The sequence below is a fragment of the Spinacia oleracea genome, chromosome 3 (assembly GCF_020520425.1).
Source record: "Spinacia oleracea cultivar Varoflay chromosome 3, BTI_SOV_V1, whole genome shotgun sequence".
Classification (NCBI taxonomy): Eukaryota; Viridiplantae; Streptophyta; class Magnoliopsida; order Caryophyllales; family Amaranthaceae; genus Spinacia; species Spinacia oleracea.
This window is the reverse complement of record NC_079489.1, coordinates 31,167,015-31,238,477: the sequence shown is the minus strand read 5'-3', so window position 1 is coordinate 31,238,477 and position 71,463 is coordinate 31,167,015. Positions and strand designations below refer to the sequence as shown.

At 38.4% G+C, this 71,463-nt stretch overlaps 6 protein-coding genes and 1 long non-coding RNA gene across 7 annotated transcripts; 3 read left to right on the top strand and 4 right to left on the bottom strand.

Moving 5' to 3' along the window:
• The first annotated feature begins 10,832 nt into the window (after nt 1-10,832).
• Nucleotides 10,833-12,072, top strand: LOC110801240 (uncharacterized protein At5g64816-like). Its single transcript, XM_022006580.2, has 3 exons — nt 10,833-11,233; nt 11,527-11,632; nt 12,019-12,072. Exons 1-3 carry the CDS (start codon nt 10,833-10,835, stop codon nt 12,070-12,072), a joined length of 561 nt encoding a protein of 186 aa, XP_021862272.2.
• A 40-nt stretch (nt 12,073-12,112) lies between these two features.
• Nucleotides 12,113-12,955, bottom strand: LOC110801239 (uncharacterized). Its single transcript, XM_022006579.1, has one exon. The coding sequence runs from the start codon at nt 12,953-12,955 to the stop codon at nt 12,113-12,115; it is 843 nt and encodes a 280-aa protein (XP_021862271.1).
• Nucleotides 12,956-27,310: 14,355 nt separating this feature from the next.
• LOC130470757 (uncharacterized) lies at nt 27,311-28,212 on the bottom strand. Its single transcript, XM_056841269.1, has 2 exons — nt 27,952-28,212; nt 27,311-27,730 (listed from the first exon to the last, which is right to left on the bottom strand). Exons 1-2 carry the CDS (start codon nt 28,137-28,139, stop codon nt 27,508-27,510), a joined length of 411 nt encoding a protein of 136 aa, XP_056697247.1. The 5' UTR covers nt 28,140-28,212; the 3' UTR covers nt 27,311-27,507.
• Nucleotides 28,213-42,981: 14,769 nt separating this feature from the next.
• On the top strand, nt 42,982-51,325 carry LOC110801249 (DEAD-box ATP-dependent RNA helicase 37). The gene is made up of 7 exons (XM_022006588.2): nt 42,982-43,285; nt 43,643-44,438; nt 44,565-44,648; nt 45,881-46,123; nt 46,779-46,946; nt 47,095-47,208; nt 50,337-51,325. Exons 2-7 carry the CDS (start codon nt 43,686-43,688, stop codon nt 50,835-50,837), a joined length of 1,863 nt encoding a protein of 620 aa, XP_021862280.1. The 5' UTR covers nt 42,982-43,285; nt 43,643-43,685; the 3' UTR covers nt 50,838-51,325.
• A 1,289-nt stretch (nt 51,326-52,614) lies between these two features.
• On the bottom strand, nt 52,615-54,828 carry LOC110801232 (protein WHAT'S THIS FACTOR 9, mitochondrial). Its single transcript, XM_022006572.2, has one exon. It carries the CDS (start codon nt 54,678-54,680, stop codon nt 53,391-53,393), a length of 1,290 nt encoding a protein of 429 aa, XP_021862264.1. The 5' UTR covers nt 54,681-54,828; the 3' UTR covers nt 52,615-53,390.
• A 2,389-nt stretch (nt 54,829-57,217) lies between these two features.
• LOC110801246 (uncharacterized) lies at nt 57,218-61,585 on the top strand. Its single transcript, XR_002536850.2, has 2 exons — nt 57,218-57,743; nt 61,216-61,585. It is a non-coding gene; the product is annotated as an uncharacterized lncRNA (long non-coding RNA).
• Nucleotides 61,586-64,926: 3,341 nt separating this feature from the next.
• On the bottom strand, nt 64,927-67,949 carry LOC110801229 (BI1-like protein). The gene is made up of 4 exons (XM_022006567.2): nt 67,523-67,949; nt 65,694-65,807; nt 65,460-65,617; nt 64,927-65,373 (listed from the first exon to the last, which is right to left on the bottom strand). The coding sequence occupies exons 1-4, from the start codon at nt 67,758-67,760 to the stop codon at nt 65,167-65,169; spliced, it is 717 nt and encodes a 238-aa protein (XP_021862259.1). The 5' UTR covers nt 67,761-67,949; the 3' UTR covers nt 64,927-65,166.
• Nucleotides 67,950-71,463: the final 3,514 nt, after the last annotated feature.

The window sequence follows — 71,463 nt, the reverse complement described above, 5'->3', positions numbered from 1 at the left end:
CAAGCACATGAGGGAAGCTAGCCTTTGAAAAGGGTTCGGTTCGACACTGATTGGACCCGCCTTGAAGTGGTTAACCAGCCTGCAAAATGGGTGCATCACCTCTTTTGCTCATCTCGACAACATGTTTAATCAGCAGTTCGCTAGCAGCAGGTGCCTGGAGAAGCAGACGAGCGACCTATACCGTGTGATCCAACGCCCTGACGAACCCCTGAAGGATTACATAGCCCGGTTCATCAGGGAGAAGGTAACTGTACCTGAATGTGATGCCCCGACAGCAATCGAAGCGTTCAGACAAGGATTTTACGGCGAAACCGACCTCTAGAGGGATCTAATTAAATACCCCTGCAAGACGTTCGAAGATGCTCAAGCCAAAGCAATGGCCCAAGTTAGGTTGGAAGAAACTCTTTATTCCCGGAAAGGGGGTAATGACTACACAAAGACGGAAAGGCGATTGCCCTACCCCAAGAGAAGCAATGATCGTCCTGCCCCTTATTCCCGACCTCAACACGTAGAAGTGGTGGAAGATGACGACGACTCCGACTGGAAGAACAGCCCGGACCTGCCTCCGAAAATTAATGAATATTCTTTTTGTGTTGACACTGTAGGTCTGATGAACCACCTCTCGAAGATGGGGAAAGCAGTGCAGTGGCCACCGAAGTCCAGCAAACCCGAGTCAAAGAAGGATCCCTCAAAATGGTGTGATTTCCATGCCGACATCGGTCACACCACCAATGACTGTGTTGCGCTGAGAAGAGAAGTAGCCTATCTGTTGAAAAATGGATACCTCAAGGACGTCATGTCAGACAAAGCCCGTGGCTTCGTCAACAAAGACAACTCTAACTCTCCATCTCGACCTCCTCCACCTCCCCCTCATACTAAAACTGTGAATTTCATTGCTGGAGGTTCTGACATTTGTGGTTTGACTTATTCTGCAGCGAAGAGGCACGCCCGAGAAAATGAGATAGACAGACCGGCCCGAACCGTAGCCGCAAAGTATCTAACCCCTATATCTTTTGATGAATCTGACGCAGGGGACATCTCAGACAAACATCACGACGGCTTGGTGATATCCATTCTAGTTGGAAACTGCATGGTCAAACGAGTCCTAGTCGACAACGGAAGCTCAACTAATGTGATGATGCTCGATGCCCTCAAGGAGATGGGGCTCAACCCGGATACAGATGTCGTCAGAAAGTCCACCGTGCTAATAGGGTTCAGCGACGAAGCAAAGACCACCTTCGGAGAAGTCACCCTACCTGTTTACGCTCAAGGAATCAACCAACGGGTAAAATTTTGTGTTATTAATTGCCCTTCATCTTACAACATTATCTTGGGCAGGCCCTGGATCCACGACATGAAGGTCATCCCCTCAACGTACCACCAAACCATCAAGTTCCCAACTCGATGGGGGGTTCAGGAAATCAAAGGAGATCAGCAAGAGTCCAAAGAATGTTACAAGGCAGCTCTAAAACCCTCAGCCACCAATAAGTCCTCATTATAGCAACTACAGCCCGGTTCCGACCCAGCAAGCTACGAGGAGCCCAAATCCGAACAGCTCGACGAGATCATCTTGGATCCTGCGAAGCCGGAACAGGTCGTTTTCATTGGATGGGATGTACCCGACGACATCAGGTCGGAACTTATCACATTTCTCAAAGCCAACGCAGATTGCTTCGCATGGTCCCATGAAGATATGCCAGGCATCAGCCCAGACGTCATTACTCACAAACTTAGTGTTGATCCACATCACAAGCCCGTCAAGCAGAAACGGCAGAAGTTCGCTCCGGAACGCAACCAAATTATCAACGACGAGGTTCAGCAGCTATTGGATACGGGAAAGATCAGGGAAGTCAAATACCCAGATTGGTTGGCCAATGTCGTCGTAGTCAGAAAAAAGAACGGGAAATGGCGTGTTTGCATAGACTTCACCGACATCAACAAGGCGTGCCCCAAAGATTCTTTTCCTTTACCCCACATCGACGCCATGGTTGATGCTACTGCCAGGGCATGAAATGCTCACATTCATGGATGCATTCAGTGGGTACAACCAGATTATGATGCACCCAGAAGACCAGGAGAAAACCGCCTTCATCACGGAGCGGGGAACTTATTGTTACAAGGTCATGCCATTCGATTTAAGAAATGCAGGTGCCACCTGTCAACGCCTAGTCAACAAAATGTTCAGCAAACAGCTAGGCAAAACAATGGAGGTCTACATCGACGACATGTTGGTAAAATCCAAGAAAGCCTCGGATCACATTTCACACCTCCAACAAGCCTTCGACGTACTACGAGAATACAGCATGAAGCTCAACACCACCAAGTGCTCGTTCGGAGTCTCCTCCGGGAAGTTCTTATGCTATATGGTTACTCAAAGATGCATCGAAGCTAGTCCCGATCAGATCCGTGCAATCATAAATCTACAACCCCCTCGAAATCAAAAAGACGTACAGAAGTTAGCAGGCAGAGTGGCCGCCCTCAACCGCTTCATCTCTAGGTCGTCCGACAAGTGCAAATTGTTCTATGACATCCTTAGGAAGAATGAGAAGTTCAGCTGGACCGATCGACACGAAGCCGCATTACAGCAACTCAAGCAGTACATATCGAACCCTCCGCTACTATCCAAACCAAAAGACAATGAAGAATTACAGATATACCTTTGCAGTTACGGAGTCGACCATCAGTGCAGTGCTAGTACGAGAAGAAGACGGGAAGCAGCTACCTGTTTATTACGTCAGTAAGTCTTTACTTAGCGCCGAAACAAGGTACTCTCATCTCGAAAAACTTGTACTTGCACTAGTTGTTGCTTCTGTTAAATTACGCCCTTATTTTGAATGTCATCCTATCACTGTTAGAACTAACTATCCCATGAAGTCAATCATAAGGAAGCCCGAGTTGTCTGGCAGGATGTCCAAATTGGCAATACAATTAGGTTGTTATGATATCAGGTACAAACCTCGCACAGCCATCAAGTCGTAAGCTCTAGCTGATTTTGTGGCTGACTTCAGCCCAAGCCTCCAACATGAAGTCGATCAAGAAGTCAACATGTTGACCGATGGTGGATCCTCATCAACATGGACTCTACACACTGACGGCTCCTCCAACATACGGGGGACAGGCCTCGGCATCGTGCTAAAGTCGCCACAAGGGGACACCATAGTACAGTCTGTCTGTTGCGAGTTCAAAGCCACCAACAACGAAGCGGAATACGAAGCCTTGATCCTGGGATTATCATTAGCACTCGACATGAATATCCTCCGACTTGAGGTACGTTGTGATTCATTATTGATTATCAGTCAGATTAACGGTTCGTATGCAGCAAATGACTCAAAGATGCAGGTTTACTTGGAAATAGCAAAAAGGCTCGTGAACAAGTTCGACTCGTGCACCTTACAACAAATACCAAGAGATCAGAACACCCAGGTTGATGCCTTAGCCAACCTCGGCTCAAATATCAAACCTAAACTCACTTCCATCCCCGTAGTCCACTTAATGTACCCAGCCATCACCAAAGACAACCTACCCATCACCGAACAATCTCAACCTACTCAAACGCCTTCATGGCGCGACCCCTACATACACTGGCTCAAACACAACACCATCCCACCTGGAGTCACCCACGACAAATCCTTCCGCATGAAAGCCTCCAGATTCATCCTAATCCATGGAGTATTGTTCAGAAAATCAGTTGCAGGACCGTACCTGAGATGCCTAGATCATGACGAGATCGAGCCGACACTGCGCAACATACATGATGGAGAATGTGGAAACCACGCCGGAGGAAGAAGCTTAGCCCACAAAACTCTTACCATGGAATATTTCTGGCCCACCATGAAGAGAGACGCAATCGCCTTTGCCAAGAAATGCGACTCTTGCCAACGGTTCGCATCTATCTCTCACCAACCTTGCGAAGTACTCCACCCCATCTTGTCCCCTTGGCCCTTCATGAAGTGGGGGATGGACATAGTGGGACCCTTACCACAAGCATCATGGCAGCGTGTCTTCATGCTGGCAATGACCGATTACTTCGGCAAATGGATCGAAGCGGAAGCATTTAAACGAGTTCGAGATACTGAGGTCATCTCGTTCATCAAGCGAAATGTCCTTAGTCGGTTCGGTATCCCTTCCGAGATCGTCTGCGACAATGGTTCTCAGTTTATCAGCAATAAAACCAAGGAATTCTGCAGTAGGTACAACATCACCTTGCATACCTCAACACCAAGATATCCTCAAGCAAATGGCCAAGCCGAGTCAAGCAACAAAATCATCATCAACAACCTCAAGAAGCGCCTCGACGACGCCAAAGGAAGATGGGCAGACGAATTACCTATGATCCTTTGGGCCGACAGGACAACACCCAAGACGGCGACTAATCATACTCCTTTCTCCTTAGTCTTCGGTTGTGAGGCAGTCATCCCTCCCGAAGTCGAGCTCCCCACAGCAAGAAGCAGTTTCATGGCTCCAGGTATGAACGACTTAGTCTTGGCCTACGACATCGACACTGTCGACGAACTCAGAGAAGCAGCATTGGTCAGAATGGCGTCCTACCAACAAGCAGTTGTAAACAGCTACAACAAGAATGTGAGGGTTCGAGTATTTCAACAAGGAGATTGGGTTCTGCGCAAAGTCTTCCCAAAAAAGAAGGATCCTCGACATGGCAAATTGGCTCCGACATGGGAAGGTAATTACCAGATCATAAGACGAACAGGTCATAGCGCGTACGAGTTGGTTGACAAAGACGGCACACCTATCCCAAGAAGTTGGAATGCAACACACCTAAAACTGTACCATTTCCGAACACTCGAATCTTTTTTCTCGCTTTCTAGTTTTTCCTAACACACAGGCACTCTAGCACCCATCGCCATTATGTCGACACCTCCAAAACGGTGTGGGCATGACGCGTCACGACACCGAGAACATCTCGGACAATATATACTTACAAGTGGCAAAAGAAGTTAAGTCCCTCTTCTCTATCTTTTCTACTTCTTTTCCTTTTTATATATTATTATCATTACCGACTTAGAAATCGGAGGGCCGTTGGCTCCACCAACGGCCAATCCTCACGCCATCGTCCTATTTTGCAGATAAACGACATGACGCCAACATAAGCACACACTTAGGAGGAGTAGCAAACATGATAAACTCGCCTTCGTCCAGTATTTCCCCTTAACCTTTTCTTTCTTTTCTTTTCTCTCCTTTTCGTAATTTCCTCTCATTTCCATGTCGCTCTATACTGACTTAAGCATCGGAGGGGCGTTGGCTCCACCAACGGCCAATCCTCACGCTCTGCTATGTTGACAGTATGATGCCCACATGATGATGGATTCGACAAGGAGAGAACGGACGAGTTGAAGTATACAACACAGAATACAGGAAAACAAAAACTCAAAATTGTACACACATGTTCAAGGAAACGAAGTGAAAGGAAACATTGTCAATTTTATTCAAACATGATTGTATACATTACATATTACAATTTTACAAACTACAAAACACAATTTAGGCCATTACAAAAACGCCTGGTACACTACAATGTACATTACATACACATTGGAATACATATCTACATTTTCTACAGTATACATTTTGCAGCATCTCCTCTAACAGGCTGGAGGCGTCGCCAAAGTCGAACTCGAGGTATGTGTCCAACCTGCAAAACAAAACACAAAACAAAGCACATTTTTTCCAAACACAAGCAAGCAACACAAAAATTAAAAGTCCACAAAATATTTACATGACTTGCCCCCTTGGACAAGCCCAAAAACATCCAAAAGACTGCCGCCATCAAGGCGAAACACAACCACAATATCTTTTTTGACCTCCGCAAAGGCCAAACACACAAAATATTGTTTAATACAAACCATTGTTTAAAACAAGCACCATTGAAATTTTAAATTTTTTAAGGAGGGGGGACAGAGCTACTCCTGAGGGTCTGCTGGACCTGCATTCTCCCCTTGTTCGCCATCGCCTGGTGCCGCCACCGTCTCGACATTGGGGCTGGTTGCAACCCTCCTCAACGTCTTCTTCATCGCTAACGGCACTAGGGGGGATATAGTCCTCGGGGAATGCAGCGTTGAACTGAGCAATGTCTTCATCAGGAGTCCAGCTCACATGTTTGCCCGCCTTGAATTCCTCCATCATCTCGGCCTTCATCTTCCAAGTGTAGTAAGCGGCACACTCGAAAATCCTCGCCTTGACTTTGGAGAGAGACGTCTTCAGCTCGTCGACCTCAGCAACTAGCGTCTCCTTCTCGGCATTCAGCGTTGCAACCTCAGCAGCCCCCTTTTCTTGCGCCACCTGCAGCGCCTCAGCTCTGGCCGACGCCTCCTTGGCCACACCGCCAAGGCGACCAGCTTCCTGCTATGCCTTCTTCATGTCGTTTTTCAGTTTTACTATTTAATCCTCTAACATTATGACATGATGGCGTGTAGGTAAAGAAGATTGCAGGGCCTATTTGAACAGGAAAAGAAAATAATTCTAAGTCGCTGAATGACGAGATGATGATGGCATGCAACAAAAAGGAGACAAAGAATAAGCAAGCGAAACATACCCTCCATGCATCCGAGACGCTCTCGACAGTTGCAGCAACTGGGGACAGGGACTCTTGACGCTCTCGGCTGGATGGCATCCACAGACGGTTGACCTCAGGCCAAAGCTGGACTCGTGGCGCATCTGCCAACCCATAGTCTTCAGGGAACTCCACTGCAAGCTTCCTCTTCCGAGAAGGAGGCGGTAGCTTTTTCTCAGCAGGCATGAACGAACCAGTCTCCCCCGTCACCGTGGCGTCGATGGAAGCCTTTGCCGGCTTCGGAGGTGACATCACGGTGATGGGTTTAGGTCGAGACACACTCCCTAGTGCCTCCAACCTCCTCCTCAGCAACGCATCCGCAGAGGGAGCCTTGCCAGAGCGTGTCGACGGGCCAGTTCCTGTTAAAAGCATTTTTCGACGACTCAGTCTCGTCACACACTACAAGAATTTGTATCTTTAACGACAACCTAATTACGACGGGTCAAAATTCCCGTCGCAAAAGGCTTTTGCGACGGGGTTAACAACCAAACAATGACGGGAATAACCGTCGCAAATGTCTTTTACGACGGGTTTACGACGAATTTACGACGGGGTTTTCTATTAACGACGACCCCCTTTTATGACGGGTTCGCGATAGGAAATCCCGTCGTTAATCAATGATTATTGGCCTTTTGCGACGGGATTTCCCGTCGTTAATAGTACAATTTCTTGTAGTGACAACAGTTGTAGTATATATTTATTTTGAAAAGGGCAACGAACCCAAAGCTGTAAACTAACCCTAACCCATGTTTACCTGTTGATGTCGACATGTTTGCAGGCTCGGAGATTTCTTCTTCTTGAGAGGTTTCCTCACGCTCGAACTTGGTACCAACAAAAGCTCTGTCCTTCAGAGGAACTCCCAACAGCATGGCAGTTTTTTCTACAGCCTCGGCACCAACTCCAACCGTGTCAAAAGATGCACCTACAAAATCAAGAAAGTGAGACAAAGTCAAATCAACAAGCCCAAAAAACACAAAAAACAAACAAAAATACCTCTAGCCATCCAATCCCCCGTCAAGAAGTCGGAGTCGGGCCCTAAACTAGCCAACTCCACAAAAAAGAACCGACCCATCCACCCGCGGTCGTTCGAATTGTCCGCACCAAGGAGAGCCTCCCTGTCATCCTTGACATGCAACAAGTATCTACCAGCCCCATAATTCTGGACTTTGTAGGTATAAACCAGGTCTTCAACCCGGAATTCCATATCCAGTTTGCCGGCCAAATGGTCGACCAGATGCATTACCCTCCAGACTTGCGGCATTATCTGCGCCGACGGCACCGCCAAAGCCTTCAGAACTCCTCGCACCAATGGCGAGAAGGGATAAGTGTACCCAATTCTGAAGGGGTACTCATAAAAGTACACCCAACCGTCCGATACCCAATTGGCCCGTTCGACGGGCTGCGGCAACCGAATTACCGCCGACGGAGGGAAACCACACTCCTCCTTGATCGCCTCCACATCTTGCTTCCCCCAAGTGGCCGGCCGAGCATTCTTCTTGTCAAGAATGTGGGTAGGGCTGAAGATTGGTCCCTCGACCAGATCGCACTCCACCACTGCCCTCTTGTTCTTCGCGCGGGTGGATTTTTTTCCCATTCGTTGCGACATAGAAGGAATTGAAGAAAGAAGAAGGGAAGAAGATGGAAGCGGAGCGGTTACCTGAGGAAAGGAGAAAGAAAGAGCACCGGTTGCTTTTTCTGGAAAAGAGAAGAGAGAGAATGTAGGAGTAGGGGTGGTTGGACGGACAGCCCTATTTATTGGCGCTATTGGGCGGTTGATCTTTCCAAAGCAAAGTCATCATTACTCTAACGCCGTCAGCGTTGGGGGGATCAAGGGGCAGTTTCCACCCTTCCGTGAAACCCATTTTTCCTTTTGAACTTCCCGGAATAAATTCAAAATGGGTTTGGGGACAATTGTTAGGGGGGAAAATACCCTCTTGGTGACGTGGACAGACGTGGCAAGCATTGTATACGTGGCTGCCAGCAGGTCGTATGGCAGCACCGTTCTAACTCACTCTCAACGGTTGGGATCGAAGGCAACCGTTACAAACCATTGATGGAGCCGGCCTTCATTACGTATTTATTGTTCAATTATGCAATTAAGCACGAACGTTACACTCTTATTGTAAAGGCCTATAAAATGGCTTAACTTTGTCAGTTTACATATACGATTCCTAAGCAATAAAAGTACTATCATTCCATGCTATTACAACTTGCTCTCGTTACTCTCAATTATCTAGCTCGATCGATTGTTAGCACCATCATCAAGGCAAGTTCGTCTCTAAGTAGAATTTGCCCAAAACAGTGTCCTGCAACATTTTCTTTTTTTTATTGAATTGATTCTGATCCAAATTGTTACTGCTTGGTTTTGCTAATTATCGATGGTTTAGTGAATTGGTTGTTGCTGTTGTTGTAGTGGTGATTGTCAATTGAGGTTAATAATCGTAGTCTTGACATTTACTTACTATGGTAAAGATAGGATGTGACTGGAAAAAAAACAAATAAAATCCAAATGGAAGAGTCGCAGTCGGAGCTGCATCTCCTTCCTTGGCGCCGATGTCGCCATTTACGGTGCTTGCCGGCGCCATGAGGTAAAATATTATGTCCAATCTGTCATATTAAATATCCCTTAATTTATATGAAAGTGGGTTTAATTTATACATAAGTGGGATTTAAATTAATTAAATGCACAATTGTGTTCAAATTGTACAAAATTGAGTTAATTTTGTACGAAATTGGGGTTTTAACTTTTTGATTTTTTTGAGAAATAGGAAGCGAGTTTAGTTTCAGTCCACCGATTACATCACTTGAATGTTTGATTCTTTGATATTGTTGTATGGCCAGTGGCCATAAGATTTGTGTCATGGTTTAATTATTAAAGGCTTTTGTGTCTGAAGTTGTAGATGTTTTGAGCTTGCACACCAAGTGTTCGATGGAATGCCCAATTGAAACTCAGCTTCCATATACTATGATAATACCTACTGCCTCGTAAAATCCGGTCATTAAGTTTTTTTGTCGGGAATTGTTTTTAAAAATAATCTAACCATTTGACGATTTCCCGATAATAATTCAACCTTTGCACCCACCCGGTCACCAACCCGATATATTAGGTAAACTATACACGTGTCGTACTACCATTCGTTGTAATTTTTAGTTTTTTGTTAATAAATAGATTTTAAGCTCAAGGAGTGGTTTTGATTATGTTGCCGCAAGTTGATTAATTGTGTTGGGCACCCTAGGTATGTGATTCTCAAATGAAGCTACTACCTTTAGGAGACTATTAAGTATCTAATGTAATTATTGCATAGTCTTACCATATTTTCTAATTAAATTCCCTTTATTTGTGCATTTTTTATTATTTAAAATCCGTGTCCCATCTTTCCTACGGTTTGAAAATTTTTCGTTTCCCCATATTCGTTTCACGTGTCTGTGCAACCTAAGTCGAAGACTTTGATGGACTTGGGCTGTTAGAAACTTAGGAGTGCGTCAAATGGAAAACACTGCAAGAGATAAAATATATAGTTTAGAAAAGCTGGTTTGGTAGTCACTTTAGTACTGTATGAGTTTAGCCGATTGGCTGTAATAGTTTATTCGTGATTCTCCATATTAACTCGAACTTAGTAGTTGTATTATTTTTATGGTGAACTTTGTGAATTATCTTGCAACTTGATAGGTCAAAATTCATGAAAATCTTTAGCCTAAATCCATGAGAGGCCCTCATTAAATTTTCGCTAAGACCTAGGCTTTTACTGTCCTTGGCAGAGTTTTATGTGCATAAATTTTGCCTTTCGCCGGGAAGAAAATTGTAGAGATGCTCTTCATGGATTCCTAATCATTTGAATCGAAGTATGTGTATATTTTCTATCTTAGTATTGCAAGAAAGATAGTCAGGATATGTAAAGTTTGCTTGGTTAGGTGTATATTGTAAGCGTGACAAATATTCTTCCACTAGTAATTGCTTCATACAATATACTCCATTCTACTGTTTTTTCAGAAACACCAATGGAGAATCTATATCTTTGATATTTCATTTCATGTATATATGCATGTGGTTTGGAAATCTCTTTGCTTCAACTTTGTATTTACAGATGTATGTAGATATTTCTCTCAAGTCTAAACCAGTTTCGCAGCTTCAAATGAAGCTGTCTGACAAATGAATTTTTTTTGTTCTTTTTGTTGCTAATTCTTCAGTGTGGTGCAGCTTGAAAGCCAGTACAAGAGCAAAGAATTACGTAGATAAAGCTTAGGTTGACTACTACAAAAACCTATGGTGGAAGTATGGTGGTCCCTTTTGGGGGCAGCTATTCCAGCTATTTTTGCAGGGCAGGCCTGGAGGATTAAGAGAAGGCGGGATGAGGAGCAGAGAATTAAGAGTGCAAGAGGCCGAGAAAAGAGCTCAGACGACATTTTCGTTTGTGAAAGGATTTGCATGTCAAAGCGCATGTTAAAAAAGGTTGGTGCTTTCTCTAAGGATCCAATCCCAGATACTTGTGTCACTGTCTGTGGAGTCTCAGAGCTTGATGCATGCACTGATGCATGTGCACGGACTGTTTGTGTCAATCAACATCATGTTCCGAACTGGAATGATGTTAGTCTTCGAAGATGTCAAAGTGAATGTCTTAAGCTCTCTGCATCTCGTTCTTCCTATGACATAAGAACCAACATTGGGTTTTGTTTATGAAAAATTATGGTGGTTTTTGTTTAGTGTGTTGGGCACTGGTAGAAGCAAGAATTGCTGTAAATGTTTGAAAATTCCCATTCACCAAATTGCTGGCTTGAAACATTGAAGCCCATTTTGTTCTCTTGCTTTATGTTTGGAGTAACTGTTACTTACTTGAGCTTACTACTTAATGGAGATTATCCTTTTCTCTAAAATTTTGAATAATGTAGTCCCCCAAATAGATGCTTCATTCTATTTAAAATTGCTTATGTGCAGAAGTAATTGATTGTGTATTATAAAGAGGTGTTGCTTCATTAATTGAAGCGCGTAATGAATATGATCCATTGCCAAAAGTAAAACTAGATACTTGGGTCCCAAAGACCGGTTGCTGTGCAGCAACTGGCAAGGTGTTAAGTTGTCGTGTATGGCTTTCATGATGAAGGTGGTGTACGCTCTTCGGCCTGGTAGTTACGCTCTCCCCTTTCCTTGGCAATCTTACCTATCTTCAAAACATTTACGTTCACCACTTTCCCCTTTCCTTGGCATTCTTACCTATCTTCAAAACCTTTACTTTACAGACCTTGCAGGGTTAAGTGGTCCCATCCCTCCTGATTCCTGAACTAGGGGAGGTGTCACATTTAACCCATCTTACGTTATCCAAAAACCAACTAAATGGTTCAATACTTTCTTCACTTGGTAACCTCCATAAGCTAGAATATCTTTGCCTAGGGACTAATAGCCTCTATGTCACCATGCCGTATTATCTATTTTCATAGATTTGTCTTATATCCAGAGAATTGTGTTAGAGAACAATATGATTACTGGATTCCAAGTTTTGTCAATTTGAAACTCCTTTTTTTTACAAGAAGAACAAATAAGCCCAAAACCTACGCCACCATCCCATGTTTTCTAGCTGCTACAACTAGGTCATGGGCAGGTGTAATATTGTTACGCGATACATTAACTATAGAACAGAAATCAAACATTACAGCAGTGACTCTAATATCTTCTAGGATTCCAGCAATTTCAAGAGCACCCGTTCTTCCTTCCTTGAGCAGGCTGCAAATCACTCTATTGTCCGAGAGTGTGGTGATTTGTTTGATATTTCTTTGTGTCACCTCAATGAGGCCTCTCAATATGGAATACCCTTCAGCTTGTATAGCTGAGGAGGCTATAATTCTTCCTCCTCCCTTGGCTATTGTGATTTGGTCATGCATGATAATCCAACCAATTGCCACCACTGAGTCTCCATTTTTCTTCCTCTTCCATGCTCCATCCACCAGCAGTTTGAAACCAGACGTATTGAAATCACCCTTCAGAATTACAACCGGCCTTGAGTGGATGTTCTGATCCCGGATTTTCTTCTCAGCTTCTCGTTGTCTAATTTCAATCCCTTCCTCGTTGTCAGTACATGCCTTCTTTGTTATTTCTAGGATGCTCCTCGGGTGCGGCGTAAGATTTCTAAAAACCACTGCATTCCTATGGAGCCAAATGCCCCAAAAGTTGGCCACGAAATTGGATGCGTGCGAGCTATTAGGCTCGTCTTCCTTCCACATACAGTTCATGAAGTTTGTAATCCAATCTTGGATGACAATGCTTGTGTCTTGTTGTGTGTTAATCCCCAAATCTAACGCTCTCCACACATGGCTTACAACCTGACAATCTCTGAAAAGGCGACTTTCGTCTTCTGCATTCTTGTTGCAAAGAGGGTATGTGTTGTCTACCCTCATTCCTATCTAATTAGATTGGTTCTCAGTGCCAATGCTTTGATAAGCAGTTTCCACATAAACACTTTCCACTTCGGGAGGATCGACATTCCCCATAGCTTCTTCCAAAAACCTTGCCTATGGTTTTCAGCCCCTTACCCTAGTTGTCCTAGTTGTCCTTCTCTCAACATGTTGTAAGCTGACTTGACTGATGCTTCTCCATTTTCTGACATTGCCCAGATGACCCTGTCTTCTTCACTGTTCCTTTGAATGTGGGTACTGAGGATCGCTTGAGCTGTACGGGTTGTAAAAGATCTCCAAATGAGACTATAGTTCCAGACCCTGGACCCATCCACTATGAGCTCTTTGACTGGCTTACGTTGTAGATCATGTTTAGCTTCCTCTGTAGAAAACTTAGGTTTCCCAATTTCTAACCAATTATCCTCCCCAATTTTTATCGAGTTCCCAAGACCCACCACTTTCCCAAACCCTTCCCTGCATTCAAACACACACTTGGAGAGCCCTCTAAATCCCCATGATGCAACCTGGGGGCATTTTCTTTCCAGTCCGCTAGTAACTGGGGAGAGTTTGTAATTTGACTTGTAAATTTTTGCAATGAGTAGTTGTCCATTATTGTGGATTCGATGAGATTTCTTGACTAAGAGAGATTTGTTGAAGTGATCTAGGTTTCTGAGTCCCACGTCTCCTTTCTCCTTGGGCAACTCAAGCAAGGTCCTTTTTCTCCAACAAATGCCCCCTACATCTATGCTCTTCCTCCACCAAAAGTGACAAAGGAGAGAGTCTATTTTTTCCTTAATCAGTTTGGACACTAGGAAGACATAAAGTATGTTGGTGCAAAGTTATGCAAGGATACCATTAATGAGCAGCAGTCGCCCAGCCTGTGATAGCGCAAGGCTCTGCCATGAGTTGATCTTGTTTTGCACTTTGTCAATCAATGGTTTGAAACTGGCAGATCTTCTCCCATCTACTTCCACATTGCACCCCAAGTAAGTGCCCAGTTTCTCACAGCTCGGCGTGCCCAAAACTTTTCTCATAATGTGCTTGAATCTTGTTGGCGTATTAGGACTGAACATGACTGAGGACTTATCGTAGTTGATCATCTCTCCAGATATGTCGCAGAATAATTTCATAGTGTCTCTAACTGCCTGGCAGGAATCAACTGATGCTCTAAAGAAAAACAAAGAGTCATCAACAAAGAATAAATGAGACAAAGTAGGGGCTTGTCTGGCCACTTTGACTCCTTGTATCCTCTTGCTTCCTTCGAGGTCTAAGAAAATTTTTGAGAGTACTTCATCACTAGAATAAATAGGTACGGGGAGAGAGGGTCACCCTGTCTTAGCCCACATGTTGGCTTAAATCTAAGCGACGGTTCCCCATTAATGAGGATAGAGTAAGAGACAGTCGAAATACATTGGTCAATCCAGTGAATCCAGTGCTCTGGGAATCCCATCATGCCTAGCAGCCTAATTATGAAGCTCCAATTGACTCTATCATAGGCTTTATTCATATCAATTTTCAGCACCGCATAGAAATCTCTCCCTTTCTTCTTTCTTTTGATGAAGTTTAGAACCTCATGGGAGAGCAGACAGTTGTCCCCAAGAAGCCGCCCAGGAACGAAGGCATTTTGAAAAGGCCCGAGAATATCAGGCATTATTGTTTTCATCCTATTTTTCAGGCACTTCGAGATAATCTTATACACAATGTTGCACAGATTGATTGGTCTTAGCTGGCTTGCGCACTCTGGTCTGTCCACCTTTGGAATAAGGGCAATAAACGTTTCATTCCACTGCTTGAGCAAATACCCTTTCTTGAAGAAGTACTTGACCTCTTTGATGATATCGTTTCCCACAATATCCCATTCTCTATGGTAGAAGACTGGTGGGATACCATCCGGACTTGGTGCCTTTAGAGCACCCATTTGAAAAGTTGCTTGTTTTATCTCCCTCTCCGTGATTGTTGCTGCTAGTACGCTTTTGTGCACGTCCGAGATTTTAGGCATTAGATGAGCAATACTATCCATGTAATTTTCCATATTCTCCCCCCCCCCCCCCCCCCTCCATCCTTCATCAGAATATTCTTGAAATGTTCCATGATTGTAGCTTGAATCCCTTCTGGTGTTGATTGCCATATCCCATGTTCATTCTTAAGCAACACAATTTCATTTTTTCGCTTCCTGGTCTTAGCACACCTGAAGAAGTACTTGATGTTAGAGTCTCCAAATGCGTTCCATTTACCTTTTTCCCTTTGCTTCCAAAATGCCAATTTGATGATAGCCTGTTGTAGGAACTTATCCCTAAGCTTGGCCTCCTCGGTCATGTTGGCACTTCAACCTAGTTTTGTTTGAGCATCTTCACACTTCTCCATGATTTCTTCCCAAACAAGATTGTTAGCCATCTTGTATTCCCTACCCCATTTGAAAAGATTAAACCTGGTGGATGCAATTTTCTTTGAACAGGAGAACATTGGAGAGCCATCTTCCTCTAGCTCCTATGCCTTTTTGATGATATTTTTTGGTTCTTGCATCTCTAAGTACCAAGCTTCCAGACGTATTGGGCCTTTCTTCTTTTTTCTTTCTGGGTTTGTTTGAAGCACTATGGAGGCGTGGTCCGAGACCACAATTGGGAGGTTCAAAATGGTGGTTTCCGGGAAGGTTTAAACCATTGAGCCGTTGCATAACCCCTATCTAGGCGTTCATAAATTCGGTGTGGTTCTTCTCTGTTGTTGCACCACGTAAACCGCGGCCCATGATATGGAATGTCGACCAAGTCCCAATTGTTTCTCCATGAAACAAATTCTTGATATCCATGAATATAAGCCTTCCCTACCAATTTTTGTGAATAATATTCCACTTGGTTTATATCACCTAGTATAAGGGTGTGCTCTCCCACCATTGACAAAGTGGAGCTAAGCTCACCCCAAACTCTACTCATGTCTTCAATATACGGTAACCCATACAACAAAATAAGTATCCATTCATAAGTATAGTTAGCCGCTATTACATCAGATTTTTTACAAGAGAAAAAGTTCTTCGACTTACTGATAATTCTAACATTAACTACCGGTGCTCAAAATACAGCAAGCCCCCCTGCTAAATTACCCGGCATATTAGTACCTTCTATGCTATCATACAGTTTAAAATTAAGAAGGTTAGCTAAGATAGAAATATTACAATCCGTAGCTTTTGTTTCCATAAGAAATAAAATATCAGGATTACATTTGCAGACCATCCACTTGAGAAATAGAATTGTAGGGGTGTCCGCCGAATTCAAGCCCCTACAATTCCATGCCATAATCTTCATATATCTGTTGGAGGCTAGCTTGGGCCAACCTCATCGCCTTTTCCATCGCCTGTCTTCCCTTCATAAGTGTTCCTTTCCTCGTGTCTTGGGTGTTTGTAGCGGAAATGATTAGCTATGGTGAAATCACCCAAGTTCATGCATTCTTCAAGATGAGTACGAAAGAATTCCCCCATTATTTTTGCATAGTCCAAACTCCTATCCCCCACATAATGGTGAAAGGAGCATTGTTTTCCAGGAATGCACGGTTCCGACGGTAGACATGGGACATCCTCCCTCCTGCGTTTCACACCTGCACCCGGGGGGCGAGTTCAGAATAAGAGAGAGTGATTTCTCACGTACCTGGGGTATTTTCCACTCGCTCGGTTTAATTCTCTGTTTCTTTGAGTATGGCCCTCTGACATATTCCTTGGTTCTCTTGTTTCCTTTCCCAGTTGTGTACAATTCTAATTGGTTTTGATTTCCCTCAATCACAATCGGTGTGGGCGGCGACGCGGCCACTAGGGCGTGTTTTTCAGTGATGATAGAGGGGAATCAGGTACAATTGGTGCCATAGCAAAATCCGGCACGGTACCTGATACGATGTTCACCGACGGCGACATTGGTGCAGGGCTAATCGGCACCGGAGCTTTGTTCATGGTGGCTCTCCTTTTTCCTTCTTCCACAATTGCAAACAAATCCCCTGTATTTTTTCCTCCTGTGTATGCTTCGAACCCAAGATCCTTCTCCAAATCGTCGAAGAGAGCTTGTACAATCTGCAAATTTGCAAGTTCTTGTTGGGGTAGATCTCTTACTTGGGAGTGGTAAGAGCTTGATGAGATAGTTTGCAGTGAGGTATGGGAATTTGAATATGTGAGCGGCGATGTAGGTGATAGCAAGGTTTCCCACACATTTCCTTCAAACCCATCTGAGCCGTGGATCGATGTTAATGGAAGAGTGTCTTCAGAAAAGTTTTGTTGGAATTGAATGTCTTCCCATAAGTCTGGCCCAAAGAAAGCTTCTGGGTTCTCTATCTAGGCAAAAAGATGATATTTCTCTGGTCCATCTACGGGTAGAATAACTCCACCATTGTAGCCATTGTTGGGCTGGTTTTCCTCATTGGGCTCTTGTGGTATATAGGCCTCCACATTTTCGAAAAACTCATTCGGTGGGCTAGACGAGTCCACCTCTTTTGGTGATTGTGTTTATGGCGTCATCGAGGATGAGATGGAGTTTGACGAGTGGGTTTCTTCACTATGTGGGCCTTTCTCTTTTGGTGAAGTTATTCCTGGAATCTGGGTAGTATACCTTTTGAAGAAATCTTCACCTTATTTCCCAAATAAGCCAATATTTGAGGGGGCTCGTATATCTTTATGTGGGTCTGATTGGTTGTCCCTTTTTAGCCCACACTGAAAATACTTTTCTGTATCATTTTGGGTGGCTTGCCTCGGTATGTGCGAAATAGAAGCAAGGCTTCCTGCTCCAGAAGTGCCAACATGGAGATTTTTACTGTGGGTAAGACGTCCAGCTGTGCCCTTTGTACTTCTTTTATTTGATTTTTTACTGATATTTCCACTTCTAATTCCCATGGGCCCTTTTCCTTTTAAGGAAATTGTTTTTTTTCACTTTTCGAGGCCACCTGTGCATAATCCTCCATGATGACGTCGCTATGCATGCCTACTACGTCCCTTCTCCTCCTACTATTTTCACCTATTTCGAATGTGCGTCTGACAACTCCCTTGCCTCTGTCATCTCCACCTCTTGGCCTTGAATTACCCGAACTACCACTCGAGCTTGATCGACTTGTTGGGCTGTCGGCGTCCCTTCTCCTTCGAGGATGGTGGTTGTCTCTTGAGTTTTGACGTCCTCCATTTTTTCCATCTGAATCATCACTATCTTGAGCTTGTATATCAGAGTTAGGGTAGTCCCCTAACATGACTCTTGTTGTTCTGAAAGCTGGATAGTTAGGGAGACCTCATATCTGATTTGTGTACATTGGGGATGAAGGTCCCCAATACATTATCTCTACATCAGCTGCTTCCACTAGGACTCTTGAAACCTTGTATTCGGCCATCTCCCACGAGGATTAACATTCAGATAAGACATGCCCTATTTTTCCACATTTTTTGCAAAAGTTGAACACTCCTTCATATCTGAAACTCACCCATACTGATCTTCTCACTTGATACTCTAAAAAACACCCTGAAACTAAGGGTTTGTTTATTTGTAGCCAAACCTTTGCTCTGATGAACTTTTTTAGCCCAGGTTGGCGAGATTTCTCGTCAAAGATAAGAATATTGCCTATTTTGTTAAGCATGATTTCTGCCATTTCCACATTACTGTATACAAAAGGTAATCCTTCTACTTTGACCCAAATCCTAGTTTCAGTAAAGTTCAAAGAGGCGAAGGAAGAAGCAAAATACCATGATTTGAGAATAAGCATTGCTCCTCTATAATTTAAAGTTGTGTTCCTTCCTTCTAGAGCAGGGTGGTCATCAACATTCTGGCAGTAAAAGAAAAATAGGCTATCTTCTTTCTTGACTTTGATAGCTCCTCGTGATCTCCATGAGTGCACCCACCGCTGAATTTCTTCTTCTTCGAATTCTTGCTTGTCTTTGAATTTTCCGACTGTCATGAGGTTGTACCTGACGTCTGCTGGGTTTAAGGCTCCTTCAGGTGGTACTATAAAGGGACCCCTCTTTCTCAGAAATTGGTTTGACTCTCGTTCCATTTTTGGTGGGGCAAAGGGGATAAAATTTTGATTGCTGATTTTATCTATTAAAAGAAACTGGGCGAAATCTTTGAATTTGGCTTCTAGAGCCCAACACTCTGAACTGATATTGCTGAACTAGACTGCTTGGGTATTAAAAATGAGTCTTGCGGGTCAGTGTATTTAATGCTAGGGGACCCCAATCTTGCTTCTTACTTGCATTTAAGTGTTTTGTTTGCCCACCTTGTTTATGTAGTTTCACACTTTGAACACCCTTTTTTGGATTTTGGTTTCTTGGTGAATGAGATGGGTTTAGGTATAAATGATTTTTTTTCTATACGTAAATTGATATTTTTTGGGATATGAAATGGTATTTTCCAAAGAAATTTTTTAGTAAGAGAAAACCTAGAGAGAGAACCTCACGATTGATGATTTGAAACTCCTTTATTTGCAATTGTCTAAAAATCAGCTCATTGGCTCACTCACTCCTCAACTTGCTAATGCAGGCATATACATCTTCGATTTATCCTATAATCCACTTGGGTTGATGAAAATACCCGATTGGTTGTTTAAGTTACCATTTCATAATCTTTACATTAGCTGGGACTGGGATTAAAGGGAAGTTGTCACAATCAGTTTCTTCCAGCCAATTTATAGCTCACCTTGATTTATCGAGTAATCAAATCACATGGAAGGTGTCTTCATGTATATATAAGGGATATGCGTATTCTTGAGTCTCTGAAATTATCTAACAATAGTTTTTACTCAAAATTTAATGTGACATTTATAAATCTTTATCAACCCTCAATCCCTGATCTTCACTCAAACAACATTACTGGCTTTATGGAAAAAAAAATTAATAAAGTAGGTAGGGAATACACATCCATCGACGTGTCTAGCAACCGGTTCACATGCCAACTTGATAAAAACATAGGTAACAAGCTGGCAATGGACGCGTCACTTCCTTGATCTTGTCGAAGAACCCACTAAGAGGAACCATACCAACGTCAACTGGAGACTTGTCACCAATGCACGTATTAAAGATGATGAATAAAAGACTTTCTAGAGGAACTTCCCAAAATTTTGGGAATGCCGTGGAATTGACTACACTTTGCTATCGAGGAATAAGTTAACTGAAAGTATTCTGAGCGAATTGTTGAATTTGGAGAACCTACAAGTATTTGATGTTTCAAGGAATTAACTTAGCGGAAGAATATCTCCCAACAACTCCAGTTTTCCTGCTTTTGCATTTTTGGGAAACCTTGGCCTTTGTGGCTCCCCGCTTCCGCTTTGTAGGCGTTTGTAGTTGTGTTGTTGTATGAATTTACTCTCTATGTACCTACTTTCTATGTCAAAGATGAAGTTTATCTGCATTTCCAAGTTTCTGACTAATTTGTATGAATTTACTCTTTATGTGGTGATTTTCTATTTCGGTTTTGTTTTTACGACAATAACATATTGATTGGTTGTTAACTTGTTGTTCTATATATATAAACTCTCGATGTTAAACTTGTATTATTGCACATTCTCAATGGTAGAAAAAAAAAATTCATTTCATTAGTAGCCTTTAACTCTTAATTTTTCTACATATGACATTATTAATTTTCTTTTGATAAATCTGTTAAATAATTAACGAGGGGTTTATAAAAACTAATAGTATTCCGAAATTTCCAGAAATCATAATTTTTCAAAAAAAATCATTGAAAATCTTTGTATTCGCTTTAAATAGATCAAGCATGAACTATCATATAAAAATTAATCAATCAAAATATCAATCAAATCTAAGGAAAAAAAAGTCAAATCCAACATAAACTATTCGGATAAAAAATCAACTAATCTTAAAAAATCCAATGAAGAACACGAATCGAAGCACCAATCAGATTTGAACGCAGAGTCAAAGAAGACGAAGAGATGTCGGGATTAGCATCTTCAACGCTATCGTTTTGAAGTATGCGATTTAGCGAGTGTATGGTAGCACTGGCGCAAATTATGATTGGAAGTGAACGACAATAATCGTAGTGATGAGTGAGTGGATTAGAATTGTAAGTAGTGCAGGAGAGAGAGCATGAGAAGAGGGAAGCAAGGAGTAGAAAACACCATTGTTAATCTTTAAGAAGATAGATTAAATGTTGCTCAGTACGTGAACACTGAGCCCTTAAGTTTCCTATACCTTTGCGGAACTAAAGGAGGAAATGTACAATAAAATGGAAGCTCGTCATTACCCAAAACAAAATGTCGTAGTTTCATCTTTTATTATTAATGCAAACTAAATTGAACCGGAGTAGGATTTTAATTCTTTTGAAATTAGGATGAATGTAATTTGGATTTTGGATTTTGATTTTTGATTTTTTATATTTTATTACGTTGCGATTTGGTAAATAAAAGTTAGAGTGTTTGGGTATTCTAACCACCTCGTAGTTAACCATGGTTAGGAAAAACATAAAAGTTAATATGAAAATCTTCATTAATTGTATAGTTGATAATAAACAACAATAGAGAGCTAGCAATGATGATCTAAATTTTTTTTGGATACCATTGAATGTACAATAGTACAAGATACCATTGAGAATTTTCCAAATTTAAAAGCCTTAAAGGTATGCGTTGAATGAATAGTAAAATTAAGAGAACATTGCTTCTTTGCAGAAGTATTTAGCCATTGTATCTTTTGTTTTCCCATTCTTTGAATGAAAGAAGACTATTTTTTACGATTTGTCAATCAGTGATAAATGCAGAAGAATATGGATGAACACGGAAAGAGAAAGATGAAAACCCCTTCCCTTATCACTATATTAGTGTCTTTGTAAAATATTCTACCAACCTATCCTAACCCTTTAAAAAGAAAGAAACCCCAACATTTTTCTTAAGAATAGTTAAATGACTATTCCACCCTTGAATTTCTTCTTGAAAAAAATTGATTTTTTTTTTAAGAATAGTAAAATTACTACACTATCCTTTACCCTTTAGTCTGGAAATAAATGGACATATGTCAATATCCTACCCCCTTTGTTCCCCAAAAACCGACACTTGCACACACCAATTTCTCCATCTTCATCTCCTTCCTCGAGAACTTCGTCCATCATCTCTTTCTCCTGACTTCTCTCATCTTCCTCAAGTTTATCTCTTCCATGATCCACAATGGTATCCTCTATTCCACAGCCTCCGTCTGTTACGTTTATCTTCCCTGCTGCTTCTCCTCTCCTCTCCAATGTTGTCGGTATCTCCGGTCCTTTCCTCTCCCATGGTGTTGGACCTTTTCTCTGCTACTTGTATTCTTCGTCTTCCGTGCAGATGTGTGTTTTGACTGGGATCATTAGAAAAAAAATAGGTTTAATTATATTATGGGGTTCTTTGTTTACGCTATACACTGGTCGTATTTATGTTGTTTTTCAGTCTAATTTAGCTCTTTTATGTATGCTTAATGTGAGAGATTAGTGTTCGTCTCAACTTTTGATTGTTTTCAGATGATGTTGAACTAATTGAAAAATTACGCATCTCACTTGGTTGATGTTTCAGATGAATTTCGGTGTTATCTCCTTTTCGGATCGGATTTTAGCATTCGTTCCATTGTTATTTTAAATAAATTTATGAACTTGTAATGATTGATTTGTACTTTACTTACTGATCTTTTGTAAGCATTTGCTAAAATTTAGTCTTTGTCATCGGAATGATTGACATAATTTGTTAGATTACCTTTGTGAGTATATATTTGAAATTTTGTGGTCTTTATGTGATTGGGAAATTAGGTGCATTTAACTAATTTTAGATTCAGCTATGGGATTACTCATCTTGAAACTAAAGTAAACGGTCACATTGTCAGATTTCGCTTTTCCAAGAGGAATTTTTGTAGGTTTTGGGTGAAATTTGAACTGTCTTATCTCTTATCTGTCATCTTAGTCTCTCATGGTTGGACCCCTAAACTCTTGTGCCTAATTATGAGTCCGAGAAGAAAGATATATATTGTAGGGGGTATTTTTGTACGTTGCTTTTTCCCTTCCTACGGGGGCGGTTTTAAAACCTTTGTATCTTTGTATTTTGAAGGAGTCGCCACCAAACATTATTTAGGGTCTCGTTTGGAAAGACCGAAAAGTGACTCTATTAGGATAAGGCATTGAATCTTAGAAACGGATGGGTGAGATCCAGGCAAGGGAACGAGATGCTTATTCCGCGAGCTTTAAAAATGATTCAAATGCGTGGCACAACATTTTCGAAAATACCCTAGTTTAGACTATATGGGTTTGAATTTAGAACAAATCGAATTTCTACTTTGTATTGTGACTACTTTGCTTTAAAGTTAATTTAAGGGAACCTAAGACCGGTTTGTCCAAGAAATTATCTTTGTTAAGCGTGGTGTAACCTTGTATTTTGTTGTATTTAGCATGTTAGGTGATGAAAGCAATAAACAAGTAAAGCAACATCACAATGGAAAGTAAATGCGGAATTAGTAAAGTACAAGACCACCTAGAAATGGACTAGGAGGTGAAACCACATTGCCTAGAAGGACTAGGCAAGTAAAGTTGCGGAATTGAAATTGCATAATTGAAAGTGCGGAATTAAGATTGCATAATTGAAGGTGCGGAATTGAAATTGCATAATTGAAAGTGCAGAATTGAAATTGCATAATTGAAAGTGCGGTATTGAACTTGAATTTTAGCACATGAGATCCGAACGCCAAGCGACTCCTTTAGAATAAGTGCGCCCGACACGGATTCAAATCAAAAATCTCTACTTTAGGTCAAGTTGCTCGACCTAAAGTGTCTTGGATTTTGAACATAGAACTTGAACTTGAAAAGTTTGAATCTTGAAATATTGGACTTGAAATATTGAACTTAAGAGTCTTGAATTTCAAAGATTGAACCTTTTAATGTTGAAAAGGTTTGATCTTTGATATGCTCTTATTTTGAAATTATCCTAGTTTAGGGAAGTGATTACAAATAAACCTAAACATCATTGGATCTTGAGACTTGAACTTGAAATTTGAAAAGTGGAGTCTTGAATCTCAAAGATTAAACCTTTAAATTAAAAAGGCATCATCTTTGATTACTCCATGTTTTGAAGATGATTCTAGTTCAAAGAAGTGATTACAAACAACCTTGATCATCATTGAATCTTGAAAGTTTGAATTTTTGTATCACATAAAGTTTGGATTTTGTAAGAAATGTATGATTATTGTAAGTGACACTTTTAGGATAAAAAATGTCAACTTACTAATCATTTTTGAAAGAGAAAATCAAGGAAACATGATTGATTAGGATTAGGATTCGGAATTACCTAGTTAGGTTTAGGCAAGAATTCCTTTTAAAGCTCTCAATTGCTTAGAACTTGGAAATTGTATGAGATTTTGGAGGATTTTTGTATTTTGATTTGAGTGGCAATTTTTGTATTACGACGTTGTGTTTTGATTTTTTGCCTCCCCATAATTCTCAGAATTAGGGGTTTAAATAGGGGAAGTTTCTGCTAAACGCCAGCTCACGCCAGCGTCCAGCGCAGCTTCCAGCGCCAGGCGCTGCTGACGTGGCGCAGAAGCTGCCAAACAAGGACGAAAGATGTCGTCCTTGTTTTGGCTTGTAATGGTGTACCTTCGTACGAATTGTACGAAGTTGGCACGTAGTGTTTGCTTGATGATTAAGGCTTGGTTTGCGTCTAAAAACAAGTCGTTTCGGGTTTTTGAATTCGGTTTTACGGGACGAGCCCCGACTTGCTCAGTTTTGTGGGTCGGCGCCCGAATTTGGATTTCTTAGTGTCATTTCGACTGGAAAAGGCCTTGTAAAACCAATGGTATAGTCTATTAGGTGAGATTGTACTTGGATTTTAAAATTGATTTTTGGAATTTGTATTTTGTACCGAGTTCCGGAATGGGAACAGCCTCGGAGATTGGATTTTGGCTATTGGATTTTGGAAATGTTCTTAGCAATTGGGACTTCCGCATGGAGTTTCTCCAACCGCCTAATAAGGATAATGGTATCGTCATCATCCCAATGGCGAGACACAATTTAGGTGTCTACATATATGCTGCTATATACCTATAATTTTGGGTGAATGGGATGGACTTCTACATTTTATTGGTCAGGGACCAGGGTCTTAGAAACAATGTGTTTTGGGATTATGGTGATATGTTTTGTCTTAGCTTGTGCTCCGTTCATCTCATAATTAAATTTCTACGCACCCTGACGAAGACCGCTAACACATTAGGAAAACAACTTCTTATGGGACTTACACAAGGTTGTTGATATTGTTCCTGCAGATAGTTAATGGACCTTCAATGGGGTCATTTTGTTCTTTTGGGGCTGGTCATATTGAGTACATTTTTATTAACTTGGTATGATTCTAGATCAATTTTCCCACCCTCATTATTGGGTTTATGCTGATCGTTGATGCAGAAAATGTTGCAGCATATATGTTCTTGAAAATTTCCAAAACTTAGTGATTCAGATAGCCTTATATATTTGGATTATCTGATGTGCATACATAGGCTGCTATAATTGTGGCGGCGCTGTTCACATAATGGATCTGTGGTTGCCCCATGTTCGCTTAATTTTTTAACTCTAGAAATCAGTCCTCAAAACTTCTGTTACTTCTAACATTTTTTACACATCATGAATGTAGGGTCAGTTTCAACTATGACATCTCTAACAACCGGCACCGGCACACCTTTCAGTCACCATGTTCACTTAGGACTCTGAAAAGCTATTCAGGATACCTGCTGAACTCTATTTCGTATCAAACATACCGAATGTTCTTTGCACTTTTCCACTTCTCTCTATTTTTTCTTGTGCGTATGTGATTAACCCGATCAACATAAATTGCCAACGCCACTATATCAGTTGATGTTTTCGTGCCTAAAGTATATTGTACAGACCTCTTTTCCTATTGAACTATAACACTAACATCATGGTTGTTAGTTCACGGGTTAAATTTTTAATAAACCGATTTGTATTTGTTATTTGTATTTATTGTTTTAGTTAGCTGGCAGCCTGACAATACTAACTTTTTATCGATATGTGAACCATAACTTGATCAAACAACTCATTATCATGGTAGAAATTCGGTTTTTAGCAATGATCATAAACATATTCAATTAGATACCTAAGAATTTCTTTCTATTTATTAACATGCTTTCTATTGTGTTAGTAACAAGATGAATTATTATGAGTCTTTGGCTATCATATTCTGAAATCTGTTGTATTTTGGAATTAACAGAACCCGATTACTAACAAAAAAACAAAAAACACAGTAGCAGTAGCAGTATCTGAAAAAAATAACTTTAGCTAACCCAGTGTTGACTGCTACTATCTGTTGATATGGTACAATATGAAAAGAATGAATTGTTGTTAGATTTTTGCTTGGATTATTTTGCTTGATCGCTAGATAAACGAATGATGCTACGACCCCACACATGATGAATATTTAATGGGTTGTTAGTTGTCGTGGAAAATGCAATCGCTTGAATATTGATACTGGGATATGTTTATTTCTTTTGTAGTGTTGAAATGTATTCATGAAGTCAACATTTATGGTCTCTTTGCTCATTGGTAAATTTCTTGCAATGCCAGTAGCATCCGACCTATCTCGGCTTTGCAACCTGCCTTTGGTCTACTCTTGGTTCGTACCTACAACTCATTTATATTTGTATCCTTTACGGCATGATGAAAAGGCAATCAAGCCAGCAAATGAGATGATCCATACCAAACCTGTCTTGGTAGAAGTTGGCCGAACAATGGCTCTCTGCCTCTCTCCAAATGCAATGCGTTGCAGTGGTGTCTCAAGCAGGTGGCTTTGGAGGCAAACGTCGAGGAGGCTTTGGAAGAGAATGTTGGTGAGGCTTTGGAGGACAACACCAAGGAGACTTTGGAGGTTGAGATCGAGTAGTGATCAATTCCAACAAACTTTGTTTATGTGTGAAAGCTATTATCAACCTCCCTTTTGTTGTTTGAAACCTATAATTAGTGTGACAAATTAGTATGTGTGAAAGCTAAGTACTACCAAAATTATGTATGCCGACGATATGATATGCATTACACCTTAATTTTGCTAGCAACCTATGTTGCATTTCTTAGTATTTTGAACTACATTATATATGTGGTGGGGTTATTTTAGAGGGACATGGAAGACTTGGATTTCATGTTCCCAGCAAATACCTATTGCATCTTTTCGATTACCTATGTATTAGGAAATACTATGGAACCTATATTTTGCAAGTGCCTAAATATTTAATTATCGTCTATTTAATCTGTGTTTGCAAGTATTCACATCAAGTAATACGCTTGTGATTTGCATTATTTTTGGCCGGTTACCTTTTTTATAGCTTTGGATTATGTAACTACATACATTTCCTATCCTCTATTATATACATCTAACAAATATTTACATCAAGAGATTAGGCTCGTGATTTGGACATTATTTTGATCGGCGATTTTTATATCTTGGGGGGACTGTGTGCGCTAATTATAATTTCACTAATTACATCAATCATAATTTCACAAAATATATTTTACTAATTTGGGGCGCGCCGTCCAACAACTAGTTTTTAAAAGTGTGTAACTATATGTATAGGCTGACACAAATGTATTAATTTAGAGTTCATCGGCATTGTTCCCATGTCCATGATACAGTTTATGTTCCACCTTATCCTTTGCCTTATATACTGCATGGTCCATTATCGTGGCAACAGATTCAGCCATTTTTTCCATCATTTCTTCCCCTTCTTCGAAGCTCTTCTTTGCTGCCATTTTTATTCTTTTGCGTGAACCACCGGTTTCAAAATCAGTGTCCCTGACTTTCTCTTGTAACCTAAAACTAATCCAAAACATAAACGTAAATATGCAATCCGTAAGTCTATCAAAGAAGTCATTTACTTAAAAAAAATACGGAAAATTTATGAAGTAAATTCGACCAATTTGTGAGGAATACCGAATGTATTATAACTATATTATGAAGATTTGTTATTTATTGGGGGAAAAATCTGCATTCTACTATAATCAATTATTAAGATAGTAAACATTAAAAAAAATCCTTACTCCGAATTGGGTGGTAAAAAATTGCTCTGCGCCTCTTGCAAAAAGAATTTAACCCTATCCCATGAACTATAAAGAAAGTCTACAATAGGATTTCCACCATTTTCTCTAGAGAGGCCAAACGATGTTGATATATTAATAGGAGAAAGTAATATGAAAACAAAAACAAAGGTAATTTGATAATTATTCATTGAATTGGTAATAATTTGAAATTGAAACCATGCTTAGTAATTTGATTTGTTCTAATGTAGATCATAAATTGGATAATTCTTTTGTTGATAGGTGTACTTGGTATCGTGGTTTAAATATAGTTGGTGTTTTCTTTGGATAATACCCTTAAGGTTCATTGAGATAAATAATAGATACTTCATTTACTATTTTAGACTATAACACCTTTTAAAATCCTATTTCGTTATTTTTTTCAGCTTGCCTTTTGTGCTACTCAATGTAACATCAATTAATAATCCATTCAATTACATATTCAGACACAAGACTCTTACCACATGTGATAAATTAAACAAAGGCAGTGTTCCCCAAGATTCTTTGTGCTTGCTCTCTTTCCCAACCCCAAGACACCTGAGCAACTTCCATACAGTCTATGACTTATAGCAACAAAATGGCAATACAAAATTACCTCATAGACATCATGTAAGGCACTCTCGAAATGAACTTGAGGTCAGTCAGCAGATAAAGATCCTAAATCACATCCCACAATTCTAGTAGAAATAGATCAAGCGTAAATAATAACACTAACTTTAAAGAGGTGAACAACAAATTAGTTTATCTTCATGTTGTATAATGTGAAACTTCAATATTTTATCCTCCAATTGTATCCAAGTCTATATCCCCTGTCGAGCAAGATATACTACCAAGCGGGCACCTCGTGAACCCAAAAATGTGTAGGGGTATACAGTTAAAAACATATTAACGCAGCGGAATAATCCCCAAAGCCAAGAACCATGTATAAAGTACAGATCAAGCAGACTTACGTTTGTAGCGTGTTTTCCCTAGTTCAACGAATCACGAACACGAACTCCAAATGTCGTTCCTCTACTTGGTTCACCGACACGTTCAGATCCGTCTTGAGATTCGTTGCTTAGACGTCACTCAATATATTTTAGCTTTTAGGGAAGAACAGTTTGAACGGAGGCTCAAATGAGATTAGGGTTTGCTCTTTTTATTTAGGTTAAACTGATGTACGTAATTAGAATTGTGGAAAAACATAATAATGGGTGAGGTGTTATAACCCTAAGGGTTATAACATGACCGTCTAAGGCACAAGGCCTCAACCGGCCAGCTCTCGCACAAAGCCCACGAGCAGCGCGCGCAGCAACGCAGCCATGGGCCTTGGGCCTCGCTGCTGCTTGCTACCACAGCAATTATCCCGCGCGCGCCCAGCCGCAAGCCTACAGGCCTTGCTCTCGCGCTGGCGAGCTGCTGTGCTCGATGGGCCTTACGCGCTTGGCTCGACGGGCCGGCAGCCTTGCCTTGCTCGTATCCGAGTCCAATGCCTCACGGCTAATGTTTATCGTATAGTACTTGACGAATCACCGTCATACGATACTATTATTCGTTTCGCCTAGCTCACGAATATTCGCGATACGATATACGATTCTGATCCAACGTCTTATCGTATACTTATGTTTTTCCGAACTAATTCCCGAAAAGCTATTAAATTAATTTTCGATTCATTTAACCTGATGATCTATTACATGCCAATGGTGTGACCTTATAGGTTCAGTCAAGAGTAAGTTGTGAGCCTAATATAGATTAGAACTCACTGATCGGAAGCATTGCTCCAGCTAGTTGTTCCAATCACTTGATGTCATTGAATTAATTGTTCGTAATTAATCTGAACCTTGGTATTAGACTAATTCACCTTGGGTGAAGGACATATTTCCTTCAGTCTCCCACTTGTCATTCAGACAAGTATGCATTCACATTCCTTTGTCGCTTAGTGTTACTTGCTGAACATAAGGTAAGATCCAAGCCCTCCTTATTTGGTCCAGAAGTGTTTCTCGGATTACTGAGTTCAACTGTTAAACTTTTACAGAAGGTTAAGCCTTAACCATTCTGAGCACGGCCATGCATTTTCACAGTATCTAACTCTCTGAGGGGCCTTGTTACACAACAACACCATACCCTATCAAAGATAGGAGGACAATCCAGTCTTGCAATCTATGAACACTCACTTTGATTCATAGTACTCCCAATAATTGCTTTTATAGTCTCCTTTTACGGTGCTACGTTTAGCGAGCATCAAAGCGAACTAATATTCAAACGAGCAATCATAATTACTCATGTTTTGAGGAATGGTTCTAATCACCATTAATGAGAACTGCTTATGACATGACTTTAATCTCTTAAAGTGTTCTCATGGTCAATTCGATACAAGATCCAATAAGTATCTATGCAAAAGATTTTGACATCCAGACAATCTAGTTCAAGAAACCGAACTATAAATCTACTTGCAATTTAATCTTCATTAGTCATTGGTCGTCCACCTTTCAATAACCTAGATTAGGGATCCTTTGTGACTATAATATTCAAGTTCACTTATGGGTGTTTCTTTGTCGAAGAATCCATCTTGACATCCCATTTGAATGTTTTGAATCACTTGGACTTTTCATTTAATACTAAACCAAAATTAAATGAAAATAAAATAAAGAATTTCATAAATATGAAATGGTTAAACCAATTGTTTTAAACACATATCTAATAGATGTTCTAAAACAAAACTTAGAAAATCAAAGCCATTCTCCAACATGCTTGATTCCCATGGTTGCTACATGTGCGTTGTGCTTCACTTATGGCAATGGTTTAGTCAATGGATCCGCGCCGTTTTCGTCAGTTCCAACCTTGCAAATCTCGATTTCTTTCCTTTTAACGATTTCTCGAAGTATGTGAAATCTCCGCAGTACGTGCTTGGACTTCTGGTGGCTCCTGGGCTCCTTTGCCTGGGCAATGGCTCCACTATTGTTGCAATACAAAGCCATTGGTCCTTTAATGGAGGGGACAACCCCAAGTTCTTCGATGAACTTCCGAATTCAAACAGCTTCCTTTGCTACTTCTGAGGCAGCAATGTACTCGGCTTCAGTTGTAGAATCCGCAATAGTGCTTTGCTTAGCACTTTTCCAGCTTACGGCTCCGCCATTGAGGCAGAACACAAAACCAAACTGTGATCTGAAATCATCTTTGTCAGTTTGAAAGCTTGCGTTCGTATAGCCTATAACAATCAACTCATCTGTACCACCATAGACCAGAAACTGATCCTTTGTCCTTTTCAGGTACTTTATGATATTCTTGGCAGCAGTCCAATACGCCTCTCCTGGGTCTGACTGGTACCTGCTCGTTGCACTGAGTGCGAACGAAACAACAGGCCTTGTACAAATCATAGCATACATGATGGATCCAATAGCCGAAGCGTATGGAATTTCACTCATCCTTCTACGCTCATCAGATGTCTTGGGACACTGAGTCTTGCTTAGATATATTCCATGTGACATGGGTAGATGGCCTCTCTTGGCTCTCATCATATTGAACCTAGCTAGCACTTTGTCAATGTAAGTGCTCTAGCTTAGTCCAATCATCCTGTTAGATCTATCCCTATAAATCTTGATGCCCAATATGTATTGTGCCTCTCCTAAGTCTTTCATTGAGAAACACTTTCCAAGCCAAGTCTTTACAAACTCCAGCATAGGAATGTCGTTTCCAATAAGAAGTATATCGTCTACATACAAGACTAGGAATGCAACTTTACTCCCACTGAATTTCTTGTATACACAAGATTCTCCTGATTCTTGATGAAGCCAAATTCATTTACTACTTCATCAAATCGTATATTCCAGCTCCTTGATGCCTGCTTTAATCCATATATGGATTTCTTAAGCTTGCATACCTTTCCTTGATTCTTTTGGTCGACAAAACCCTATGGTTGTGTCATAAACACAGTCTCTTCAAGAACACCATTCAAGAAGGAAGTTTTGACATCCATTTGCCATATTTCATAGTCATGAAACACGGCAATCGCAAGGATTTTTCGAATAGATTTAAGCATAGCGACTGGAGAAAAGGTTTCATCGTAGTCAACGCCGTGAACTTGTCTGTAACCTTTTGCTACCAATCTAGCCTTGTATATGTATACAATTCCATCCTTGTCTTTCTTCAATTTGAAGACCCATTTGCATCCGATAGGTGTAAACCCATCCGGCAAATCAACCAAATCCCAGACTTGATTTTCAGACATGGAGTCTATTTCAGATTTCATGGCCTCTAACCATTTTAAGGATCTTGGGCTCGTCATAGCTTTCTTGTAGGACATAGGTTCATCACTATCTAATATGAGAACTTCTAAGTTTTCAGTCAAGAGGACACATGTCCATTTATCCGGTTGAGCCTTAGTTCTATGTGACCTACGAGGGGAAACAACGTCTTAAGGAACTACTTCCACTGGCTCTTCTGAAGGCCTTGGAGGTTCTTCACCTTGAACTGCTTCTAAAGAGTTCTTGGTTCGTTTTTCGTCTCGAATCTCTTCGAGGTCTATTATTCTCCCACTTGTCATTTTGGAAATGTGATTTCTTTCCAAAAAGACACCGTCACGAGCAACGAATACCTTGTTCTCTGACTTGTTGCAGAACCAATACCCCTTAGTTTCTTTTGGATAACCAACGAAGAAACATTTATCAGATTTTGGTTCGAGCTTGTCCGAAATTAATCGCTTGACATATGCTTCGCAACCCGAAATCTTTAGAAAAGACAACTTTGGAAGTTTCCCAGTCCATAATTTGTATGGAGTGTTTTCAACAGCTTTTGACGGAGCACGATAAAGTGTGAGTATTGTTGTTTGCAACGCATGTCCCCAAATTATAGAGGAAGTTCGGCTTGACCCATCATTGACCTGACCATATCGAGTAAGGTCCTGTTTCTCCATTCCGACACTCCATTCCATTGAGGTGTCCCCGGAGCAGTCAATTCAGAAAGAAATTAACCGCATTCTTTTAGATGGTCGTCAAACTCGTGGCTAAGATACTCACCTCCTCGATCTAATCTTAGAGCTTTGATTTTCTTGCCATGTTGATTCTCTACTTCGTTTTGAAATTCTCTGAATTTCTCAAACGATCCAGACTTGTGTTTCATTAAGTAAATATTGCCATATCTATTGAAATCGGCCGTAAACGTTATGAAATAGCTGAAATCACCTCTAGCTTTTGTACTCATAGGCCCACATACGTCTGTATATGTTAGCCCTAGTAGTTCGCTTTCTCTTTCTTCCACCTTTGAGAAAGGTCGCTTTGTCATTTTGCCAAGTAAACAAGGTTCGCATTGATCAATCTTCTCTAAGTCGAATGATTCTAGAATCCCCTTCCTTTGAAGTCTTTCCATGCGTTTTGTGTTTATATGGCCTAATCGATAATGCCACAGATATGTGAGATCGGAATCACCAGTTTTAGCCTTTTCGGTATTTATGTTATAAATTTGTTTGCTTGTATCTAGCACATATAGACCATTTTCTTGTTGTGCTGAACCATAAAACATTCCATTAAAAAAAAAAGAACAACTATTGTCTTTAAATTGAAAACTAGAACCTTTAGAATCCAAACTTGAAAGGAAAATAATGTTTCTGGTGACACTAGGGATATAGTAACAGTTTTCTAGTTCCAAAACAAAACCACTAGGCAAAGATATAAAATAAGATCCTACGGCTAATGCAGCAATCTGTGCTCCATTTCCCACGCGTAGATCCATCTCGCCTTTATCAAGCTTTCTACTTCTCCTTAGTCCCTGCGAATTAGAACATAAGTGTGAGCCACAACGAGTATCTAATACCCAAGAAGTAGAATTTGCAAGATTACAATGTATAACATACATACCTGAAGCAGAAGCAACGTTTTCGTCCTTCTTTCCTTTCTTTAATTTGGGGCAATCTCTTTTGTAATGACCAATTTCATTGCAATTGAAGCATTGTGATGTAGATGGAGAACGATCCTTCTTCATTTTCCTCTTGGAGGGCCTCACTTGACCTCCTGAAGTAGATGGAGATGCACCCTTGCTCTGGATCTTCCCTGGAACCCTTTTCTTGATTTTCTTACTCTTTACTTTTAGTGACGCTTGCTTATCATTTACAAAGTCCAATTCACATTGATTAAGCAAATAGACTAGCTCACTAACAGTGTTTTCCCTTTTCTTAGAGAAATAGAGTAGTTTGAATTTCTTATAACCAGGGTGAAGAGAATTCAAAAGTATTCCCGCAGTTGCAGAATCTGGGAATGGCTCACCAAGAAGCTCAAGGCGGTTGAGAAGCTCAACCATTTTCTTTATATGAGCCTTAGTTGGTGTTCCATCTGTCATTTTAAGATCAATGACCCTTTCCCTTGCTTTTTATCTTTCGACGTCAAAGCAACAACCCAGTGGAGCATTAAGCGCATTAAGCTTTAGATCCCCAAATGAATGTACCAATTCAAAGACATTTTGGTCGACATGTTGACCACCATGTTGGAATCTACCACGGCATATATCCATAAGATATCTTAGAAGTGCCCATGGCTCATATGCAATGAACCTTGCACTCCAATCCTTGGGGATTGAGCCAAGAATAAGATCCATCACTAGCGACATGTGGTTCGCCCACACAGTGCTTTTCTGGAGTCATATCCTTTGAGTAATAGCTGGGGATGGGATTGTCAACAACATATTCAATGTTGTTCCACCTAAGGACTTGCCGAAGCTTCCTCTTCCAATCAAGAAAGTTTGATAGGTTCAATTTTACATCTAGAATTTCTGTTACTTTGAGTGTTGTTTTAGACATTCTACATTTGAAAAGAATTCGCAATAAGTAACCATTCATAATATTTAATAACTTTGAAAAAAATGCGATCATGCAATCATTAAAGCTATTAAACATTTCATTCATGCAAAAATAAAACATGGTCCAAAATGAATGAAATGATTCCAAGACCCTAAAAGTCCTAAATTCTTAAGCAGCTTTGGCATGTCTTAAGTCTTTTAAGATTCTAGGTAAGCAAAACCTATGGCTAGTAATCTCCAAATTACTCTTGGTTAATAAATTAATTCCATAATTTATTCCTTTTCCACAACATATGCCATTGTTGTTTGAGTTAAAACCACAATCAACGTGTTCCTTTGAGATACCTTACCATCTAAGTCAACTAAAATAGCACCTCGCTTTGGCGTAAACCTACTACCTTAGATCCTTAGATTTTTGTAAGTGCTTGATTTGGAAGGAAATTATAAACTCAATATTACCTTGGACCTAGTTGTTTCTATCTCGGTTTGATTATTTAGTGAACTAAATCTAATCGGACATACGAACAACATTCATGCATAATATACATTCATTCACAATATATAGTACATGAATTTAATTTTGGTGAACTAGTATGGCCCAAAACTTTGTCTTGAAGCATCCAATCTTCTTCACCTAGTTAGCTTGGCATCGTCTTGAACTTCATTCAAAAGCTAACTTAAAGTTCTAAATTTCCTAGAAATACTTGAAATAATTAAATAATTACATCAAAATTTCAGGGGTACGCAGACCATATTTAAAACTTTACATTCAAAGATAACATGGTATGCAGACCGTATTTAACTATCCTAAATTGGCCATACTAGTCACCTTGAATACCTGCAATACATAAAATATTTTCTATGCATTCATCCATTCGTGTCCTAAAACGAATGGCCCAAATAAATACGCAAGTATTTACATGATTTATTTAAAAATCATGTTCACATAAAACGCGTCCTAAAATATTAATCAATTCCTAATTATTCATCCTTAGGATTATTCTAATCAAAATTTAATTTAATTAAAATAATGGTGCCCTACGCAAATAATTAAAATTAATTATTTCATTTAATTTCGTTAAATGGCTCCCACTTAAACCAACATTTTAATTTGGACAATTTAATTTTTAATATTTAAATATTTAAACTCAGGGCCCGACCCAAGTTAAATAAAATAAAATAAATAAAAGGTTCACCGTTAGCCATTTCATGCAAAATTAAATTCAAAGCCCAAACGAAGCAAAAATAGCAAATTTGCGCAACATGGGCTAGGCTTGCTCCCAGCCCAATGCCGCCTTGTGTATTGCGTGCCACACGAGGCCAAGGAGCAGCGCCCCTTCCCCGCATAGCACAGCGCACAGCCCGCAGCGTAAGATGCTGCTGTTGTTTGCTCGTCGCTGCTCGCAAGCCAAGGCCATCGCTGCTGCTCGCTAGCCAAGGCCAGCTAAGTCGATACGCCAAGGCATTGTTGCTGCCTTGCTCGCTGCTGTGGCCAGCGTGCGCTGGCTCTCCCAGCTCGCTTGTTGGGGGCCTCGCGTTGCTGCGGAGTGCAGCGCGCATGGGCTACGCCTAGCCACACACATTGCACACCCTTGTTCTGCGCCTTTGGCTCGTGCCATACGAGCCAATTAACCAAAAAACAAATTAATTTCACGGAACATTATTTTCATGATGTTATTTTTTATAAAATTAACAAAATTAATCGTTTTATTTTTCGAAAAATAACAAAGTCGGTGATTTAATTAATTTTCCAACAATCCAATTTTGAGAAATTTATAAATCTTGGCTAACAAAAATTCAAATTTAACGAACGATCAATATCAACAAAAATTTGAATATGTTTTATAATCCAATCCAAAACTTTAAATCGTTCTAAACATTTAAATTTCATATTTTTATCAAATTTGGTTTAGGTGATCGATTAAAATTAACGAATCTAATCAAATTTTAATCCATAAATTCTTAAAGCTGCCATTTAACATGAAATTACATTCCCCTTCCCAAATAAACAAATTTACATATCTAAATAATTATTAAAAACAATTTACGATCTAAAAATCATCAATTTAGGGAAAAATAAAATTAGGGTTTATACTTAACATTTATGGCCGAAAATTTTACCATAATTTTAAAACATGCCCAAGAACAGTATGGAAAATTTTCAATTAATTCCGAGTAGTTTAGGTCGAGTAATTAATTGAAAAACTTTCCAAAATTGTTAATTTAATTCATTAATTAACAAAAACGCCCAAATACTCGAACTTCGGGGCCTGTTTTTGTGGTTCTGTTCTTAAGAGTTGATATTAAAACGCCGTTTTCAATCAGGTTAGGGTCAGAAAAATCGAATTTCCAACATTTAACGAGTTCAGAATTGCTTTCTGCGATCAACCCGATGATCCAGAAACATTCGAAAAATTCACGAAAAATTCATAAAAAATTCGACAACATCAAAAACATAATAACATGCCAAAAAGTACTTAAAATACATGTTGCTCATGATACCACTGTAGGGGAATACAGTTAAAAACATATTAACGCAGCGGAATAATCCCCAAAGCCATGAACCATGTATAAAGTACAGATCAAGCAGACTTACGTTTGTAGCGTGTTTTCCCTAGTTCAATGAATCACGAACACGAACAAGAACTCCAAATGTCGTTCCTCTACTTGGTTCACCGACACGTTCAGATCCGTCTTGAGATTCGTAGCTTAGACGTCACTCAAGATATTTTAACTTTTAGGCAAGAACAGTTTGAACGGAGTCTCAAAAGAGATTAGGGTTTCTCTTTTGATTTAGGTTAAACTGATGTACGTAATTAGAATTGTGGAAAAACATAATAATGGGTGAGGTGTTATAACCAAGGGTTATAACACAAGGCCTTAACCGACCAGCTCTCGCACAAAGCCCACGAGCAGCGCGCGCAACAACGCAGCCATGGGCCTCGCTGATTGTTGCCACTGTTGCTGTCCCGCGCGCGCCCAGGCGCAAGCCTACGGGCCTTTCTCTCGCGCTAGGGAGCTGTTGCGCTCGTTGGTGTTAGGTTATGATACATATAAATGAATATAAATCATGCGGAAAAACCATAAAGCCAGGATTCCAAATTAATTGCCACATAACAATTAGCATAATTTAGGATGCATACTCTTTGTAGCGTGCCCTCCCTTGCTGCACCGGAACCGAACAAGAACAAGTCTTTAGGACTCCAAGTGTCGTCCCTCCGTAGAAAGTCCACAGCACGTCCGGATCCGCCTTAGGTTTATTTAACTAGAATTGCCCCAAAGGTACTATGTATTTTCGGTTTTTATGCAACAAATAATGACTGAATTTTATGCCTAAAACTCTTATGAATACTTAGAAAAATCGTTATAAATTGTGAACTATTATCACGTATTTATAGGGTATGGAATCGGGTATTAGAATCCTACTAGGAAACGAATTAACTAATCTGAATTTAATTTAAATTCTATTAATTAATTATCTAGTAGATTTAGGAATTTAATCTTAAACGAATCCTACATGATTAAGGTTTCGTACGCAAGCACAAACACACACGAGCATGACCCGCATGCGAGCAGGCCACGCCCGCGCACACGCAAAGCCCGCAGCAGGCTACGAAGCCCACGCGTGCTCGCTGCCATTGTGCTAAAAGCCTTGGCGCGCTGGGCCTGGCCTTGCGCTGGGCCTGGCGTTGCCTTGGGCTGCTGTGACGCGCGCTAGGCTTGCTGGACGTGGGCCTGGCTTTGTGTTGGGCCTTCGTCTAGCAAGCTCGTCCGATGCTAATTCGTACGACGCGCTTTCGATTAATTTCCCGATTTCGGAATTCATTCCCGATATTTAACATTTCCGATTCCGGAATTAATTTCCGTTTCGAACAAATATTTAATATTTCCGTTTCCGGAATTATTTTCCGATTCCGATAATATTTCCGGATTCTGAAAATATTTCCGTTTCCGGCAATATTTCCGATTTCGGCAATATTACCATTTCCGATAATATTTTCTGATACGTACCATGTTTCCGTTTCCGGCAACATCTACGACTTGGATAATATTTATATTTCCGATACGATCCATATTTCCGTTTCCGGCAATATCATCGTTTCCGGAGTATTCATTATTTGCCTTTGACGATCTCAGCTCCCACTAAAACCAAGATCTGTCGATTCCGAATATCCATAGATGGAGTATTTAATGTCATTAAATACTTGATCCGTTTGCGTACTATTTGTGTGACCCTACGGGTTCAGTCAAGAGTAAGTTGTTGATTAATGTCATTAATCCACTTGAACTAAAGCGGCCTCTACCTAGGCATACAGTTCACTTGATCTCACTGAATTATTAACTTGTATAATTAATACTGAACCACATTTATTAGACTTACCATTAAATGCATACTTGGACCAAGGGCATTATTTGCTTCAGTCTCCCACTTGTCCTTAGGGACAAGTGTGCATTTCCTAATTCCTTTGTCACTCGATGCTTGCTCTTGAACATAAGGTAAGAGTTGTCATCCTTATTATGTCCAGAGGTGTTTCTCGGTTTCAGAGTTCAACTGATCAAATAAACAGATAGTCATAGCCTATGATTCATCTGAGCACGGCCATGCATTTTACAGTTTCTAGCTCTCCGAGTGGCCTTGTACAACTTTTAGCATCTCATCCCGATTTATGGGAGGACAATCCCAATCTTGCAATCTTGAGATTAGACTTTGTTTGATAGGTGATTACCCGAGCGTTGCCTTTATAGCCTACTTTTACGGCGCGACGGTTGATAACGTTAAAGTAAGCAGTTCTCAAACAAGTAATCTCAAATCACTCAGGTATTGAGGATTAGTGTCTAATAATTTTAATGAAATTTACTTATGACAGATTTTCATCTCTTACAGTAAAGTTTCATAGGTCTTTCCGATACTAGTCTTCTCAAAGTAAGTATCTATGCAAATGATTGCGACATTGCCATGTCCACATAGTTCAAGAAACAGAACTATCAGTCAACTTGCATTCTAGTCGTCTAACGTTTTCTATGCGTCCATCTTTATAGAAAACTCCGACCAGGGACCATTTTCAACCTTTGACATTCAAGTTCACTTGATAGACATTTCTTATTCACATGACTGGTCCTGACAGTCTATCTTGAATATATCGTCAAATTGAAGGGACTCATCATTTAATAAACCACAAATTAAATGGAAAAATGAATTCTATTCATTAATGTGAATGATTAACCAATAATGTTTTACAAAGTATTAAACTCTAAAACTTTAAAACATTAAATAAGGATATCAAAGCCATTCTCCAACATGCTTGATTCCCATAGCTGCAGTGTGCGAGTTGTGCTTCGCCTGCGGCAGAGGTTTAGTTAATGGATCTGAGATGTTGTCATCAGTTCCAATCTTTCTTATCTCGACTTCTTTTCTTTCAACGAACTCTCGTAGAAGGTGAAATCTACGAAGTACATGCTTGACTCTCTGGTGGTGTCTAGGCTCCTTTGCCTGTGCAATAGCTCCATTATCATCACAATACAGAGCTATTGGTCCTTTAATGGAGGGGACTACACCAAGTTCACCTATGAACTTCTTTAGCCGTATAGCTTCCTTTGCTGCTTCATGTGCAGCAATGTACTCCGCTTCAGTTGTAAAATCCACAATGGTGCTTTGCTTAGCACTTTTCCAGCTTACTGCACCTCCGTTGAGGCAGAAGACAAACCCAGACTGTGATCTGAAATCATCTTTGTCGGTTTGGAAACTTGCGTTCGTATAGCCTTTAACAATTAATTCATCATCTCCACCATAGACCAGGAAATCATCTTTGTGCCTTTTCAGGTACTTTAGAATATTCTTGGCAGCAGTCCAATGTGCCTCTCCTGGGTCTGACTGGTATCTGCTCGTAGCACTGAGTGCGTACGCAACATCCGGGCGTGTACATATTTAGCATACATTATTGAACCAATCAATGATGCATATGGAATCCCACTCATTCGTCTACGCTCATCTAGTGTTTTTGGGCACTGAGTCTTGCTTAGAGTCATTCCATGAGACATGGGTAGGTAGTCTCGCTTGGGGTCTGCCATATTGAACCTTTCAAGCACCTTATTGATATAAGTGCTTTGACTGAGTCCAATCATCTTCTTAGATCTATCTCTGTAAATCTTGATGCCCAGTATGTATTGTGTTTCTCCTAGATTCTTCATCGAAAAACAATTCCCAAGCCAAATCTTGACAGAGTTCAACATAGGAATGTCATTTCCGATAAGTAATATGTCGTCGACATATAATACTAGAAAAGCAATTTTTCTCCCACTGACCTTCTTGTATACACAAGATTCGTCTGCGTTCTTGAAGAAACCAAAGTCGCTGACTTCTTGATGCTCCTTGATGCTTGCTTCAATCCGTAGATAGATTTCTTAAGCTTGCATACCTTTTTAGCATTCTTTGGATCCTCAAAACCCTCAGGCTGTGTCATAAACACAGTTTCTGTTAAAACGTCGTTCAAGAATGCGGTTTTGACATCCATCTGCCATATTTCATAATCGTAATATGCAGCGATTGCTAACATTATCCGAATAGACTTTAGTATTGCAACTGGTGAAAAGGTTTCATCGTAATCCACACCATGGACTTGCCTGTAACCTTTTTCAACCAATCTAGCTTTGAAAACTTCAAGTTTCCCATCCTTGTCCTTTTTCAGTTTGAAAACCCATTTGCTTCCTATGGCTTGGTAGCTAATTAGTTATTAAAGTGCATAAATTATCATCTTGTTTGTGTTGTATAACTATTTATTGAAATCATATTGAATTTTTCTTTGGTTAATTAGGATTTCTTTTTTATTTTATTAAGACGAACTCATCAATTGTAAAACAGGGGTGGGTACTTGCTAATATTCGACGGAGTAGTATGGGTAGATTTATATCTTGCCTGATTGGAATTGGAGTAGGAGTATATGATTAGTTTCTTTGATATATTGTTTTTGTTTAGTGTAATTCTTAGTTATTTCTTCTTTTTGAAGGAACTTAGTTATTTCTTCTATTCTTTTATTTTCAAAATAGATTGTCCATTCTATCATGTTAATAGTTCAATTTTGGAGCATAGTAAAAGAGAATTGATCCATCTTAATTTTCAGATGAAAGTTAATCGTGTTGCTTGCTTGCTTCATCAAGATTAATGACATTTATTAGTATCTAAGTGCATATAGGGATAGAAAGTGGTTAACTTTTGCATTTGCCTATAGCTTTTTCCAACGTCAGGGAGTATAATTTCATAAGTGGTGACAAAATGTTCTTGATACTCTATACTGTAACGATCATATATTAACAAGTGATCAGTGTTAATTTTGTTTTGCAAGGATTAATTTTTTTGGTTCGCATAGGGAGTTCATGCGGAGTTGATACGGAGTTGGTGCGACCTTATTTAGTTAGTAAAAGTAAGGTTGTATTGTTTAAGGTTTTTTAGTAAAAGAAAGGTTGTATTGTTTTTTGTTAGAATGAAGTACAATATGGTGAGGATGCATTGCAGTAGGCAACAATGGAGTTTCTTCCTTTTGCTGGGTTTTTTATCTTGTGGAACTGTGTAATGTTACTATTTGCTACAATGTTATGTTGAATGAGAAACATTCTTTTTTTTGGAGAAATGAGAATTGTTTTAGTGTTAAACAAATTTAAGAAATTGTTAAATTTAGTACTTCCTCCATTTTTTTATTATTGCACCATCTACCTTGGACACAAGAATTAAGAAAAGAGGTAAAATGTGAGAGATTGACAAAAATACCCATGTGATTAAGTATAAATTTTTATGTAAAGAACAAGTGGGGTTTGGTCCACACCACCCATATAAGGATAAAAATGTCATTTCATGTAAATAGCTTACTAAAAAAGGAAATGGTGCAATTAATATGCAACTTCCGAAAAAGGAAAATGGTGCAATAATAAAAAAATGGAGAAAGTAATATTTACTGATTTATTAAATTAGGGGTCCACCACTTGGGTTAAGGGTGTGGTTAACTCACCGGAAAAGTTAATGAGGTCCTTAAAGGTGAAAAAAAACTCATGAGGTCCTTAACGGTGAAAAAATCAAAACGTGAGTCCCTAGTTGTATGCTTAACTCCTACATTTTGTGTTTCATATTTTAGTTTTTAATTTTGTAAAAAACATAAAACTGAAAACAAAAAATGATAACGAACGGACCTGTTACACGACATGTATAAAAATTTGTTAGAAAAAAAAAAGGGAGAGCTGAAAAAAACGACACTGCATCAAATCAAAAGTACCCTGGGGTTTGGAGGGTGAGGCAAGGCAAAAATGAGAGACTCCGCCGTCGACCTTATAATTAGGACACCCACCCGCACTGCTTTGCCATTTTTTAAGAGAGATTTTTAGAGAGAGAAAATCACCACAACCAAAAACACGAGATTGGAGAGAGAATATCTTCATTTTAGATCTATCTATATCTTCGTTTTCAGATTTTTTCGCTTTTATCTGATCTCTCTTTTTCCTACCCATCCAAATATTAGGGTTTCTGCGTTTTTCCCCCCTTTTTCAGGTTCGTCTCCTCTTTCTTTTCTATGCCTAGCTTAGATTTAATTCTACTGTTTTCTGATTCATCTGCATTTTCTTCTTCTTCCTTTTGATTCGATTTTCTTCGTGAAAATTCATTGATTGATTCATAGATGAGGTTGTACTATTGCATGTGTTTTATTAATTTTTTTTTTTTGAATTTGTTTATAAGTGTTATTGATTATGCTTTTGTTTTATATAGTCATTGATTTTTTTTGAATTTTTTTTGTTAATTGCGTCACCCCCATTTTCTAGGGTTTTCTGATCGGTTGTTTGCTGAGCCGCTTTTTTTTTTTTTTTTTTTGGAAAAGTTTATATTCGTTTTTTTTGAAATTGTTGATAGGCATTTTTGTTGGAGAGGAGTTTGTTGAACGAAATTTGGTATCATGAGAACTTCATGGGCTGATTCCGTAGCGGCAGCAGAGAATGAGAATGGAGCTAGCGGTACGACTAGGCCAACTAAGGCTACCTATGTACCACCACATCTTCGTAACAGGCCTCCATCAGCGGACTCGTCTGCTGGCCCACCGCAGGTTGCACCACCTCAGGTTAATGATAAGCCTGTTCTAGGTGCTCCTCCTGCTGCGGCCCGATGGGCTGGTGGTTCTAGACCTGATATGGGTCGTGGCGGAGGCGGTGGAGTTGGCTATGGTGGTGGTCGTGGAGGTGGAGTTGGATGGAATAACAGGGGTGGGGGTTGGGACCGTGGGAGGGACAGGGAGGTAAATCCTTTTGCTAATGATGTTGACGATGAACCAGAAGAGGCATTTGGTGAGCAGGAGAATTCCGGCATCAACTTTGATGCTTATGATGATATCCCTGTGGAGACTAGCGGGGACAATGTGCCACCCCCTGTAAATACCTTTGCCGACATAGACCTTGGAAATGAGCTGAATGCAAACATAAGAAGATGCAAATATGTGAAACCTACACCAGTTCAGCGCTATGCTATCCCAATTTCCCTTGCTGGACGGGATTTGATGGCTTGCGCTCAGACTGGTTCTGGAAAAACTGCAGCTTTCTGCTTTCCAATTATTAGTGGTATAATGAAGAGTCCGCAGCCTCCTCCAAAGCCTCGATCTCGAGCTGCCTTTCCACTTGCCCTTATCCTATCCCCAACTAGGGAGTTGTCAGTGCAGGTGAGAATTTGGTTTTGGCTGATTATCTGTTTATTTGAATTCCCAAAGCTCTTTTCATCAGGTGTTGTTGATTTTTTTTCCTGAATGCATTAGTACGCGCTGATTTGCTTGTGGTGCTTGATGTAGATAAATGAGGAAGCTCGAAAATTTGCATACCAAACTGGTGTCAGGGTGGTGGTTGCTTATGGAGGAGCTCCAATCAGCCAACAGGTTATTGTTTTGTTTCCTTTGCATTATTCTTTACCAATCTCCTCCATTACTTTCTTTCTTTCTTTCTTCAGAGGTCCTTGTGATCATGTCATTTTCCTGAAATTCTGTCACTTTGTCGCTTCTTCACTTGTGTTGATTTCTTGTTTTTAGCATATTCTCTTATTTTGTATTTGATATTCCATATATGAATTCTAGAGGCTTTGGAATGGTGTTTTGAATACATTGTTTGCATTGCTTACACTAGAAGTTGGACATGGGGCTCACTTGCTATTTATGAGTTGCAATGCTAGACACATTTCTTGTTTTATTTTATATTATAATCTCTCCTCTCCCCCTGGAAAAATGCAAAATGGTATTGAGTTGTGCAACTGGATTTAAGCTTCTCCATTTGTGCGATTATATTCTGCTTCATTCTTGAATTGGATATGGGGTGGGGATCAATTTGTAGGACCATGTGTGGTGATTTTTGGCTGACGTTGTACCCTGGAGATCTTGAAGTGGACTGCAGATGTAGTTTCTATTTGATTTGTAAATTTTAACGTGCTTACTAGAACAAAGGAAACAGATAAGATGATGCAGCAGCTGTTGCCAGATCTTAGTTCAGTGTAATATAATTTGCAATATGCCTTGCTATGTGGAATGAGTTGGGGTTGAACGCGCTAGGGTGCAATCCAGGTAGCGGTTGGGGGATCTATTTTGTGCTCCATGCAACACTGGGAAACACAACCGCTGTCAAATTAGTCCAAAAGTTTACAATTTGCATACTTCTTCAGTTCAAACATTGCACCATGGTTGACTTTATGCTTTCCAACTCATAGTTTGACTCTTAATATCTCTAATTATGTATAACTAAAAATTGTAAAAAATTGATATTTAAAAAATATATGTCGATACGAATCTAACAAAATCTTACATGACTACAATTTTTCTTATATATGAATCACAAAAGATGGCCAAAGATATAGCATGAATAATGTAAAAAATAAGATGGTGCGATATTTATAGAACGGAGGAAGTATTAGAGATTGTATTTTGTTGGATGGGAGGCCAGGATGAGAGAAGTAGGTAAAACTGTCTCAGTTTGTACATTCTCCCCCTTGTTACTTTGTTAGCTGGCTAACTTCGTTTGTTCAAGAGTTTAATAGATGTGTTTTTTTTTTCTTAAAAGGCTTTTACATAAATTGTATTACCAGGCTTCTTTTTTTAATTGGATGATATATGGTTATTTACAGTTGCGAGAGCTTGAAAGAGGAGTTGATATTCTTGTTGCAACTCCCGGAAGACTGGTAGACTTGCTAGAGAGGGCTAGAGTGTCACTTGAAAATATTAGATACCTGGCACTTGATGAGGCCGATAGAATGCTGGATATGGGTTTTGAGCCCCAAATTAGAAAGATTGTTGAACAGACTCAGATGCCAGATCGAGGCCTCAGACAGACAATGCTGTTCAGTGCAACTTTCCCAAAGGAAATACAGGTGAAGCTCTCTATTATCATCCGTCACCCCCTTCCTCCCCACCAAAGCAGAACTCCTGCTATATGGGTGTTATGAATTTGGACTTTTATTTTATTAGTTCAGTGAAGCACCCCCGTTTGTCATTTAATCTGGTAGCTTTTAAACCGTACATGCCTTCTAAAGTCGTCTTTTAAGATATTGGCTAAAGTACTTGGCTTTAAAAAAATTATGTTAAAAATACAAGAGTGTCATTTGAGTTGCGACTTGCGAGTCCTTGCGACTCCCTGTACACTTCTGGTTTCTTCTAGTCCGTATTTTTTAATTAACTTTGTGATAATTGATTTTACACTTCTTTTAGAGTTCACACTTGTGAAGTTGGCAAGTTGTATCATGCCCCCTTCATTTTTTTCAGTCTTTATTATGGCAAATTACTTCATGCGAGGGAGTGAATGGTATAAGGAAGGTCTAATGGTCTGTGTGTCTACCCAAAGATGAATTATATTGTCTTACCAATGCTGTATTATGTCTTTTTCTTGGATCTTTTATGGAGCCAACTTAGAAAATGATTGGAGGTTCCCTTAGATCAGCGACTTTTCTGTTTAACTCCAATCTACAGACGTCTGTTTTTGTTTACTAACGTATATGGTATTCCTTGCTAAATTTCTTCAATACGCAGAGGCTGGCATCTGATTTTCTAGCCAATTACATTTTCCTGGCTGTTGGAAGAGTGGGGTCGAGCACTGATTTGATAGTTCAAAGGGTTGAGTTTGTGCATGAGTCTGACAAGAGGAGCCACTTGATGGACCTTATTCACGCACAAAGAGCAAATGGAGTACATGGGAAGGTAAAGTTTTTGGATTAAAAAATTGTGTCTGAATAGATGGGGACTCATTTGACTAAGAGTCTATGAGTGTATGATTACCAGTTTATTACATTTGGTATTACTTTGTCCGTTGGTTTTGGAGTTGTGAGTTTCTATTTTCTTACTGCAGCAAGCATTGACACTTGTTTTTGTGGAGACCAAGAAAGGTGCCGATGCGTTGGAGCACTGGTTGGGTATGAATGGGTTTCCAGCAACTAGTATACATGGAGATCGAACACAACAGGTTAGTTGTTGATAGTTTGATATTCAGCACTCAGCAATGGATATTAGTTTGGAGTGGGTTCGATTTATGTAATATAATGTATGGTTTGTTCATTGTGTTGTGCTGAAGTATTTAATAGATATTAATATTCTTCTTTCAGTGGGATGTGGGTGCCTTGAAAACAACATGTAGCTTAGAGTTGTTCGTGTATTATGCTTTACTCCGTATTTTCTTGTTGAACCATTGTTCCCCTTTTAAGGATATTGAACCAGAAGGCCTTTAGAATTTGTGTCCTTCTAACCAGCAAGAGAAGACTGTCCTTGAGAATTTGAGTCCTTCTAATCAAGCTGTTTACTCCTTCCTTCCCTATAAGATGGTCCCATAGAGCAAACTTCACTTTATTAACATTTGGGTGTAAAACTAGTTAGTGACACGGGCGATGTCCCTGATTATTTTGTTATTTGTTCATTGTCCGCTTAATGATTGTTTTCCTTGTAAAACTTTCTGTGTTTCTTTTATTTAATTTGTTGCCCTATTACAGAATGTCCTAAATATATGAGGGTTTCGAAAATAGTTCCCAAGTTCAGATACTTTATTTTTTAAAATCTTGCTTGATTGGTACTCCGTATAAAACTTTGTTTTTTCTAATTCACTTATAAACATAAATTTTTTCTTAAAGTATCAATTATTATAAATTGAATAACAACAAATATATATATTTGGAAAAAACATAATTGATTAGCTATAGTAGTGTAATAATTAACTTTTTGTTTTTAATTGTGATCTGAGTAATTAAGAAAGATTAAATAAAAAAAAATTATAATAGGTTATTATTCAAATATATATTGGGCACTAAAGTTTTAATATTTATAAGAATGATTTTTGTCTTTTTTCATTACTTTAGAGCCACACGTTATATCATGGTAGAGATGGTTATAACTGTACATTATGAATAAAAGGTCATGGGTTCAAACGTTGATACTAACATTTTTTTTGTGATAATAAAATTGAGTAATGCATATGTTTGCGCTCAAGACATGGCACATCGTTATTTCACTTACCAAATAACAGTGACACATGGCAACGTGGCATTCCTTGCCTTGGAGATGTAATAATAGTATAGATGTGCACGTGAGTTGGTAAAGTAGGCCCTTGAGGAGAAAGATAGGGGGAAAGCAAGTGAGAGAAGTTACTAAATAAGGTATGGGGAAATCATATAGGGACATCCCATAAAGGAATATGGCGCAATCTTTTAGCCCTCCGTTCTTTTTAATTGACATGCTTTCCTTTTTGGGAAATTTCTTTTTAGTTGACATGTTTCTATTTTGGGCAAGTGCAATATGTTAAAATGTTAATCTTTACCCCTCTTTTCTTTCCTCCCTCTTCCCTACTCTCTGTCTCTCCTCCCTACCCATAACAGATCCGACTCCCTGACTCCTCCATCATCATCATCTTCCCACTCCATCTTCTACTGCTACCACCACCGCCACAAGGTCCAGAACCCCCTCACTCCCCATTGACTCAAAATTGGTGAAATTTGCGAATTTTACCTTGAAATTGACAATAGAAGAACTCACAAGTAGCAGCAGATCAACAACAATAGATTACCAAAAAGAATTAATTCTTCATCGAAACACAATCAATTTGAGGATAATTTCATGGCTGAGGGTTCTGGGAAAGAAACAGTGACAGAATATCCAGGGCTTCAATGGCTGTAGGATGATTGTTGCGAGTTTGTGAAAAGAATAGGTAGTGGGTAGGGGTGGGTAAGTAAGGGACATTATTGTCTTTTACATTTCTCTTTTACCCCTCCTTAATTTTTGTGCCAAAATGATGTCAACTAAAAAAACGGCTAGTGTTGGTTTGAAATTTGAACTAAGTTAAAGGACATTGTTTCTTAAACACAAAACTTGTTTGCACAACCACGTTTTCTGTTTCAGGGTCTTTCATTTGCCTTTTTCCTTGTCGTCTTTGATTTCAGAATCATAAGTGAACTCGGTCTGTCCTATTGCACTATGGAGATTCGTGCCAATATAATTATGTCAAATTCTTTTACCTTGTACAAACTTACCAGATAGGTAATTTGAGTTTGAAGTCTTTTTTGGGGTTAGATGAACATGCTTTGGCTGTCACTCTAGATATTTTTAATGTACATGAAAATGTTAGAAATTAGTATTCACATCCAGTTTATTATTTTCCACCAAGGGGTGTGGTCGAAAAGTGAGCTGCATTTGTTTTTTGTTTTGTTTGAAGTCCTGTTGTAGAATCCCGCCCCCCTTAAATTTGACTCTTCTAGAAATTATGTTTTGTTGGAAATAGAAAGTTCTCATCAACAATATGCCGAATCAGGGATATTGCATTGTTGTTTTTTTATTGGTAATAGCCTGGGGCATTTTTTTCCTCTCTTCTATTCAAGTTTGCTTGATTGGAAGAAAGATTTCCCATGAGAGTTTTTTATGTCATATATCTCTGTATATGATGCTACCGTGGAACGGTGGAAGTGAATGAGAATTGAACAAAATGCTAATCAAGCAGTCACATACTATCCATCCAAAAGTATTAATGCAAAGATTTATAAAGACCTCTTGTATAGTGGAAGGTGACCAAAGTGTTGCAATTTTCTTTATACGAAGTACTAGCTTCATTATAATCCACAGCAGCCCAACAATAAATTCTTCAGTTGAGTAACCAGTCTGAAATGATCTATTTTAGGTGAAACTACTGTAATAAAATTACTGTGAAAGTTATGAACATATTCTTCCCACAAGTATTGAAATGGATCACAGAAGTATGAGGGAAAGGGAGAAACAGAATTTGAACTTGAGAAGATTTGCTACAATTGTGAAAACACATCTCTTGTGGATGAACTGAACACTTCTCTTTTTTGATGTTTTGCACTGGGTTGAGAGGTATAAGATGTTGGTTAGAAAACTATCCTTTCCTTTGAGGAAATATTATCTGCTTGATTCTTGGAAACTAATGATGTTAAAATTATTAAGAGATGAGCTTTGGCAACCAGATTATGCCTGCTATTTTTCCCTAAATAACTGCCCCTAGAGATGTTTTTTGGGTGTTTCTTTCAGGGTTTGCAAGTGCTATGAATTTGTGTATGTTTTTGTTAAGTAGTTTGTTTACCTGTCTCTTTTCAGGAAAGAGAACTTGCGTTAAGGTCATTTAAAACTGGAAATACACCTATCCTGGTTGCAACTGATGTGGCAGCTCGAGGTCTGGATATACCTCATGTTGCGCATGTGATCAACTTTGATCTCCCAAATGACATAGACGATTACGTCCATCGGATAGGGCGAACAGGGAGAGCCGGGAAAAGTGGACTGGCAACAGCCTTTTTCAATGAAAATAATCAGTCGCTAGCTAGACCGCTTGCTGAGCTGATGCAAGAAGCGAACCAGGAAGTTCCAGAATGGCTGGTACGTTATGCATCACGTGCATCCTATGGCGGAGGAAGAAACAGGCGATCTGGGGGTGGGCGCTTTGGAGGTCGTGACTTTAGGAGGGATGGTGGCTTCAACAGAGGTGGTGGTGGAGGCTCTGATTATTATGGTGGGAGCAACAGTGGAGGGAGTCATTATGCAGGTGGAGGTGGAGGTGGAGGTGGTTATAATCCTGGTGCATCTAGTGCCTGGGATTAGCCTTTCACTTTCACTTTAGCTGTATCAGTGTCAGAATTCTCTCTCACCTCCTGGTATATACGCATGATTTTGTGGTAATTTGTTCTTGTGTCCGGGAATTGAAATATTAGGCTTGGGGGCGTCAAGCTTTCAGTGGGTTTTTTACAACCCCAAATTTTAGTCTGTCAGAGTTAGATGTGTGATATTCACTTAGGGATTGTTATACACTAACATCTTAGGCTATAGCTGGTTCATGCCATCAAGCTTAGGGCTTTCCTTCCATTTCTTGTAATGTTCTTGCTGGGGCTGTCTCGTTCGGTTGGATATATATGGGAGGTGAAAATATCAGGAAACTACTGCTTTTTTGCCGTTGCTTCTCTATTGCCCACTATTTGCTTCAGCTTCGTCACCTTTTTTTTTTCCTTGTTAGTTTTCAGTATGGAAAATTACTACTCCACTATTGTATAAATTCGAGCAGGAAATAAAATGCCTGATGTTTTTCTGCAGAAGCACCTTAGGTTGTCGTTTTTCTGCAAATTACCAATCCCCATGAGCATTATTCTGTGAGGGAAAATACATTGAAGATCTGGACTTTATATATGGAAATAAAGATGGATTAATGTGATGATTTATTTGCAAAAATAAAAAAACAAAAGTTGTGATGGTTTACCTCAATTTGTAAATGAAAATTTTAGTCAATTTTTTTCGTTAAATTGAATGGGTATGTTTAGTCGAATTTAGGTGAAAAATAGGAGTGCACTTTATTAGGAGGGAGGTGCCATCTTTTGCCGATTTTTATAGTGTAGTAGAAAACTCAAGGAGAAGATGGTAGATTGAATTTATTTTGAGACGCTAGTTTGGTTTATCTGCCTTGATTCGATGCTTTCTCAAATTCCCTCCCTAGGTATTATTACTACTTTTGGTGGATTAAGGGTGTTAATCCTAGCTATTTCAGTCTACAATATCCTCATTCCCCTTAAATAAACTGGGAAAATAGCATAATATGTGATACTCTCTTTTTTTTTGAGTAAAATATAGTATGTGATACTTAATCCTTCTTTCAGTTACTTATCCCCTCTAAACAAACAATTTGCAAGGATGGCAAATCCCTGTTTTTCGTAAGTGGTTGATAAAATATTTCCTTTGCTTTATCCTGGGTTTGTAAAGCGCACTCCAAGCTGTCCGCTAGAAATACGATAATAACTTTGATGCAACAATTGAACAAATGTTGACCCTTTGATCAACCAAAGCGTTATCCTTATTTAAAAACATAGATGTCTCTTGAATTGGTGTTACTATATGGAGTTTCAGTCATGATGGAAATGGAGTTTGAGACCACTGCTTCCCTACAGAACACGTTTGCTATATTGTCAACATTGACATTGATTGGAGTTGAATGTTGATGCAGCTACAAGCCTACAACCCTTCCCTTGTTCAGTTTATCGATATCTGCAAGGGAAATTATTAAGTATGCACGAAGGTGGCCTTTATTGATCCTTACTACATAGATGATGATTAGTGCTTGATTGACATTCGCCTTCCCTGTTTCTAGCTGTGCAATCTGCTGCACCAAACTCTCCAGTTAATACTCCAGAGTAACAGATAAACTTCCTCCCTCACTAAACAACAAGCTACATTTCCATTTCTAGATTGTCATTTTTTCAGTTGCTTTTTTGGTGCTACGTTCTCCGTCTTGAACCAGCTCCAACACTATCAGTGTAATTTGAACCAGTAATTACATGGTTTTATCCATACATAAAGTAATCCCTAATTAAACCACCTACTGAATAGAGTAAACTTTTTCCACAAAGAACATATTTGGACAAGTTTATGAAGCTTCTTCATTGGTTCAGCAAGTTAAGAAGAAGATCAAGTATATAAGTTGCGTACAAAGATACTACTGTTTACTTAGTATTAATCTGTAGATAATATCCTAAGCTCATCTCTTTCATGCTCACACATCAACCTTCTGATTGCAGTTGGATTCTTGCATCAGTATGCCAGGGAAAAGAAAACAAACTAGTTGGGAAACGGCAGTGAACAACCCATTCATAAACCCCAAAAACTAGAATATTGATGATTAGAAAGAAATTACGAATTATAAAAGCCGTATTGGATGACAGATATTGCTAGTTTAAAGAGCTGAGAACATTACCCAATGTCTCTGAACAAGCTTCAACCTTAAGCTAGGGGGATCAGATATGCACGCAGCAACACAATAGCTGATTCCGGTTAATCCTTAATCAGATACGCACTGCTGCTCAATAAACAAGTGCAGACAGTTCAGTGCTTCTCTGCTCACTTAATTCCCAAAATCTCTTTTTGGGTACCTATATTGACCAGAAAAAGGGTTCAGCATTTGGCTGTTGCTTACAGGATGAATCTCCCTTGTACAGTGTGACCAAGCAAGCACACAAACAAGCTGAATCTGAACAACTGAAGATTTCTTTCATCTCCAGATAGATGAAACAGGTAAGCTGACATAAAACTTCAAATTTCTTCAGAATTTGATCAGCCCATGTGTAATAACTAAAGTAGCAAAAACAGACGCCTCCATTAGCATAACTATAACTATTACTCATCAGACTCTTCATCTAAACCTGAGGTTTCCTCCTCCCAACATTCCTCATCCATCTCATGCTCTTTCCCCTCTACATCGTTGTCACATTCTCCATTTCCATCTTTAGCATTAACGAGCATACAGTCTTGTGGGGATAAAAAGTTGACACCTTTTCCACGATGAAGAAGTCCCGTTCTCATCACATGGTAGAATTTGTCTCTGATACGGATCAGTGGATGAGGATTAAGCAATTTACCCTTTCGATATCCTTCTTTTAGAGTAACAGTTGTTGTCTTACACTTCAAAGACAGGTAGAATATCCCCGGATACCTAGTAAATATCCGAGTAAACCTATGTGGAAGATTCAATTCCTCTCGCAAGCTTCTCAAATAGTTCCTTTTGGTCTTCTTATGTATTGTCAAGCTTAAAAACTCGTGCAATAACCCAACAATCCGTTTCTCCATAAGCTCACTCTTAGGATCGAGCCTCGTTGAATCCTCATAAGGTGAAATGTAAGGCAACTTCTGAAACTCATCCATCCAAGCCTTAACCTTCCTTTGATACCCATACCCCTTTGGAAAACTCATAGCGAATGCCAAACCAGTTTGTCCCTTCTTAAATTCCCTGTAATCATTCCCTAATCCACTATTGTTCTCACCACTCTTTTGCAGTGCAGAAACAGCAAATTCTTCCCTCCATTGCTCAAGGCTCAAAACAGGCAACCCATTATCCCCTTTTAAAACCCTAAAATTTCCCGGATACTTCCAACTGATTGAATTCTCGAAATTATCAGGCAAACCCAAATCCCATTTCAAAGAATAAATCGATTGCAACGGCGCTGCCTTAGATTTCATCATCATAAGCAATTTACAAAGCCTCTCAACAATACCCAATTCATCATTTTCATAAACTAATTGCTCTTGTTGATCTAATGTTACAGCTATATCAGTAAGTTTAAAGCAAGGCAAACTAGGGTAACGAGAGTGCGGGAATTCGTGAAAAAGAGTCGGATACCTTCGAAGAAATCGAAGAACAGGTACAGTGAGACCTAGAAGCTTCTGCCAATCAGCAATTGTTCGGGCGGTGATGAAGGAAGTTGGAGAGCGTTTGATGGCGTCTTTGAGAAGCATGGCGGCTTTGAGATCGGTTTCTTTGTCGATGATGTGGTCGATTGTTCTGTTCTTCACCCATTTTAGGCGGACTTTGGTGATGCTCCGCCATTGTTGGTGGTTGAAGACGGTGGTTTCAATGGAGAGGCAGTGTGATTTTAGGAGAGATATGAAAGTCTGGGCTTTGAACAGCATTTAGTCGGCAAGTAGAGTACTTTTTTGTTTTTCTTCCGGGAGGTTTAAATGATGGGAATGAAATTTGAGGTGGATACAGATTACAGAGTACTAGAGAAGGAACTACGAAGGTTGGGGCCTGGGGTTAGGGTGGTTCGCCGGTGGTTAACCGTCACGGAACTTGCTTCGGTTTGTCCTCTTAATGAACTGTAATCGAACCATTTTAAATCAGTTATCGTTTGAACGGTTAATTGAAGTTTCGGTACGGTTCTCTTAGAAGATTTCCTCTACGGATTGAACTGCTTTTGGAAATGACGTATGATAGGCTTACATGACATCCAAGATTAACCAGAATTGAAAGACATGACGAACATATCTGCTTTCATCCATCAATCCCTCTAACACTTACAAGCGTAACCTATCCTAATAGATATATTTGTTATAAACAAGCTTGTATCATTATTTTCTAATAGAATTCTATTGCGTGATCGCCTACAACAGGAGAGATCCCCAAACATAACAATACTACTGCAACCAACCCAATACCTACATCGGTAATATCTTAGGTGAAGTTGTAGGTATGTTTATATCAACAAATTGTTGAAAAGATAGTTGTCTACTAGTGCTATGTCAGTTGCAGTTGTATTGTATTTAATCGTTAACAGCCAAAGATATGTAATATAGAGAGGAACGTATACGTTGTTTAGCGATGCCTACTCGAAATCAATTGATTCGTCATGCTAGAGAAGAAAAACGGCACACATACCGTATTCGAGCTTCGGACCAATGTCCCAGAAGCAAGGAGTAAGCCTGCGTGTTTCAATGAGAACGACGAAAAAACCTAATTCTAATCTACTTAAGATAGCCAAAGTACGTTGAACATTTTGAAATTGAAGATAAAGACAAACAAAAATAAGTCCAAATAAGGCTATGTTCTATTTATTTTGTTTTCACTCATTTTACGATTAATAAAATAATATAGGATAACATAAGGGGCAATAAGTTACAGATAAGATAATACTCCCTCTGTGTTTTAAGGGTTACATGTTGACCGACACAATTATTAAGAAAGCTTAGTTGAATGTTATATAACAATGAAGTCGATGGGGTAGTTGATAATAAAAGAAATAGAAAAAAGCAAGTCGGGTGTAAAAGTCACTTAAAACCAATTGTTTAGGAACATACAAGTGGGTGGGTCACGTGGGAAGAATTATGTGAGAGATCGATAAACAAAATAATTAACTAGTGGTTAAATGTTATTACTAACTATGTATCCTTTTGCTCTACTCAAAAGGTGAGTGCACGTAAATATTGTGATAGGTGAGAGAGGTAAGAGACCAAGATAATAGATACCGTTTACAAAAAGTAATAAAGTAAAAAGCGAGTAGAACAAAGAAAAAAAACCTAAATACCGAGTTAATGGTTAAAAAGAAACGTCATTTATCATCTTGGTCTTTACCGCTCTCACTAAGTTATTGGTTAATATTGTAAAAATTTATATGAATGTGACATTTTTAAGACTTGCTGACTTTTTATTTTTTAATAATAAATTTATCAATTTTTTAAACTTTTTTCATTCTACAACTCAAATATTACTATACTACGATTGGGAGTATAATACTGAACAAAGATTGAATTCATACGCAATAATCTAGGACGGAGAGAGTATTAAACAAAGATTTAATTCTTACGCAATGTTTTTCTAAGAGCATCTCCAATGGCTTCTTTTCTAGCTATAAATGTCCTCTAATGGTTAAGCAACCCAACTTTTTTTTTACTTTTATTAATGTCAATTTTTTTACTTCGTATATTGGTTCCCTTCTCTTTAGAAAATTTTCAAGCTAATTAGGTGGATAGAGCAAATTTACTTGATTAAACTAGAACACTTTTTTATTTCAATAGTTGGCAAATAGCTTGAAAAATATACGAAGTATATATATAAGTAGTACTCCCTCCGTCCCGAAATACTTGAAATCGTTTGACCAGCACGGAGTTTAATTCATTATAATTGACTTCTTATTTAATTGAAAGGTAGTTAGTAGTGGGGTATTTTTTTTAATATAGATAGTGGGATGTGGTGGGGGGTCATGAATTTTTTAATATTTATTTGGTGTAGTAGGGTTGTTGGTGTGCCCTTAGGTAAGGTGAGAAAATAATAAAATATTATGTAAAGTTTCCATTTTTAGAAGCATTGCAAGTAATCCGGGACGGCCCGATAAGGAAAGCGTTTCAAGTATTCCGGGACGGAGGGAGTAATCATGGGAGATGTTCTAAGGGTGTACAATATATCACAGAAACAAAAGCATTTTAATAAATAAATTATACAAAACAGTAAAATAAATTTATGATGTAAAATTTTGTATTTTGTGTAATTTTTATAAGGAAAATTGTCAATTACTACCTAGGTGTTTAAAGATTTTGCAAATTACTACCTAGCTTGTTAAAAGTTGTCAATTACTACCTAGATGTTTAGTTATTGTTGTCAATTACTACCCTTAGCCCATATTCTAGCCAATTAATCACTAATTATATTATAATTAACCGTAAATCATATTTTAATTATTTTCATTAATTATTTAAATTAAAAAAAAAATCTTTCCAAAGCTAATCAAATCAGAAATTCAAAAATACCCAAAAAAAACCGAAAAAAGAAGCAAACTCCCTGATTAATCAAATGTTCTCGGCAACACCAACAATCAACCGTATACCACTGGATACTCAATCTCAATCTTCATCCACCAATTTCGCCTTCTATCATTTTTACCTAGGCTTGTCCTGCAAAACTTAATTGGCAGACCCTGCCCCCATTTTATTTTTTCTATCACAAAATCTTGTTTACAAAGGTTGTACAATAATTTATTGTACATCAAGCCCAATTAACAGACCTGCGTTGGACTCACACGTGTGAGTAGGATTCAAAATCGTCCTTCTCTATTCACTCTTTTACTCCCGTGTTCTCTTTCTTTCTCTCTCCTGTATCTCTCTCTCTCCTTCTCTCTGGCGATTTTCTTCGATTTTCTCTGCGATTTTTTTGCTATTGTTTTCTCTGCGGTTGTTCTTCATTGATTCCACTCCATAATCAAGGTAAGTTTTCTTCTTTTTGTGTGTTTTTCTCAATTTATTTTCGTAGTTTGGTATTTTGCTATTTAGGTTTAGAAATTTTAGTTTTGATTTAGGTTTTCTAGTATGTTTTTTCACTTATTGTTTGCGATTAGGCTATGATGATTTGAATGTTATGTATATTGTTGCTTTAGATGTTGCTATTTTTAGGGTTTTGATTAATTTTCCTCATTTAGTTTTCTTGGTTTATCTTCCTGTTATTGGCACCTTGCCAAGGAAATTGTTAGCAATTGATTGGACTATATGAGTCTTTATTATGTCCTCTGTTACAGGTGATTGATTAATATGATGAGAAATCAGAAGGTGAATATTTGGGTCCTTATGCTCTCTGCATTACTTTGCATCTTTTCATTTTTTATCATGCATGTATCTCAATCAAATTGGTCAAAATTCTCCTGCAGAAATTGAATAAGTAGAGCTCATAGAGTTACATTTTACATACTTCGTACTAAATAACATGAAAAGAGCACCAACAGCTTTTTACCTTTTCTTGATTAATTTTATTTTTCGTGATGTATCGTTGGTTATAACTCTTGTGAGAGTATGGTCTTACGATCTAGTACGAAAAGTTAAGAATATCAAATATAAACGTTAGAAATATTAATAGAAGTATAAATTCGTAGTAAAAGTTAGCTTTTTTGCATTAAAAGTTAGCATTCACGTAGTAAAAGTTAGGTAAGTTGATATAAGTTTTCCTTAACTTTTACTACACCGGAGCTAACTTTAGGAAAAACTATTTTACAAATTCGTAGGAATAGAGTATTGTCGACTATAACACCTTTACACTTAAGGGCTTCCAAACTTGGCATGTTATACCTGAACATGCAATCTGTTTACATTTTTACCTTTCTTCGGCTAATGTGAGTCATACAATCTGTTTTATTCTACACTTTGTAATTTTATGTGTTAAAGTTGTGGTTTTGTAGGTTAAAGTTATATAAATTGTTCTAAAAGTTAAGACAGTATTCCGTCATCTCAAACCTAACTTTTACTTTTAATAACTTAACTTTAACTGCTAAAAGTCTAACTTTTATATTTCTACCTTTCTTCAGCTACTGTGAATTATCCAATCATTTATTGCAGACATTGTAGTTTTCTGTGTTAAAGTTGTAGTTCTGTAGGTAAAAGTTAAAGAAATTGTTCTAAAAGTTAAGACAGTCTTCCGTCATCTCAAACCTAACTTTTACTTTTAATAACTTAACTTTAACTGCTAAATGTCTGGCTTTATATTTCTACCTTTATTCGGCTAATGTGAGGCATGCAATCTGTTTTATTTCAAACATTGTAGTTTTCGTGTTAAAGTTGCAGTGTTGTAGGCTAAAGTTATGAAAATTGTTCTAAAAGTTAAGACAGTCTTCCGCCATCTCAAACCTGACTTTTACTTTTAATTACTTAACTTTAACTGCTAAAAGTCTGACTTTTATATTTCTACCTTTCTTCGGCTAATGTGAGTCATGCAATATGTTTTATTCGAAACGTTGTAGTTTTCGTGTTAAAGTCGTAGTGTTGTAGGTTAAAGTTATGAAAATTGTTCTAAAAGTTAAGACAGTCTTCCGTCATCTCAAACCTAACTTTTACTCTTAATAACTTAACTTTAACTGCTAAATGTCTGGCTTTAAATTTCTACCTTTCTTCGGCTAATGTGAGTCATGCAATCTGTTTTATTCCAAACGTTGTAGTTTTCGTGTTAAAGTTGTAGTGTTGTAGGTTAAAGTTAAAGAAATTGTTCTAAAAGTTAAGACAGTCTTCCGTCATCTCAAACCTAACTTTTTACTTTTAATAACTAAACTTTAACTGCTAAAAGTCTGACTTTTATATTTCTACCTTTCTTCAGCTACTGTGAGTCATCCAATCTATTTATTGCAGACATTGCAGTTTTCTGTGTTAAAGTTGTAGTTCTGTAGGTTAAAGTTAAAGAAATTGTTCTAAAAGTTAAGACAGTTTTCCATCATCTCAAGCTTGACTTTTACTTTTAATAACTTAACTTTAACTGCTAAAAGTCTGACTTTTATATTTCTACCTTTCTTCGGCTAATGTGAGTCATGCAATCTGTTTTATTCGAAACGTTGTAGTTTTCGTGTTAAAGTCGTAGTGTTGTGGGTTAAAGTTATGAAAATTATTCTAAAAGTTAAGACAGTCTTTCGTCATCTCAAACCTAACTTTTACTCTTAATAACTTAACTTTAACTGCTAAAAGCCTGACTTTTATATTTCTCCCTTTCTTCAGCTAATGTGAGTCATGCAATCTGTTTTATTTCACATATTGTAGTTTACTGTGTTAAAGTTGTAGTTCTGTAGGTTAAAGTTACGAAAATTATTCTAAAAGTTAAGACAGTATTCCGTCATCTCAAACCTAACTTTTAACTTTAACTGTTAAAAGTCTTTACTTTTACATTTTTACCTTTATTCAGCTAATGTAAATCATGCAATATTTTTATTTACCACCTTGTAGTTTTCTGTGTTAAAGTTGTAGTTCTGTAGGTTAAAGTTATGGAAATTGTTCTAAAAGTTAAGACAGTCTTCCGTCATCTCAAACCTAACTTTTACTTTTAATAACTTAACTTTAACTGCTAAAAGTCTGACTTTTATATTTTTACCTTTCTTCAGCTAATGTGAGTCATGCATTATTTTTATTTCACACATTGTACTTTTTTGTGCTAAAGTTGTAGTTTTATAGGTTAAAGTTATGGAAATCGTTAAAAGTTAAGAAAAGTTTTGTACCAGTCTACTTAGTATGCAAATGTTTGAACACTAAGGCTATTAGCTCAAATGGTAGAGCAATTTGCATTTATGTACATGGTGTTGGTTCAAGTCCCATATAGCCTACATACTATTGGGTTGTGTTTTGATATACCGAGAAATGACTAACAATATAATTAAAGTCATCCCTAAATTGGTACCCAAAATGCTGACTTACATTTTAAATAAAACCAATAGCCTATGTAGGATTTGAACCTACATCTCCGCGCAAGTTGCACGGTGCTCGACCAGTTGAGCTAATAGGCTTACAAAAATAAAAACACACAGGATCAGGGATAACTACATAAGCTAGTCTAAGGTTGCTTCAAAGAAAGATGACAGATCCTTTCACAAGATATTAAGATCATATCAGTTGGCCTTTCTGGTAGAGTCAGTTTTTGTTGAAATATATGGCAGCTATTTTTTTCTCATCCATACTAACCCCAATTCCCCGCTTAAAATTATATGGTAAGTGTTGTAGTTTCTCATAAACCAATGTTGCTACTTTTAAGAATGCATCTAACATACCCATTTGGCATTACTGCTTCAAGGATCATTTATCACCCATAAAGTTTAATGTCTGACATGTTTCATTCAATTTTTTTTTTTTACATATACTCTGCCCAATTATGAGCAGAGCCATGATGGTACTGAGAGGGGAAAAAACAACAGTTTACAGGTTGTTTTAATGTGATCAGGTGGAAGAGGCATAAGTGGAGCAGCTGGCCACAAGGATACAGAAGCAAAACCTTCCCCCCTTTGGCATCAGCATGAATAGAAGTTTTCTTACGGACAACGCAGGGCAGAAGAACTCGATGCTAATATGTTTGGATTCTTTTTCTGTCTTTTGTGCGCTATGGAAGCTTCCCCTATCACGCTCAATCCTCATAAGATACATGGATTCTAGTTGGTCCTTAACATCAACTTGGGCAGCATTAGAAAGAAAAAAGAGAGGTGCAACTACCATATGTAATCTGTGTATCGCAATGTCACACAAACATATCGTCATACAATCTCCAAATAAACTTCTATTGAAACTGCACAATATATATAGCTAATTCCATCAAAGCTAGTACATGAAATCACCCCAATTAACATTTATGTGAGCAAACTTCTGTTTGCACTTCTTCCAGCAGTCCAACTCCGATTATACCTAAAAAGTAACCTCGAAAAATCGACTTCCAAAACAAGCTCACACCTTCATGTTCTTTATGTTCACAGTACTTTTGATTCTCAAAATAAGCCCATACAAGTGCATCTTTTTGCTCAATTAGTGTCTCACAACTACTTTCCAGAATCCTCAATGCAATTTAGCAATATCAATCTGATAGAAATATCTAAGTATACTAAGTCAATGACCACGTTTATTGTTTAGATATTTATTCCATGTATTTAGCTTCTGTTAAGTAACTTACTGTTGTTAGGTGTCTTCTACTTAGTCTTCTTGTTTACTTAATCTTCCTAGTTATGCTTCTAGTTTGTTAGCTAGACTTACGTAGGTTACTGTAATCTTCAAGTATATATATTCCTTCAATTAAAGAGAATACAAACAACTTTCCCTCATCTCTATACTCTTGTATACAATCAACATATATAATCCCACCTAACAAAACCAAGCTCGAAACCTCCTATTTCTCAATTTCTCATGGCATTTAGCGATTTAACCCATAAATCAACACTTACAATACAACCCAGAAAAATTCGTATGTTTTTATTATAAAATCTTCAATAATAAATAACACAAAGCGAGTACGAAAAATCGAATTGCATAAGACTAGCCAACAATAAATTGAAAATCAACCCAGCAAAAATATGAACGCAAATATTAGAATTTCAATTGCAATTCCAACAAATGAGAAATTAACCATTGCAAAGAGGTAAGAGTAAAGATAATGACCTGAAGAATTAACAGATGCAGGAGATGGAGGCAGAGAAGAGATCTGGCTCTACGGCGGCTAATCGGAGAAGACGAGGTGAAGTTGGCGGATAAACGAGGGTTTTGACAGCAAAGAGACTTTCCGGAGAGAGAGGAACCTCTGGAGGAGAGAGAATCGAAGCAGAGTGAAGAGGAGTGAGATGAAATGCCGCCATTTTTGTAAAAGCTTGATTGTCTGGTGTTTGGGGTGATGAGAAGAGAGAGAAATTGAGCATGACTGTTTGTTAACCATTGAGACAATGCGTGCAAATTTGAGTTTTTTCGTGATTAATTTCGCACGTGTGAAATATTGGTGTACGTTAATATTAACGTACACCTGTTGCGCGCAAGACCAATTGTTTTTCTATTGAAACTTTACACAAAGATACTCACTTTCTGGGTGAAGAAAATCAGAGGCAATAAAATTTCAGCATAAACAGGAGCAGGAATGCTTGCAACTCCAACAGATCATCTCACTTCTATAATTTGTTTATACGGATATTTCATGAAATACCCCCGAGTTTTGCCTTAATTCACCAAATGCCCATCAAGTTTCAATAATTCACCAAATACCCCTCACAAATGACTTAATACCCCAAATACCCCTCCATGACGTCATCAACTCTTAATCAACGCAATTAACCCATTAACCCACTTTTTAACCCATTAACCCACCCATTCGTATTTCCCATTAACCCTTTTTTTTCCCTTTTCCTTTTTTTTTTCTTTCCTCTCCCCCCCTTCTTTCTTCCCTGAATTTTCCTCCAAATGTTGTCCCTTTCCTCCGCAACCACCGCCACACCCTCGCCATACCCTCGCCATTGCAGAAATCGAAACCCCTAAAACATTCCCAGAAATTCATTTTACTGGTTCGATACATCGCAAGTTCTTCAATTCAAAATTGAAATTTCAACAGCCCTTAAAATCATGCCTTAACCGCCATTGCAGAAATCAAATTGAAGTTTCAAATCAAAAGAAAACCTCAGTCGCCACCACTATAATCAGACCCAAACTTCAATATTCCGGCCATAATATTCAGGGGAAGGGGAGAGTGACAGAAAGAGAAGGAGGGCGGCGAGCAGAGGGAGAAGGAAGGAAGGAAGGAGGAGAGAGGGCATCGACTCGCCCACCTGATGTAGATCCGGGTTAGCTGGCCGCGCGCCGCTGGCGCTAACCCAGTCCCTCTGCCGACGCTCGCCCAAACTTACCCACACACGTTTCCGTGTTCCCCCTCCCCTTCTTCCTCGATGTCGGTGGTTGTGTGTGATGATGGTGAGGAAGAGAAAGGGGTGGCTCGAATAGAGAATATCGTCGATGACTTGACTTTGATATTGTTCTTCGGTAGGTGGAAACGGCGGTGGAGGAAGAGCCCATTGTTGCCGGAAAATGAGGATGTGGACGATGACGAAGAGAAACCAACCATAGTGGGAACAGTGAGAGCAGTCGCCGCCTCCATTTCTGTGCCTACTCTTTCGTAGTTGTATCATAACCATTTAATGGAAGAAGGAAGGGGGAGAGAGAAAGTTCAGTGAAGAAGGAAGGTGGGTTAATGGAAGAAGGGAAGGGAGAGAGAAAAGAAAAAGAAATGGGTGGGTTAATGGGTAAATGGGTGGGTTAATGGGAATTGGGTGGGTAATTAGGACTTAGGGGGGTTAATTAGGGATTAGGCGGGTAATTAGCTCATAATTGGTTGATTATGAGGATGATGACGTCATGGAGGGGTATTTGGGGTATTAAGTCATTTGTGAGGGGTATTTGGTGAATTATTGAAACTTGGTGGGCATTTGGTGAATTAAGGCAAAATTCGGGGGTATTTCATGAAATATCCGTTGTTTATATACAATCCGAGGCTTTCTCACCTTTTTCATCTGTTTCATTTCAAGACTTTAATGTTATACCCAGATTAATTAGGGAGTTTGATTTTTTTTTTTTTGGTTTAATTAGTTTTGGATTTTTTTAAAATTTCATTAATTAATTAAAATATTTAAAAATGACTAACGATTGATTATGATATGATTAATGACTAATTGGTCGGAATATACGGTAAGGTAAATAACTAAATAACTAGGTAGTAATTAGCAACTTTTAACAAGCTAGGTAATAATTTACAAAGTCACTAAAAACCTAGGTAGTAATTGGCAAATTTTCCTTTTTATAATGATGATATGTACGGACAAAACACTTTAAAAATAAAAATAAGAAGAGATGACTCTACTGAACCAGCACCTAACACAGAGGTTAGCAAGCCCAACTAGCTAAAGCAGGTCATCAGTTTGAGCCACTTGCAGCTGATGGAACTCGACCATGTGACCTCCAAGTCACAAGGTGAATTCCTCGCCAACTCATGTTGGTGTAGATAAAACACTTATTCGCACCTTATTTTGCAATAGTATCATAATATACGAATAACAATCTATTGATCTATACGCCAGGTTGGCTTCATCTGCAAACGATCTAAGTTGCCCTATCAATTCAATTAAAGAAAAACGATAAGTGATCAACACATGTACTATTCACCATAAATTGTACATACAACAAAAACCAGTCTTGATACTTATATAGTGTTTGCCATCAGCAACACGCCAACACGTACAAATCATTCAAGCAGACATGTTTTAAATCCAATTAATGCTTAATTCTTACACAAGGTATACTGGGAGTCTTGTCATATTCACAAAAAGCATCTACACGATTTTGTGGTTAAGCAAGGCAGCTTTTTATGAAAAAGTGGGATCTAATTGTCGCCCTGCCTCAACAAGCGCAAGATGGTGAGGAACAAGTTGAGGATATCGAGGTAGAGAGTAACAGAAGCCCAAATGTATTCGTCATAAGTGAATCGTTTTATCAAGTTATCGGTGTCATAAACGATGTATCCTGAGAAGACTATGGCGCTAATTCCTCCATAGATGGCAGTAGTTGTAGACCCAAATGGGAAGAATGCCTGCAAACATTATGCCATTAACCAAATATGATATAAACCTGACATCGGCAATATACTTTAAAACACAAACACAAACACAATCTAACCTGCAGAAGTCCAGCAAAAACAATGCCGACAAGGCTTGCAAACAAGACAGGTCCAAGAAAGCCGAAGTCCTTGCCCTTCTTAGCAGCCCAAAAGGTGTAACCAGTTAGGGAACAAACAACAGCTGCTGTTAAAACCAATGCCTGAAGCACAATTCTTCCTGCATGTATTCAAAACGCAACAGTCAACACCCTAATAACTCACATTAAACACAAACTAACCAAAGTGATACATACCATCAGTGTTTGCACACGCTACTCCCACAGTTAGACTTATGCATACAGTAAATAGTCCCAGGAATATGAAGTTCTGTGGATGTTTTTGCTGGTAATGATAAAGTGGCCACAACACTGCACAAAACCACAAATAACAAATAATGAACAATATGTATTTACCATAATAATAAATGATTATGATCACAGGTCAAAGCAAGATATTAAAAACTCAAAAGCCAAATGATTAACATATTAAACAAAATACAATCTGTGATGATGTCTCTCAGATTTTTTAAGCGACATCCACGGATCCACCTCCATCAACAGGTAGTACAAAGTATTACATTAGCAGAGCCCTTCCCCATATCCAACACAAACAACATAAAGAGGCAAGACGCAGGTATAGAGAATAATAGAAAGCATTTTTCTGCAGTTCAGAAAATCATGCCTCAAGGCCTAGCAACAAAAAAATGCACTGCAAATAACATTTAAAGCAGGATGGCAACTGGAGACAATGAAATTCAATGACTGGACAGAGCTGAAAACAAATTTATATGCTGCTAGTTCATAAAATCAATGGCATAAGCTAAAAAGTCACTGTGAATTGAGATTCAGTCAGCAAAACAGCAGATAGAGTTCAACCCAGACAGACACTTGAAGCCAAATGTATGTCAAGCATTCTTGTCCATACAATATCCATAAAACTAGTGTAATACAAAGTACAAAGCAATACCCAGAGAGCACACCTAGTAGTGGCACAACACAACCTACTAAGATCCAGCACGGGGACAAATCTTCTCAACAAACCCCGAAGTCAGACATAAGTCACGGAGTATATTTCTAGTGTTCCAAAAGCAATATACATAGAACTAGCTTCATGTATTATTTCCTTTTTTCTTCTACTAAAGCAATGTCTTTCTATTTATTCAAAAAGGATACTTTGGTAATTATAAACAGTGGTTAAACGGGGAGGAGCTAGCAAAAAATACGTTCCTTTCTACATATGTTAAGCTAACATGAAGGACCAAGGACCCTTTTCACTGAAATTGAGATTAATAATCTCAACCTTGCATCTATTATACTCCGTAACTAATAGCAATAATTGGGTTGATACATAATTGTGGATCTCAAATCAAAGGGCTTGACCCATGGTACCGCGGATCATCACTATCAAATAAACTTACGTAGAAGAAAAGGAAGAACAGCACTTCCTCCCCTATCGGATGGCTGGTCCCTATTTTTTATAGCGCATACAAAGAGTTACCATTTCGACATAAACTAACAGTCTTCCCTTCCTGATGATTCCAAGTAAACGAATCCCGATTATCCAAACACATGAATGTCTCAGTAAAAATTGTAACCACTCCTCCGATTTATTAATGTATTCCTCTGGCCATCTCACTCTCTCCGTAATCCAACCAAATATTTATATTGTACCTATACACAATTGCGTCCTAATGTAATCCTGATAATCAAGAAGCCAAAACGTCTGCTGTAAGCTTGTGTCCACCAAGTTCACAAAAATCCTCTCTCAAGATATTGCAAACGTTTTCGTTTCCACACCGATTTTCAATTTCCTAACAATTTCGTGTTCCCTGCAATCAATTAAATCACAAAACAACTCTTTTCCTCAATCTATTTGTATCATCCAAAACCCTAAAATCCCAAATCAATCACCCAAATCGAAATTCAACATAATAGCATGTATACAGGAAAACAATCTAACCCCACATCACAAAATCAACAAAACCAAACCAACCCATCAGCCAGTCGAAAAGTTAATCAATTCGTGAAACAATAATCGACAAACTGAATGCAAACAATCAGTGAAAAAGGACCAGAAAACATACAGACGAAGGGCATGAAAGCGAAGAAGAGAAGAAGAGCAGAATTTCCGCGAAGAGTTTCATTGATGGGAGTATAGAGGACGGTGAGGAGAGAGACTAGAGTAGTCAAAACGATCTGAGCAGAGAGAATTCCATAGACTTTGCGAATGAAACCCCAACGCAATTGATTCTCGCCAAACCCTAATCCTGGGTATAGTGTTCCTTCTTCGATGTCACCCTTCACCTCTAATCCAGAATACATTTTTCCCAATTATCAAATTTTTCAGATCTCTCAGTTTTGATCTTTCTGAAGATTGGAAAATGTGTATTGCCGACTGTTTTTGGTATTCTCACTTTTATAACCGAATGCCCGAATATTATTATCTCCACTCAAAAATCAAAATACGAAAAATACTGAAATGTCAAACTCATCCATCCATCCATCCATCCATCAATACTTAAACTAACCAAAAATTGCATAGTTTTATATTGATAAATCAATATACAATAAGGGTGAGTATAGGTCGGGTACCCGAACCAACTAATAAGGCTAAAATTGATATCCATGAACCGAATCGTTAAGTTCGGGTACCCGTACTTCGTGTACCCAAACTTTTGGATCGGATATCGGGTACCCGTAATTGAAAAAATATATTTTGTAGCTAGATTATTGTAATATCATTCAACACTAAATACCAACATTAACACGTGATTTTGACTACATTACTAATGAAATTAGAATTTGCTCAAATTATACATTGATTATTAACATTTAGGATTTTGAGTTATTGGGAAAAAAATATTTAAATTGGGAAAAACTTTAAAAGGGGCTTATCGGATCGTTATCGGGTACCCGTTAGTTATAACAACCAAATTTCGGATCAGGTACCCGAACCGATAACCATATCAGTTCGGGTGCCCAATTTTTCGGATCGGATACCGATTCGATTTTCGGGTTTTTGGTTTTTCGAATAGTTTTGCTCAGCCCTAATATACAAGATTGAAAAGGAAATAAAACAAATGAGAATATCATTTTGGGACACTTAAAAAGGAAATGGGAACAATATTTACGTATGGAGGGAGTACGAATTACTCCCTTTGTCCCTATTTATTTTACCATTTTCCATTTTAGTCTGCCTAAAAATATTACTCCCTCCGTTTCAAAATGTTTGTTATGTATTCCTTTAATAGTGTTTCAAAATGTTTGTTACATAGAATCTTTCTATTTATAAACTTATTACTATTATTATTTTTTTAGCCAACTTTTAGTACAACTTTTCAACTAAATAAATCTTATGCAACCAAAAGTCACATTATGACAAGTTAGTAATCTATGTGATTTTTAATTATTGGTTCATTTTGATAATAAAAACTTATTGGTTGTTTCAATGATTAGTGGATTGAGGTATATTTTTTTTAATAAAATATGAAAGCAAATTTGCACTATATTCAAAAAGCACATATTCTTATTTACAATGGGTGTACAATAAATATTGTACACCGAAGTAAAAGTTAACTCAAAATGCTTAAAAGTTAAGCTTATATATGTAAAAGTTGTCTATTTTTAAGTGATTAATTTTTTCATTTTAGTAAAACTTATTTCTTCAAAATCACTTATAATGTATAAAATTAATCATTTAATCATTTCTATCAACTTTTTTTTACTAATATAAAAGTTAATCAAAACTAGGTTAAAGTTACGAGAAAAGGGGTAAAAGTTATCTTGGTGTACAATAAATTTATTGTGCACCTTGTGCGCGCAAGACCTTTTGTTCAAAAAGAGTAATAAATGTCATAATTTGGAAAGATGGAATCAGATTTATGATGGAATCTAGAACATTTAAGTTTTTTTAAAAAAGAATATTAATTACACGTAAATAAACGTGCTAAAATCCAAACGTAACAAACATTTTGAAACGGAGGGAGTATCACTTTACCAAAAATGTTAATGGGACCACATCTTTACTCTCACATAAATACATTTGGCCTACTACTTTTTTCTTTCCTCAATTTCTCTCACCCATTTCTTAATAAAGCATACTTCCTCCATTTTTTTCTAATTGCACCATCTTGGATTTCACGTTTGCCAATGCACTATCTTAACCACTAATATCTCTCATTATACATTTTAAAAAATTATAATAATTTGATAATTTTAAAGTATATTTCGAGACGAATCTAACAAGAGCCCATTTGAATATATTTTTCCTTACATAAATCACAAGAAATAACTATATAAGAATATGTGAATAGTGCTAAAATCAAGATGGTGCAATTATAAAAAAAAAATGGAGGAAGTATTTGTATCATGGGGAAAACAATAAGGGGCAGATGGAGTATACAAGTAGAACATTTAACCTTAAGTTGTGAAATGTTCATATGCATCATATCATTCTCTTCCTAACTTCCTACTTGTGCATAACTTATGTATTTTTTACTATGTATTTGTAGGGGGCTGAGTTTTCCCTTCCGGACAAGTTTGCGGGGAAAAAAACATTTTTGAAATGCAAGTTTTATTGACTTAGCTAAGTTCGTTTGAAAAGGACTAAATGCACCAAACTTTGACTAATTTGTCAAGCAACATGATTGGCAAGAGTTGACTTGATTTTTTACAATCTCACTCTCAAGGGGGAGCCAACTACAAGAATCTTGTTTAATGATGCATGTAGACACCTAATTTGTGTATCCCCTTATGGCCGATGACAATCCTAATCGACCTAGATTCAAGTTGGCGCAACTCCGAGCAGAAACACCAATTGTAAAAATACAATGAACTTGTTCCAATTCCAAAATCCAATTCCCAAGTTTGTTCCCATCCCATAACTTGGTTCAAAATTCTATTCCAAACACAATTTCTATATCCAAATACAATCTCGCGAACCGGATGCCACGATCAGGCTCTGAGGCATGTTTCCACTCAAAATGTCATTAAACAATTCAAATTTGGGCGTTGACTGACAGACAAAAGTCGTATTACCTAATCAAAAATAACCTAAGGTCCACTAGCTAGGTAGCAAGGGAAGTCAGGATCGAATCCACAGGGAAACAATGTTCTTTCTACTATTAATCAACTAAACTAGACTATTGGGAAACAAGAATTGGTTGGTTTGTATGCTAAGACTACGAACGATAATTAAACAATTAAGAATTCAGGAATTAAAGGATCTAGGGCATAGGTTCACCAACAAATAATAATCCAGGACGATAAACAATCACAATAATCAACAAAGAAATTAATTAGACTAGCATGCTCTCTCGAATCGGTACTAATCATAGACTTAGAATTAACGGGCTCTCGTTACGTATTAATCCTAATTCCACCTATTGACACAAGCCTAAACATCAAATTGCATCTCCCTAATCTTAATTTGATATTGCATAACTACCACAATTAAACCTGCGCAAATCTAATTGTATAGTGAAATAAACCAATCAATAGGAATCAATTACAATGCCAACAATCATGACTATTCAATATCCCTTCATATTATTCATGGATCCCCAAACCCTAGAAATTAGACTACTCAAGCATATTAACAATAACCAAAGCAATTAACATAATCGAAAGCATTATTAAGGCAACACAATGAATGAAATTAAGGAGTAATACCTAATTGAATGGCAAAGGAAATTGAAAGCTTGAATTTTTATTGAATTTGAAACTAAGTGTTTTGAACTAAATTTTGAGAGAAAAGCTAAGCTTAGGAAAATAATCTAAGTGCTTAATACTAGAAAATAAGATAATAAGGTGTTTCACTAAATTAACAAAGGCTATATTTATAGTTTAGCTTAAAAACATAAGAGAAAACCGGAATAAAACCGCGCGCTAAAGGCTCCAAGGTTGTCGTCGCCCGGTCGGGCGGCTCTCCGCCCGACGGGCGAGAAGCTCGAAATCCGCCCGACGGGCCTAGGGCGACTTTCTGGAAACCTTCTCCGCGCGCCCGGTCGGGCGCACCTCGCCCTTC

Bases quoted from the DNA above. Each gene is read 5' to 3' on its own strand.
- LOC110801232 (XM_022006572.2), bottom strand. From the start codon at position 54,680: ATGCTGTTCAAAGCCCAGACTTTCATATCTCTCCTAAAATCACACTGC.
- LOC110801239 (XM_022006579.1), bottom strand. From the start codon at position 12,955: ATGAGGGTAGACAACACATACCCTCTTTGCAACAAGAATGCAGAAGAC.
- LOC110801249 (XM_022006588.2), top strand. From the start codon at position 43,686: ATGAGAACTTCATGGGCTGATTCCGTAGCGGCAGCAGAGAATGAGAAT. The intron at 44,439-44,564 runs GTGAGAATTTGG...TGCTTGATGTAG, and splicing joins CTAGGGAGTTGTCAGTGCAG to ATAAATGAGGAAGCTCGAAA. The intron at 46,947-47,094 runs GTAAAGTTTTTG...TTCTTACTGCAG, and splicing joins CAAATGGAGTACATGGGAAG to CAAGCATTGACACTTGTTTT.
- LOC110801229 (XM_022006567.2), bottom strand. From the start codon at position 67,760: ATGTATTCTGGATTAGAGGTGAAGGGTGACATCGAAGAAGGAACACTA. The intron at 65,808-67,522 runs GTATGTTTTCTG...GGTTTTGTGCAG, and splicing joins CGCTTTCATGCCCTTCGTCT to TGTTGTGGCCACTTTATCAT. The intron at 65,618-65,693 runs GTATGTATCACT...GAATACATGCAG, and splicing joins AGCGTGTGCAAACACTGATG to GAAGAATTGTGCTTCAGGCA.
- LOC130470757 (XM_056841269.1), bottom strand. From the start codon at position 28,139: ATGAATAATTATCAAATTACCTTTGTTTTTGTTTTCATATTACTTTCT. The intron at 27,731-27,951 runs GTAAGGATTTTT...GTTTTGGATTAG, and splicing joins TTTTTACCACCCAATTCGGA to TTTTAGGTTACAAGAGAAAG.
- LOC110801240 (XM_022006580.2), top strand. From the start codon at position 10,833: ATGGTGGAAGTATGGTGGTCCCTTTTGGGGGCAGCTATTCCAGCTATT. The intron at 11,234-11,526 runs GTTTTGTTTATG...TGTATTATAAAG, and splicing joins GACATAAGAACCAACATTGG to AGGTGTTGCTTCATTAATTG. The intron at 11,633-12,018 runs GTGTTAAGTTGT...TCTTATATCCAG, and splicing joins GCTGTGCAGCAACTGGCAAG to AGAATTGTGTTAGAGAACAA.